This window comes from Akebia trifoliata, chromosome 12, assembly GCF_017979445.1.
Source record: "Akebia trifoliata isolate Shusen 1 chromosome 12, ASM1797944v1, whole genome shotgun sequence".
NCBI lineage: Eukaryota > Viridiplantae > Streptophyta > Magnoliopsida > Ranunculales > Lardizabalaceae > Akebia > Akebia trifoliata.
In genome coordinates this window covers 5339350-5400297 of record NC_141386.1, presented here as the reverse complement: position 1 = coordinate 5400297, position 60948 = coordinate 5339350, and the positions used below count along the sequence as shown (strand labels likewise).

The 60948-nt window shown below is 36.1% G+C and overlaps 3 protein-coding genes across 3 annotated transcripts; all 3 read right to left on the bottom strand.

Annotated features, from left to right (window-relative positions):
- Positions 1 to 413: 413 nt before the first annotated feature.
- On the bottom strand, positions 414 to 12626 carry LOC147388760 (putative E3 ubiquitin-protein ligase LIN-1). Its single transcript, XM_086418734.1, has 15 exons — positions 11640 to 12626; positions 9295 to 9543; positions 9123 to 9187; positions 7891 to 9045; positions 7644 to 7788; positions 6453 to 6710; positions 6032 to 6338; positions 5120 to 5244; positions 4915 to 5034; positions 4238 to 4369; positions 4044 to 4166; positions 2588 to 2698; positions 2338 to 2484; positions 895 to 1137; positions 414 to 727 (listed from the first exon to the last, which is right to left on the bottom strand). Exons 1-15 carry the CDS (start codon positions 12456 to 12458, stop codon positions 710 to 712), a joined length of 4017 nt encoding a protein of 1338 aa, XP_086274860.1. The 5' UTR covers positions 12459 to 12626; the 3' UTR covers positions 414 to 709.
- Positions 12627 to 18151: 5525 nt separating this feature from the next.
- LOC147388759 (putative inactive nicotinamidase At3g16190) lies at positions 18152 to 22338 on the bottom strand. The gene is made up of 5 exons (XM_086419376.1): positions 22206 to 22338; positions 21992 to 22105; positions 19656 to 19890; positions 19453 to 19569; positions 18152 to 18403 (listed from the first exon to the last, which is right to left on the bottom strand). Exons 1-5 carry the CDS (start codon positions 22263 to 22265, stop codon positions 18330 to 18332), a joined length of 600 nt encoding a protein of 199 aa, XP_086275502.1. The 5' UTR covers positions 22266 to 22338; the 3' UTR covers positions 18152 to 18329.
- Positions 22339 to 29460: 7122 nt separating this feature from the next.
- On the bottom strand, positions 29461 to 33745 carry LOC147388758 (putative inactive nicotinamidase At3g16190). The gene is made up of 5 exons (XM_086419960.1): positions 33632 to 33745; positions 33418 to 33531; positions 31050 to 31284; positions 30848 to 30964; positions 29461 to 29804 (listed from the first exon to the last, which is right to left on the bottom strand). The coding sequence occupies exons 1-5, from the start codon at positions 33689 to 33691 to the stop codon at positions 29731 to 29733; spliced, it is 600 nt and encodes a 199-aa protein (XP_086276086.1). The 5' UTR covers positions 33692 to 33745; the 3' UTR covers positions 29461 to 29730.
- Positions 33746 to 60948: the final 27203 nt, after the last annotated feature.

The following is a 60948-nucleotide window of genomic DNA, read 5'->3' as shown; positions in this document are numbered from 1 at the left end:
ACGACTCAAAAAAAAAAAAAAAAAAAAACATTAGAGTGGAGATACAAGTTCTTGGAGAATTTTAAAGTCCAAAAATCAATCACTAAAAGAAATTTGGTGGGGGTGAGAAAGAGATGGAACAAGGGTAAGTCAGTTGAGATAATATGGGAATTTTAGAGTAATGAGTTTCTTATGCCCCCATCACAGAACCATAGATCAGTTGCCTCGGGATACACATAATCATAAATATTTTCTTGTGTATCCCGAGGCAACTGATCTATGGTTCTGTGATGGGGCTGTGCGTCATATTATCACGATTTTTTTTTAAAGATCTTGGAAAAATTCAGACTTAGAAGATATAAGAGGTGATTGTTGGGGATGCTATTTATAAGATGAGTCATTCAAAGTGCTTCATATTCATGTGAGTACAATTTCAGAATGTTAGTATTGTGTCACACAAATGTTCTGATGAATAATACTATTTGTAATTTTTCTGAGTATCCGAAAGTCAACAGTAGTCGATTTCTGTACAAATGAATGTTACAATTTGACGGACTATAAGAATTTAAGGACAAAAAAAAAAAAAAATTAATTTCAATATACAGTTTTCAAGAGTAATTCTCAGTTAAATAAGGCTTGTCCAGAGAATGCCAAAGAATTTATAATTGAAAGAAATCGAGTTTAATAACTCTTACTTATCAATCGAAAATTGTTTCGAATTTTGTGCACCTTAGCTCAGTCCCCATGCCTGCACACCCACAAAAAATTTCCAACTATTTAAATAAATTTTTTTTTTTCCTAAAATAACAAAACAGATTAGCTAGTTATAAAGATTTATTTTATGAGGAAATCAAAATTCTTCTTTTTTATTTAATTTATTTAATATATGTAGATGATGTTGAAAGAACTAGTTACCTGAATTTGGCCATCTGAAGTTCCAATCACCAAAACTTCATCTCCATCAACAGCCATGCAAAGAACTCTCCCATTAGTTCCAGTTTGTAGTGTTTCTACTCTTGAATGCTTCTCTTTACTCCATATTTCTATAGTCCCCATTTTGCACCCCAAATAAATCAACTCTGAGCTAACAGCCATGGCTCGGACATCCAAGGTAGATGGCAGTGATCCAACCATACTTAAATTTGAAGCACTCCATATCTTTTCGTAGAGAAAGAAAACAGAATTAGTCTTCAAAAAAATTAGATTGTGATTGAACATCAAGTATTGAAAACCATATGATTTTGGAGCTGCATCAATTAACATCAAGGATCAAACCGTGTCGCGATAAGTATAGTAATGAAAATTTTGTCAAACAATAAGCATGTTATCATGGAGATACTAAATCAAATAGACATGAAGAGACCCGACATAACAATAGCGCCACTGTCCAGTAAGGAATTTGAAATAAAGTTAATCTTGGACCACTTGGAGAATATCGAAATTTGTGTTCCCATCCATAGAAAGATAACTAGAATATGGGCCATGAAGACTAAAACAAGGTTTTATAAAATTGACTAAGACCTTTTCTAGTTTAAAAATCACATATAATGTGATTTTTTGAGTTATAGGATGATTGAATGGAATGCAAGTATTGTTTTCATGTTGAGATTTTCAATAACTTTTGATTATGGGATTGAGTTTTACGCAACATCAAGCTCTGCCATTGACTCGATGTAAGCGTCGTTCAAGTAAGAAAATCTGTCAAAATTTGGGTGTGTTAACCAACTAACTATTCCAAAAGATCGAACTGTTGGAGAGGGGGAGAACTATGAAAATAAGAGGGTCACGGGGCTTAATTGGGGTATGACACACCCGAGAGTGGAGGACAATATACACTCAACACTCCCCCTCACCCATAAGGGTGGAAAGAATCGAACTCGTGACCTATACGAACCTAGCGCTCTAATACCATGTTAACCAATCAACTACTCCAAAAGACCGACCTGTTGGAGAGGGGGAGAACAATAAATATAAGAGGGTCAGAGGGCATAACTGGGGTATGACAAACTCGAAAGTGGAGGAAATATACACTCAACAAAAAGAGAGAGAAAGAAAGACCTTCTTTAGTTTAAAAGTCACATAATTTAGTAACTTGAATAGAATGCAAGTATCCTTTTCAAATTAAGTTTTTTAGTAACTTTTGATTACAGGATTGAGTTTTATGCAACATCAAGCTCTGCCATTGACTCGACAAAAGTCTAGTTCAAGTAAAGACAATCTGTCAAATTCATACACGAGCCAAGGTCAAGGTGTCAACTATCTTAATAGGTTCTCTAAGAATGTATTGAGTTGGAGAAAATTAAGCCCATAAGAAAACATTTTAAAAAAATGGTAATGCAACCAAGCTTGGTAATTTACCTTCACTGCTGCTCCATCTAAAGAACTACATGCTGAATAAATCAGACCATCACTAACTTGCATTGCATAGACTGGATTTGCTTTCCCTAATAATTTTCTACTACCCGTTTGAATTGTACTCATTGTTCCGCTAGCAAGATCAATTTCCTGAAAGTTTCAAAAGGTTCGATCAACAAATGTTTAACTTCAAGAAAGAAGTAAGAAACAAACATACAAGTTAAAAAATCAAGCAATATAGTTTCCCTTGTACCTGGATGCTACTATCATTGCATCCACAATATAGTTTCCCTTGTACAAGCGCCAAACACTTCACATATTTGTTAGAGTTGAACAATTTGGATTCTCCATTCCATGATTGAACCTAAACGTGAGAAAAAAGTTTGAAAATAACTTTAAATCTTTCGCAAACCAACAATCAAATTATTAAATTTAGATTTCGATGTCTAATTCTGTTATCTTGGAAACGGAAATATTTCAATCAGTGTGAGAAATTAATACAGTGTCAGGAAATGATGGAAATATTGAGATTTTATTTATTGAAACTAAAAGAAATGATAAAACAGACATTAAATTGCACCCGTAAGTCACGAACAACAATAAACAGTAGTATGAAGTGGGGAAAATAAAAATCAATATGTTCCACTACACATGAGCAATTTGAGAGCCAGAGAGTTAAAACAATACTGTAAATGGAAATGAGAAAGTTAATGTCACATTAGTTATATACACCTCAATATGTAAAATGCTTGCGTAATGAACAAACTATTTAGTACTATATTCACATATTGTTATATTTTTATTGGTTTGAATTTGAATATGCACGAATAAACTACTTTTACATTCAACCAATTAGAATATGGGCAAATTATATGTGTGCCTGTATAAGCACACTTATTAAAATAAGATTATATAGATATCTAACTAATTCTAATTCATTTATACCAATAATTGAATATTATGTGTGTTACTTTTTTTATTCATGAGTTGTTATATGTATAATTTTCAACTCCTTTCTACAAATAATTTGTAAGTTTTGTTATTTTTACAAATCATCAATATTTTAGAATAATTTTTTCAACAATGAATATTTAGGTTGAAGTTTATTGTTGATCAATATATTTCTACTGGTATCTTGCATTTTTATAATTAAAATTTGATTATTTTGGTCGAAATTCATATTTAGTGAAACATTTTGCAAAATGAATAGTGATTTTAACTGAAATATAGACAAAAGGAAATTGTCGGTCAAATTTTGGGTCGGATCGTGTGAAAATGAAGATATTTCGTGGAAATATATCAGCATTTAATACTATGAAAACAATGTGATAATCAGAACAAATAGCTAAAATGCAAAATCTGTTTGGTTTCATGAAGTCCTGCTTCAAGTCAACTCAAAACTCAGCTGAATCCTCTACCACAATTGGAGATATGGGATTTCCAAAATTTCATCAAATAAAAAAACATGGCAAAGTTTCATAGTAGATTCATAACAAAATGTGACAAAAAAAAGAACATCTTGCACGAAATCAAAACTTCGATAAAAGAAAGTTACTCAATGATTTGACTTTGATCTTTTAATAGTCAACTTGGTAAGATTTTTCAAGAATCTCACCTAGTTTCAATAAATGTTCAAGACGTCAAATTAAAATCGTAAGCTATAAACACAAATCTTTGTCATAAAATGGACAAAAAGATTTTTGGAATACCTTGACACCAGATCCATGTGGAATGAAGCACGAAATGGTATTGGCAACAACTATATTATGAACCTGGTCTTTCATATCATGTACTTGTATACAATTGATTTCTTCATGCCCAATAGCCCACACCTGTTAATTACGGATAAGTAACATGGAAGGATAAAAAATATAAACGTTACTAACATATAACAAGAGCATACCCTTGTTGTTCTATCAAGTGAGCCACTATATAATTTCTCCCCGGATTGTAATACTGCCAAGCTAGTTACACCCTTGGTATGTTCTCGAGTTTCTTGGATAAGATGAAGACGGCTACCCCTACCGCTCCACACCTTCAGAATATCAAATAAAGAAGGATTTCAGTATTAAAAGGGTTCATATAATGAACTAGGAATTAGTTTGACATTTACTTAACGCCTCATGTCATAGGTGAAACACTTTACATGCATGTGATAGAGATGGCAGATTGTAGTAGCTTAAAAGATCGATTTTAATTAAATAGTTTTGTCCCCCAAACCTGTAATTTAACATTGTTATCGTCGTCTTCATCTCATTCCAAATAATCTTTTCTAGATTCAACAACATCACATATATTTCTCCTATATGAAATAGATCACTGTGTTTTCCTTTTTGTGTTCATTTAAAAAGGCATGCTCACGAGGCCTACAGCCCATATCTCGAGGTTTATGCCTCATGGTTTAGCTGAAGTGCCCTGTCCCATGCCTTCACTTTTATAAGCATTGTGTAGAAATTTAATGCACACAAGTTTTGGCATTCAGGGATGATGGGTACCGATCATGGAGAGAGACCTCAAAATAGTTTTCTACAGAAACCAAGTGAGACATCTCTTAGAGGAGAAAATGGGAATCTTTGTTACCTTTAGTGTTCCATCTGAATGGCCGGAGAATATTTTATCCTTGAACCAAATTATTGATAGCACTTCCCCATTGACACTGCAATCCACTTGAATCAACTCTTTATGATTCCACAAGTCTTGCTGCCAAACAAGGAGAGACAGAGATTTTAAGATACTCCGTCTTGTAACTTACTCGTAAAGAGAGACTCAAATATATTCAACTCACAGTACTAGGGTCCTGCCCTTCTGAGAAAATTTTCAGCATCTCTGATGCTAACCTGGAGGATTTCTTTAGCTCCCTGAGACCTTTCAACAAATCCTTCACGTAGAAAGTTAGATCCCGTAGTCCTTCTGAAATATAAAAAGTTTCACATCAAAATCATTATCACACCTTCTGCTATTAGGTTTTCATACAGGATTTGAAAAAATAACAACATGAAGAGAGAAACTAAACTTTGTGATACATTTGGGTAGTTATATGATGATATTAAACAATGTCTTAAAATGGATGAAGAACATGCAACTAATTCTCATAAATTCAAAAATATTAACCAACCAACTACTCCAAAAGACCAATATGTTGGAGAGGGTCAGAACTATGAATATTAGAGGGTCAGGGAGCTTAACTAGGGTATGACACACCCAAAAGTGAAGGAAAATATACAACACTCCGCCTCACCCATAAGGGTGGAAAGAAACGAACCCGTGACCTATATGAGCCTAGCTCTCTGATACCATGTTTACCAACCAACTACTCCAAAAAACCGATATGTTGGAGAGGGGGAGAGCTATGAATATAAGAGAATCATGGTGCTGAAGTATGGTATGACATGCCCAATAGTGAAGAAACAAATCTACACTCAAAGCTCCCCCTCATCCATAAGGGTGGAAAGAATCGAATCTGTGTCCTATACAAACCTAGCTCTTTGATACCATGTTAACCAACCAACTACTCCAAAAAACCGATATGTTGGAAAGGGCGAGAACCAGGGATTTAAGAGGATCACGGGGCTTAATTTCAGTATGACATACCTGAGAGTGGAGGAAAATATACACATACACTCAACAAAGAAAATGAACAAATTGTAGATTTTCCTAGTCTTCCAACACACGTTCGACATCATGGATTGCTACTAACCAGGGTCACGGACAAAGCTGCTAAGAGCAAGCATTGCAAGAGCCTTGTCTTCGGGGTCGTTTGCCGACTTGAATATTGTAACAAATTGCTTGAGCAAGCAGACGCGGGCAGCACCTCGTATCCCTGTGTCTGGTAGAATAGTGAGCATGTGTATGAGCCATGTAGCAGACACAAAGCATGCAGACGATAAATCTGCGTATCGGCTTTTCAGGCCTTCTGCTAAAACCTCAAACAGTAGACCAAACTCATGGCTGACTAGGACAGATGCCATTTTTCTTTCCCATTTGTCAGCCGCCTTCTCTTCTTCCTATTGTCACCAACTTAAATAACATTAGCAGACAATAAATAGTGCAAGAAGAAATAAATTAACAAAGTAAACTAAGTGAAAATAGTTTGAGGAAATATGCCGAAAAGAACTAACCAAACTCTCTTCAGATTTTCCAGCAATGTACCCTAGCTGACCAGTTCGTACTATAGTTTTGTAAGCCTTGTCGAGCCCTGCATGTTTTAGAAGAAAAGCTTGAGCGAGGGGTAGTCCAGAGGAAGAAAATCTCCCTTGTAGTGCTATAATTGTCTCAGCGGCTATTATTTGGGTGCCAGGGAAGTTTGAGTTTCGAAGGCACGAAATGAGAGCATCTATGGCCTCTTCGCGGTATATGCTCATCTTTCTTGGCTCCGCCTACAGAACAAGACATCAGTTAATCATTAATTACTATCACTGGTTCCATAATTTAGTATGCAGCGGAAGTTATTATAGTTTTATGTACTGACATTCATAAGATTATTCCCTCTCAAAAGGTAAGTGTTGTACAATTCTCATACATGTAACCCATATAGGATCGGGATCAGGGGACAACTATTTTTTACATTGCTCGGATGTCATCCATCTTACAAGATCCAACGGCATCCATCGGTGTTGTAGAAACATCTAAAAAATTGACAACATCCAGGTGTTGTGTAAAAAACATTGTAACGAATAGTTGTCCCATTATCCATAGTCACCAAGTCAGGGTTTGGAAATAAGTCGGCAGGGGAAAATATCGAAAAGTAAGGTAAAATTGGGAAACAATTCAAAAAAATCATGAAAAAATCGAGCTAGAGTTAAGACCATGTAATTTCCTACCAGGAATTGTTCTCATATTATATAATTAAATACTTTTTACAACAACAAATCACCAAACCCTATATTAAATTATATGTGACCACAGGTCTAAAACATAATCACGGTTTATATTTTTCAAAATATAAAAAGATAAAATCATGAGTGTAAGTTAAGATTCATCAATTGATCAAAATCAATGTTATCTTCATTTGTATCCTTATTGTCTGACACTTTATTTTTGGTCATCTTCTCTTACTTCATCAAGGACATCTTTTTTTTTTTTTTTTTTCGATTTAATCACAAAGTTTGTGATTCAATCATGATGTTTGTGATTTCATTGTTAAGTTTGTAAAAGTCAAAACTTAATGAAAAACCCATGATTAAAGAGGTGAAGGAAAATGTCACAATTTAATCACAACTTTTTCAATAAATCAGAGATTTTGGTGACTATGCCCTGATCTTAACCTATATATATGTAAGTTATATGGAAGTTTACAGAGAGATTCAAACCAGAAGATCAAGTTGAAGAAGGAGACCGGCGACAATAGGACATTGATCTTGGAGGGCTGTCTGAAGATAAACAAGGAGGGTATGCATTGTACTAAAAACACCTTCATCCTTTATAATATGTAGAAGCTGTTCATTAAATGTCCTCCTGGATAGAAAATTAATTCATAAAGTATATCAATTGAAGATTTTTGTTAATCAATGTTTCACTAGTTAAAAATTCAAATTTAATAACTCTAGAGAAGTTTACCTGTTTAACTTAACTAATTCAGATAGAAAACAAACTATCTCGAACCTATCTCCATCATTCGCACCCACGAAACATTCCAAAACAGGAACCAATTCAGCCTTATCGGCTATGATATTTCTGCATTCCCCATTGTCCTTCATGCATCTCAACAAGATCCCAATCGCCGCAATCCTCTCCTCTGACCAATCAGCTTCCAAGCTCCCAACCACACTTTCAATTGCTTTGGCAGAAATCACTGACTGAGTAATCCCAGATACATCGCTCTCCCCTCCACGTCCAAGTATCTGTCCCAACAGAAGCACCGAAGCTGTTTTTGGCCTCATGCACATATCTAACACGTCTTCTTCTTTCTTCTTAATAACCGTTAGAAGGGCTTCAACCATGTCCATCTCAACAAGGCTTTCCGTCGAAGGTCTCAACAGATAAATCAACACGACTGCCTCCACTAACCCTTTCTTGAAAAGTGCAACGGCACAATCTACGTCCGAGTCAACCCTTGTAAGTGTCTGGATCACAACTTTGTCCCTCGATCCCAACTCAGAGAGAAGAAACACTGTTTCCCTCAACACCTGAGGATTGACCGAATTGAAAAGAATCTCAACAAACCCATTTACAACAGCGGGTTTTGACAACATGGTTTGAATCTCTGATTCCATGTTGGCTTCCTGCCAAAAATGTTTGATACGAAGGACTGCTGATTCAGACTCACTTAGAATTTCAGACACACAAAGAGTTGTGATTGCGAGCCATAGCTCACTAATTTTACCATCAACGGTTGCTTGGCCAATTACACTTGTTGGAGACAATGAAGGTCTCTTCGAATTGAACGATGGACCATTCTTTGGGATTGGATCCTTGGATTGGATTTGAGTTGATCCAGGGTTCTGTTCTTGCCAACTTGCAATAAGTCGTTTAAGTACGTAATTGGTTTTCGGCAATTGAGTGCTTTGAAGGCTTTGACGTGTGATCGGGCATGTCGAATTCCCTCTCTCAAGCCATTCTTGGATTGCTTTGCGCTCATAAGTTTGGCCCGTTTCAAGGGTCACCGGGTCAACGAAGAGATGACTTGTTATGGGACATACGAAGTCCTTCGGAGGAGCATGTTTCCAATCGCTTGGCGGTGTATCGGAATCTGCCATGAGAGGATCTGGAGGGCTGAAAAAGAGAAGAATCTAATATAAGAAAGACAAGAAAACAATGAAATGTTGGTGAGTGATTTTCAAATTGCATACCATTTGTTCTGTTTTGATAATTGGGTTTGGTTAGGCTCAAACAATGCCAATTTTCTGTTTTTTTCCTACAAGACGGATCAAAACAAATTTTAAAATAAAACAACAGATTTGAAAAATGTTACATTGGTAAATCAGTCCATTTTTTCCTCTTTTGTGTCGATCCTCGACATACCTTTGTTTCTGATTCGAATTCTGAAGAAGAAGAAGAAGAAGCGGCCGACATGTTATCCAAAGACGATTCGGATTCAGAATCTGAATTCGAATTCTTGGGTGATGTTTCCAATCTTTTAGTGGATGTTTGGTTGTATAGGGAATGTGGGGAGACTCTTTGAGGATATAAAGGTGGAGACTTTGACTTGCTGTTGCTGCTATTACTTCTGTAGAATTCAATTGATCTTTCTTCTCCTTCAGCCCACATTGGCTGTACAAATTGAAAAAAAAAGTATCTCTAACAGTCATGATTTCAATTAATTGCTCAAAATAGAAAAGTAAAATATTCCAAAAAATCAGATAAAATCTTAAAAATTGGGTAAAAAGGATTTAGAAAAAAAGAAACTAGTAACCCAGAAATCCATGGATATAGAACAAATTTGGAATTATTGAAAAAAAAAATGCATTTTTTTCCAAATGGACAACAGAGGGAAATAAGTAAAAAATACAAAAAATAATGAATAATTAAAAAAATTCATAAAAGTGTTTCTGTAGGTGATTTAGAAGGAAAAAATTATTGAATCAATCCTGCCCATTCAAATTAGTGAGGACAGAAATCATAATCATAATCATCCAATACATTGACTTTTCTTGATTCCATTGACCCAGAATATAGTTTTAAATACCCATTGATACTGATATGATCTGTAAATATTACCCCTTTTCAAAGGAGGACTAGGGATTGGACAGACCTGATCCACTCATTACTTCAAAGACACGAAAAACTTGTCTCTAGTATGACTGAAGTGTAGCCATCTTACTTTTCTTGCTTGACTAAGTCAAAAAAAAATCTTTAAATCCAACAAAAAAAACAATCAATAATAATATAATAATAAAATATGATCAAATTGATCGAAAATTTTGAAAGCTAATGAGATTGATTCTTTAAATGAAAGGAAAAAAAAAAAACAATAGTTTTGTCTTCTAATAATTAAAAAATTTTGGCAACCCAATTTTTACTTATTAATTATTACACCTTAATTTCTTAAATTATTTATCACATCCCAGTTAAAGATAAAAGAGATAATTCCCAAAACTTAGGCAACTTATGAAAAAACTCTAGTTCTGATTTAATTCCCAAAACATGTTTTTTTCAGTGAATTTGTCACTTTTATAATCAACAAATTCGCTAATAAATTACCAAAGAGATCGTTGATATGGCGAAATTGCTGGTTTGTTATCAGCGAGTTCGTTGATTATAAAAGTGACGAATTCACTGGAAAAACATATTTTAAGAATTAAAATAAACATTGTACTGGACTCAAAATTTCATCATATTCAGCGTACGAAATGGAGATTCACCTAAGATTAAAACAGTCTTCAAACATTAGAAATGTTTGGCTCAAATTATAATCTCAACATTACAAAACATTATAACACTCTTTCAGACAATTTGAGTAGTTGTTTTCTAACTGGAGTGTAACAAGTAAAAGTTGGGGGTGCCAATTGCGGCTTTCCTAAAAATTTGATCGGAGAAGGTTTCAAAGCCAATTCTATTTGAGAAACATTAATGAAAAGTCCAAACAATTCCCTAAGAAAAATTGTAGGGTGTTTAACACAGACGGATAAAACTTTTTAAAAAATTATTAAAATATTTACGTTTAGCTTGATAAATTTATCGTTCAGTGATTTTACCTTTTATAACCCTTTGATTTTTCTAAAGTTATGTATCCAACTATAAAAATGAAAGAGGGTATAAAGATAAATTCACTATAAAATTTTGCAAAGATGGATAAATTTAGGAGTTCGCCTTTAGAGATCCCACATTCTCATTGGTTTACGTGTATTAGAAGGCATTTACCTACAGAACTCTAATGATATGACGTTCCCCTCTAACAAACACCCCCCTACGCCCCATCACAAAACCATAGATCATTTTCCTTGGGATACACAAGAAAAAGATTTCTGATTTTGTGTATCCTGAGGCAAATGATCTATGGTTCTGTGATGGGGGCACTTGTGAGAAAATTCAAAAAGGTAGACAAAAATTGAAATTTTCAAAAATAGTACATTTCATTTTTATTCTGAAAATGATAAATGATCGTTTTCGAAATTAAAATATTTTCATTAAAGTGGAGTGTTTTTTTTCCTATTCTATAAAACAGTAACTACTTTTCGTTTTAATTTCAGTAAAAGTGTAAAACAATTGGAAAAATTCTATATAAATAGTGAATTTTTCCCCACTTTATCAAAAATATTTTAATTCCGAAAATGATAAATTTTCAATTTTTCAGCACATGTTTTGGTAAATCAAAGAATAATTGAAAATAATAATAATAATAATAATAAGAGAAAGTAAAGCATTACATTATACCGTCCGTTTCCCATTCCAATTTCTTGGACGTCGATCTTCTCTTCGACATTGAACTCCAATTTTCTTCCTTCAAGGACCCTCGTCAAGATCAAATTTGGTGGAAGAATCGATTGATTTCCATCTCTATTTTCCAATATCTCCTTCAAATATCCAACAAAAACTTTACAATTCTCATCAATTACTTCTTCATAATCCTTCTCCAATTCCTTCAGCTTTTCAGCTTGATCTCCACTAACACTTGACAACAATCTTGTTCGCGAAACCACCATCGCTTCAACGGATCTAGACTTCTCATCATCACCATCAAAATTTAAATTCAACGAAATCGATGAAAGGATTCTTGATCTTTGATCATTGAACCATTGAAGAACAGGAAGAAGATGGAGGAGAAAGAGATCTTCGAAGAGGATTTGAGCGATTTCCGATCTTGCTGAAGATGGATCGAAGTAGAATACATCAAGGAGAGATAGAGCAGCATCGATGTTTCGGTGGCGGAGAGTGTAAATAAGGGAGAAAAGAAGGGCAAAAAAGGCAGTTTTAGAGCAAGAGAGGAGGAGTTTTTCGGCGAGGCGGAGAGAAGAGGATTTGGTGGTGGGATTGGTGGCGGAGATAGCGTTTTCGAGGGTTTTGGCTGCCAAGTTAAGGGTTTTGAGGGTAATTTGGTCAGAAGGGTTGAATTTTCGACGAAAGGAGGAGAAGAGGCGGTGACGGATATCGGATTGTGAGAGAATTTCAGTTATGAAGGTGGTGGTGTGGTGGATAATTTGAGCTGACGTGGCAGTGGCAGTGGAGGTGGAGGTGGAGGTGGTCATGGTGGTGGTGGTGGTGATGGTGTTTGAGGGGATTTTGTTTTGTTTTAAGTTTTGGAGGGGAAGTGAGAAATGGAAATGGGCTCTGTTGGATTCGAAATAACGGAAATACCTGTCTTTCGTTCGCGCGTAAAATGTTGGACGGCTTGTGGGAAAGTACTAGAATATCCTTGACTTTCCCAGCTAATAACAAAGTTTTGAGGGTCATTTTAGTCATTAAATTTTTAAAATTAATATTTGATTTAGACATACCCCTCAACGTTTGGGTGAATATATGAAACACCCTTGTGTTTTCAAACCGATGAACTACTCCTTGGCTTCATTCTACTAAGAAAGATTATTTTAAAATGACATATATGCCCTTATCTTCAACCTCTAGCTAAAAACACTGCTTGATTTTTTTTTTTTTTTTTTCTGAAAAATCCATCATCTTCAAACTCTTAAATAATTTTTACCAATTCAACCTCGTCTCTAATCTTCAATACATATTTTCTCTCTTGTGTTAACATCTTGTAGAAGGGATCAGACCGTTTATATCGAATTTTGTTACCATAGTAGAGAGAGTGTCACATAGAAAAAATATCACCTAAGCCATCTATGGGTGTTAATGGTTACACAATTACCTGATTACTCGATGGAATAGAAATTGATTAGTCAATTTAGGGTTTACTATCAATGACCCTGTCATTTTGGGGTCGAGACTGACCTAATATAACGTCCATTCAAGTCCACATTCATGTTCAATTTCAATTACAAACATATAATCCATACTTGAATTTTCTAATATTATCTTTCTTATCAACTCTTAGTTGAGGTATTAAAATCTAGATTTTTTTTAAAATTAAAAAATAATTATCTATTTTATTGAATAGATAATAGGATTTTTTTTTATTTATTAAAAAATATTGTCTATCTTAATATGTACCTAACAACTATCTGATATGCATCAAGTATTTGTAAGGTTGGTTCTTGTTCCAAGGATCTTATATTCATAATCAAATTCGTTCAAAATTGGGACAATGTTTTATTTAGATTTTGATTCTAGATGTCTATTGATCACACGATTATGAATCAACATATTCATTAAGCAATTCACGCGTAAAGTATAAAGTAAAAAAAAAAAAATTTGTGGTGGAACTTTATTCACAATGAAACTCTCTTTGAATCACTATGGAATAAAATTTGAAAATCATTTCTATTTAAATCAAATTTTTTTTTTTTTCAATTGCAGCAAAGGACCTTATACTTGGAATCAAAACCGTTCAGAATTGTGATAATATTTTATTTAACTTCCCATTCTAAGTGTATGTGGAACCAAATTGAAATTGACCTATTGATACCCCAACTTCTAGGGTTCATGGCTTAGGTTAGATTTATTTTTTTTAAAATCCAAAAAATATATATATAATTGGACATGCATTGAAATCTCAAATATAAACATAGTGATTTTCATATTTGTCATCGTGGTGTTCTCCAAAAAGTCGAAAAAACGTTACAAGGTATGCTTTTGACTTGAGATTGAAGATGAATTGATTTTTAGAAGAAAAACCAAGATGAAGATGAAGGCAGTGAGGTCATTTTTATTGGTCTCTCAGGAAAGAAGAAGATCAAGGGGTATGTCATCACTTTGAAAACAAAAATTTGAAGGGGCATGTCTAAATGACCCAATTAATAAAACACAGCTGTAGCAGTCTACTTTTCTGCCGCTGAGACTTGGTCACGAAGATGGTGAGAGGGGTAAGATGGTAACTTCAAGCTTTGAAATTTAGCGGCAAAGCGAACGGTGCGATGCAGTGGGACCAGTGCCGCCCCAGCCGGCTTGCCCTGACCTTACGTTCGTATTTTTCGCAGATGTCCAAACTTAACCTTGACCAGCATACATTCTTCTTCTCACTAGCTCTTGCTTTAATAATATTGTGACACGTGGAATTCTAGATTGAACAATTATGCGACATGTGGCATTCTTGATAAAGAAGTGGATTTTTTTACCATATAAGAATATAAATAAAATAATTTTAAAATAACAAAGAAGTAAATAAAATAATTATAATTTTAAGATTGTTTGACAAACTTTATCGATTTAACTCTCAACGATTTACTCCCTCTAATCATGTGTTTGAAATGGGGTGACCTTTTGATTTATCTTATTAGAAATTTAAGTAGGATTGTGTCTGTTACTGTAGGGACTAATCTCATCCCAAAAGGGTGTGTGAAATCTCTGTAATATCGTAATTTTTTTTCCCTCAACGATTCTAACTTATCAAACGATTGAGATCAAAGTGGACGCCCAGTTTGGGACCCACTTACACCACCAAAACAATCGTAGTTTGAAACTTGAGATATCAACTTGTCCAATGAATTGATTCAAGTCAATATTCACGACTCAACTCAGATGATCTAAATAAATATATATTAAATTATAAATATTTTAAAATAAACAAATACATTTAGGTTTTTTGTTTTTCAAAGTACAACATAGTTGTGCTTTTAATCTGACTCGGTGCATTTTTAAGTATAACTTGGTTGATTTGATGAGCTGATTCAACGAGTTATTTCAATCAAGTTTTGAGGTTGACTCATCTCAATTGAGTCAATTCAACTCCGCCAAGTTGACCAAAAGAGTTTTGAAACTATAAATCAAACATGTAATTTATCCTCCAAACATGGTTTTAAATCTCGTCCGAGATCAAGACGACTCATCCGATATGTCTAGGTATTATCCACCAACGAGACAGATAGACAAGTCAACCATATCAGATGAGATTTAAAATCATGGTTCATTTTTCTAATTGTTGAACGAGACAACTCAAACGTATCGAAAAATTAGTTCAAGACGACTCGATCTTGATCATGGACGAGACGACACGTCAAAACTAGTTTGAATAAGTGAATGATCAAACTTACACATGTAAGGCAAAGTCTCTAATCTAACCGTATCAATGTATTTATAGGACTGACTCCACATGTTTGCCATGTGTCTGATTGAAGAGAAGAAACAAAGAACAAAGAGAGGTGATTTCGAATCTTCTCCCAATTATTTTATTTGCTTATATGAATTCCAGTCTGTAATCTATATTAATAGCTTGAGCTTTGAAGTTTGAATCCGAAAACAACATAATAATATTAATTAGGGTAATTTAGACATACCCCTACTGGCTTAGACGAATATATGAGATACCCTCTATTTTCAAATTGATAATATACCCCCTTGGCATGGTCTTCCACAGATGACTAATACAAAATGACAAAAATGCCCTCATTTCCCGCTAAAGCTCCTGATTTTTCTCCTCTCTCGAGCTTGAGAAGCTCTTTTTTGCCATTGTTACCACAAACTGTGATCCCATATGTCTAATCTCTTTATTCATCCTAAACCCATGTCTTTGAGTTTGATTTTAAGAGTTTGAAAGTGTCCCCAACAAAAAAAATCTCTTTGTTCAATCTATTTGTGCTCGAGTCCTATCATACTCATCTCCATTTCATACTCTTATGTTCTCTTTTTAGAGGGGTCATTGTTTGTTTTTTCTTGAAAAAAAATGATTTTGAAGCAATGGGTTCTGGGTACAAAATCTCAATCCATTCTGTTTTGCCTCCTTGTAGAAAACTTGGTTTTTTCTTAAACAGAACTGGTCCTAACATAAGTAAGTTGCTTGGATAGGCCCCCAAAACTTCATTATTTTGCCACAAATCCCAACTTTGTTCAAGCATTAATATATTACTGTACTTTGTTCAAGCAGAGATAATGTGCTTCCACACTATTTCACAACTATAAAATAAACTTGATACAAGGAGAGAGAAGAGAACTGGCCTGGTTGAAGTACTGAGGCTTAGATCAAGTGCCACAGCTGCACCAGTCCTGCAATGTTGGTGTCTTGACTCCAATGTTTCTCATATCGAAATTATTGGCCGGTCAGGATTAGAAACCTCATGTTAAGTATACTCAGCACTAAAGAATCTAAGAAATCGAAATTTTCAAATGCAAATATTTTAATCATAAGCAAAGACATAAAAATGAGAACCATAAATAATGAACAGTCAAAACGTGAAAATCAGTTAATTGTTTGACAAACTTTATCGATTTAACTCTCAATGATTTACTTCCTCAAATCGTGTGTTTGAAATGGGGTAACCTTTTGATTTATCTTATTAGAAATTTCAGTAAGATTGGGGTCTGTTACTATAGGGACTAATCTCATCCCAGAAAGGTGTGTGAAATCTCTATAATATTGTAAAAAAAATTTTATCAATGATTCTAACTTATCAAACGATTGAGATCAAAGTGGACACACGATTTGGGACCCACTTACACCACCAAAACAATCGTAGTCTGAAACTTGAGATATCAACTTGTCCAATGAATTTATTCAAGTCAAAATTCACGACTCAACTCAGATGAATTAAATAAATATATATTAAATTATAAATATTTTAAAATAAATAAAAATATTTAGGTTTTTGTTTTCCAAAATATAACATGGTCGAATAACTTAGTCGTGTTTTTAATCTGATTCGGTGCATTTTTAAGCTATAACTTGGTTGATTTGATGAGCTGATTCATCGAGTTTTGAGATTGACTCATCTCAATTAAGTCAATTCAACTCGGCCAAGTTGACCAGAAGAGTTTTAAAACTATAAATCAAATGCATAATTTACCATCCACACATGGTTTTAAATCTCGTCTGAGACCGAGATGGCTCGTCCGATATGTCTAGGTATTGCCCACCAACGAGACAGATAAATAAGTCAACTGTATCAGATGAGATTTAAAATCATAGTCCATTTTTTTTATTGTTGAACGAGACAACTCAAACGTATTGGAAAACTCATTCGAGATGACTCAGTCTCGTTCATGGACGAGACTAGGCGTCAAAACTAGTTTAAATAAGTGAATGATCAAACTTGCTATGTAAGGCAAAGTCTCTACTCTAACCGTATTGATGTGTTTATAGGGACCGAGTCCCCATGTTTGCCATATGTCGGATTGCACAGAAAAAAGGAAAAACAAAAAAAAAAAACAAGAGACGTGATTTTGAATCCTCTCCCAATTATTTTATTTGCTTATAGGAATTCCAATCTGTAATCTATATTTACAGCTTGAGCTTTGAAGTTGAATCCATAGGAATTCCAATCTGTAATCTATATTTACAGCTTGAGCTTTGAAGTTGAATCCAAAAACAGCATAATAATATTAATTAGGGTAATTTAGACATACCCTTACTGGCTTAGACGAATGTATGAGATACCCTGTACTTTCAAATTGATAATATACCCCCTTGGCATGGTCTTCCACAGGTGACCAATACAAAATGACATAAATGTCCTCGTACTCTCACAAAAACTCCTGAGAAGCTCTTTTTTGCCATTGTTACCACAAACCGTGATCCCATATGGCTAATCTCTTTATTCATCCCAAACCCATGTCTTTGAGTTTGATTTTAAGAGTTTGAAAGTGTCCCCAACAAAATAAATCTCTTTGTTCAATCTATTTGTGCTTGAGTTCTATCATACTCATCCCCATTTCATACTCTTATGTTCTCTTTGTAGAGGGATCATTGTTTTTTTTTTTTTTCTTAAAAAAAAGGGATTTTGAAGCAATGGGTTCTGGGTACAAAATCTCAATCCATTCTGTTTTGCCTCCTTGTAGAAAACTCGGCTTTTTCTTAAACAGAACTGGTCCTAACATAAGTAAGTTGCTTGCATAGGCCCCCAAAACTTCATTATTGTGCCACAAATCCCAACTTTGTTCAAGCATTAATATATTACTGTACTTTGTTCAAGCAGAGATAATATGCTTCCACACTATTTCAAAACTATAAAATAAACTTGATACATGGAGAGAGAAGAGAACTGGCCTGGTTGAAGTAACTGAGGCTTAGATTAAGTGCCACAGCTGCACCACTCCTGCAATGTTGGTGTCTTGACTCCAATGTTTCTCATATCGAAAATATTGGCTGGTCAGGATTAGAAACCTCATGTTAAGTATACTCAGCACTAAAGAATCTACGAAATCAAAATTTTCAAATGCAAATATTTTCATCATGGGCGAAGACATAAAAATGAGAACCATAAATAATGAACAATCAAAACGTGAAAATCAGTTAATTGTATGTGGTTCTACAAATTCCAACAATGATGATGATTGTGTAGGATGTTTGCAACTGTAATTAGAACTTGTTTACAAAAAGAAACCATCTGATCATGTGTATATGAATTCAGACAAATATGGGTTAATATGTTACAATAAGCCTTTAGTTCAGTGGTCAAGAAAAAACAGAAACAGGTGCTTAAGTTCAATCAGGAAGTATGCAGAGAAGGGAAGAAGTGCACAAGCTTTGTATTTTCCTTTTTCTGCAAAGTTTGCCAAGAGAGCATTGGCAAATAGAGAAACCAGGGCGGGCCAAACCCAAACCCAAACGCAATGGGTTCAACCCGACCTTTGTTTAGGTTTGGGCACAGTTAGCAATGGTTCGGGCATAGATGTCGGGTTGCCCAAACCAAAACTTAATATTGTTATAATTTGAAAATATTTTTAAATATATTTGTTTCTTTTTCATTCACAATTCACATTTGGAACTTTTGACAATCATCATCATCTTTTTTCTTTACATTTGCTTATAATTTCATTTATGTGAACTTTGAAATATTTTTAGAAAAAATAATTTTATATTTTTTTACATATCACTTACCTTTACCTTAAAATCGATAATAGACAATGTAGAGCCTCGCAGAACCTCCACCAAAATTGAATTTGTGGATTAAAATTACTATGAAATTTCAGATATTGGAGGATATTGTGTACTAAATGTGAAAGGAACAACATTGATATTTACCCATATTAACAAGAGAAATTAATCACCATAAAGTTAATTATCTAATATACAAAGCTGTCTAATTTTATCTCGGCATAGTAAAACCCTTTGACATGGACCCAATGCACATAAAAATTATAATGTAAATTGGGTTTCAGAAGAAAAGTTCAATGAGTTCAAAAGGCACATACCAAAGTGTACTTCAGGTGTTGCAGCAGCTGTGGCATCAACAATGACCGTAACAGATTGGTAGTCCAATGCTACTGCATCAAAGACAGTCTGCCTTATACAGTTTGGGGTCTGAACTCCTAAAAAGAGGAAGAAAAAAAAAATTAAGCCATTTGCACACAACAACTAAAAAAATGGGTCTCGATAATATTGGACTTTGACTTACCAATAACAACTAACCTATTGATCCCAACACCTTGAAGAAATGAATGAAGATGTGTTGAGAAGAATGCACTAAAACGTGTCTTCACTAACTTATAATCCCCTTCATTGATCACAAGGCCATCAACCAGCTCTGCACCCTCACTTCCCTTACTTGTTGGTCCAGGCTTTCCCCTACTGTACAGGTGTCGACGGAAGAGTTCAACATCTCTTCCTAGTGGGTCATGCTCACGAACAACCTACATTCCACTCTTCCGTGCTCATAATCAATATGAAGTGCACAACACCAAATTGGTATGAATTTCACCTTTGTAATAGACAACAAACATTATCATGTTGAGTAATGCCATAAAGAGCATTATGGATTGTTAGAACCTAGAACTGGTGCCTTTACATAGTTATAACAGTATTCAATCATACCCCATTTCATCATATATATCGAGAAGAGACTCCTAACGGTACTACTTCTATAGAAAATAAACCTGTAAATCATATGATATGGCATTTTAAAAATATGAAGAAATTGTTTATCAAAAAAAAATTTTTTGATGAAATTACTTTTTGTGAGAGAGAGAGAGAGATGCAGCTAGAATTATGATGTTTGCATCGTCATTACCCAAACAATATTACACATTGTTGCAGGGTGTTGACAAGGTAGATAAGGTCATACTACATTAAGAGTAACTCTGGCTTCCACTTAAACCAAGTCTATGGCTATTTGGTTGTCATGCCCCCAAAGAATCGAAGGAGAAAGAAAGATAATGTTTGAGGACTAGAGACAAGAAGATTAGAGACAGGGAAAGACAGACAAAGACAAACATTGCGGTGTTTACTCTTAGGAGGAAGATGTTCCATCACTCTCTTTTTGGCTAAGAGGTCACGTATTCACAGGAGGGGGTCCCTCCTCTTTGTTTATAATCAAACTCAGGCAGGTTAGGTAGGTAATTTCACAATCAATTGATAGACTAAAAGGGGATTTACACTCTGTAGAGTTAGTCAGTATTCCACCCAAATATGTTGGGCACATATCTATCCCATTGGAGCAGTGGAATACTATGTGTCACCTTACTCTTCTATGATGCCTTTACCAACTTATCTGGCCTTTTGCTAAACATGAGGACAAGTCTTAGCAGTTAAGTAGGAGGCACCATGCCAGAGCCTTCTTTGGCCCATCAAACTTTTTACGTTAATTAGTAACCCCTAATCTGGTGGAGTCCATAGGTGGTGACCAGATTAGAAATGGTGACTCCCTGACCTTGATATCATCAAGTGTTAGATGACGCCTGAGAAATGGTAACCCATTAAAGCTGCCTCAATTTTCTTGATATCACCATGCTTTGGATGGTGCTTTGCAAGCCTTGATATTGTAAGGCACCAAATGGTGCCTCAACAAAATGACTCATAAGCCTCGATATCATTAGGTGTGGAATGGTGCCTCACAAGGACATGTAGACCTGGAAAAAACTTTGAAGCGGCCATCCCGCTTCAAAATTTCATAGAACCCTCCTTTGAATCACGCATGACATTTTCAAGGAGGTGTCCCAAATATTAACAAAAAAGTAGGGATATGAAATAAATACAAAAAGCCACGTGTCTTGTTACGTGGAGGGTTCCTCCAAAAGTTTGAAGAAAAGTCAGACACTGTAGATCTTTAGGTCTTCCTAGGCCTTGGGATCATCAGGCACTACATGGTGCCTCGACAAAATTTCTTCATAGACTTTGATATCATCAGGTGCTAGAAGGGTGAATCCCTTTGTAATATTTTGATTGTGAGCAAAGGAGATTGATTACCTCCGACCACGTAACACAAAAAAGGGTGTGCCTCGTAAAACTCCGTATTCATGTGTTTTCTATGTTATTTTGCATTGTGTTTCTCTCTATTTCTTATGGTTCTTTCACAATACTTTTAAATCTCGTCCGAGACTGAGACGACTCGCCCAAGTCGTCTTGGTCTCGTTCAGTAACCATACGGGTATACATTGTGTCTCAACATTCACATCATCTCGCGAGATAAATGAGATGTCTTGGACGATATTTTGAAAATCCCGGTCGAGTCAACTGGGATTTTGGAGATTTTGATTAAAATAAAATAAAAAATTAATTTTTTTTTAAATATTTATTATTTGACTAAATATTTTCTAATCTATCTAATTTTATTAAAATATTTTAATTTAAATATATGTAAATCAATTAGTATAAACCGAGTTAAATGGATTGTCTCGTCCATGGAAGAGACGAGACGTCAAACCGAGTTTTGAAACCATGCTATAAACTCAATTACACAATTAATTAAAGACTTTTTGCAACTGAAGAATGAGTGATTGAGTGAGAGTTTGATACCCAAATTACAAAGATGCCACGCTTTCTTGCAATTTCGATGGCCTTTATAACTGAAGGAACAATTGCTTCCCCACCAGCAACCCACATAGGACTTCCTGGGACTATAAAGTCTTTCTGAAACAAAATCAATTTAATAGAAACCCAAATCAGTCAAAGATTACGATTAAAACCCTAAATTAGATTTCTTCCAAAATAAAATAGGAGCGGAGAGGACCTGCATGTCTATGACGAGAAGAGCAGTCTTCTTCCAATTATCTGTTTCCATTTCCGCCATGTGAGAGAGTGTTCACAGTTCACAGTTCACAGGCACTACTTAGAGTCTTCTTCCTAGATATGCGTTTTATTTATCATTTTGAGATACCCCTCTATGCTTTAAAATTTATGATATGCTCCCTTAACCTTGGTCTTCTCTAAACTATTAATAAAAATGACCTAAATACCCTCTTCTTCAGCGTCAAGAAAAAAAACAAGATTTTTGAAGAAATATCAAATAATGGAATTTTTGGTTAAAAAAATAAGGGTTTTCTAAAAAGTTAAAGTGAGGTTGAAAACAATGAATTAAGACGAGATTAAATAAATTAAAAATAATATATCTTAATGTTAAAGAATTTTTCGTAAAAGTGAGAAGTCAAAAGTCCAAATACCCAACCTAGAAAAGCTAAGGATCATTGCTACACTTTGGGGCTGCATAAGGAAAAGAGCAATCAAAGCCCCTATACCTGAGTCAAGGATAGGATTAACACCCCTGTAAACATCAACCTCGAAAAGACTAAATGCGTCCTTATGGCAAGAGCCCCTTTATTTCCTCTGGACTCGACCTTGTGCATTTGTAGTTGTGGGCCAATTTTCAGCAGATACCATGGTTGGGTTGTGATACCTTGCTGGCCCTGAGTGTCGCATAGAGACAATGTCTAGGTTGTTATATCTGGTCTGATTGTTCCCTCCCTTGCATGTACTGGTTGTTCCCCTCCCAAACTACGAAACTGGCTAGTACACATCACAATTGACCTGTCGAAGTGTGTATGTGAGGACCTTGTCCTCACTGGCTCCAGGATATGTAGCTTACGCTTGCTTCTGGATTCAACTCAATGAATTGCCACTGAATGAACATAAGCAAACTCTAACCAAGAATTCCATACGGAAGTTTGATTACTCCCAGGCACAACATGTGCAAGCTCGGTTGATTTATCCAAACGCTGTCACGAGATTTGTTGCAATTTTTTAGGGGGTCTATGAGTGATTTTGGGTTACAAAAGGTAAGGGCGACATATGCCAAAGGGCCGGACCGACCAACTCAATAGTCTAGCCTAAGGAGGATTAAGAGATACTTCTCTCAGCGAATAGTCTCAATGAAGCATTTCCTTATTTGAGGTTAAGCTCTTTAACCGTGAATTCTTCTATTGAGTTATTAGTGGGCTAGGCAGTCCAATTTGCAAGAGTCAATTATGAGGTTTATGTACAAAGTGAATCAATTAAATCAACAGATTCAAAGTCAACTCAATAGACTTCTGAAACGAGCTCAGATGCATTTACTGAACGTTCGGCTTCAGAATCAACAACTGAATCAACTGCTTAACTGACGGAAACTAGATCTAGATCAACTGATGATTCAACTGAAGTATCTGGATCTGGCCCTGACTCCACTCCACTAGAAAGGAGTCGGCTTTGAAGCCCTACGCTTAGCTTAGTGGGTAGTGGGTGGTGTAAAAAGGAGTACCAGTCAAGCATACAGATTCAAAGCCTCATTTGTTCATTTCAAGAGACTGCTTCAACACGATCGATTGAGGAAAAGAGGTTTGAGTTCGACTAAAAGTGGGCTTCAAAGCCATAATCAAACTCGTAAGCAACAAAATCAATTGAATCCGCTGAAGCTGATGCTGAAACTTTATCCACTGTTGAAACTCGATAAATTGAATCAACAAATTCCATAATGGCTGCCAACTTTTCTGCTTCTTATTCCACTAGCTCAAATTATGAAACTAACTCTGTTATACACCTCAAGTCCCTTTCGGAACTAAATCCACCGATTTCATCTCCTCAACAAGCAACAAGATGTAATCCTCTCTCTATCTTTCTCTCTCTCTCTATGTCTAGCAGATGTCCTAGCAGGCATGGAAAAGGAAACATGGATAATTAAATAGATCATCCGCTCCAACAGACCACAAAAACCAAGCTGAAAAACTATAGGCGTAGGTTTTGAAACCCCTTATTTTAATAGGGTTGCTGATTACGAAAACAAGACATTTATTTTTAAGCTATGACTTTTTAGCCTCTATTTGCTCCCTATTCTGCCTGCTCAACTAAGAGTGGGTTGCCTTAGATGGGTTTATTACTTATGATGTTAAATATGAAATGTTTGGAGGTATGAATGAGTTTGATAATAGTAGATCTATAATGACTTAGATGACGAGTTACTCGATTCTGTTGAAAAAGAAGAAAATGCCCAGATAAGAATGGCATGTGATATGAGTAGACGATCTTTACAAAAGATAATCATCGAAGAAGACATTCAGTTTTAAAGATCCCTAGTAGTTCTAAAAGTGGGGGTAGAGAACTTGACATTTCATCTATAACAACAAAGAAAAGTGAAGGATTATTCTGAACTTTCAGTGTTAGGAATGGTCATGAATTGCGAAAGATAAAGAGAGAATTTAAAAATACCAAACAAGAATTAAGACGGGCAGAAAAAGATGTACATGATATTTCGAAAAGAAGATTGGATCCTTACTTGTATATGTCAAAAGAAACCACATAGAAAAAATTAAAAGGATCATCGAGTGGGAAAAAAATTATTAAACAAGGTTGGTCGAGCAATTATAAAATTTTCTCTTTAACTCAATCCCATTTCATGCAGTCAAAAATCCATATTTTCAAATTATGGTAGATCCTATTGTAGAGGCAAGGAATGACATTACGGGTCCTACACCATATTACATTAGAGGAAAATATTTGGATATGGAAGTAGATGAGTTAAGAGATTATATCGGATTCCTTTAAAAGAAATGACTAATTTATTGTTGTATTGTGATGTGTGATGGGTGGACATAAAAAAAATAGGATGTCCATCAACAATTTCATAGTATATTCTGATAGAATATGATATTTTACAAATCAATCAAGGCAATTAAAATTACTAAAACATCAAAGTACTTACTTGGATTGATGGAGAAAGTAGTAGATGAAATCGATGAAAATAATGTTATTTAGATTGTAACAGACAATGAAGCACCATACTAGGCTGTAGATTTGGATTTAATGTTAAAAACACTTAATCTGTATTGGACACTTTGTGCTACACATACCATCAACTTAATTTTGGAGGACATGGGAAAATTATCGTTATTTACTTGGTTATTTCAAATGGTCAACAAATAACAATATTCATATACAATAGTAACAAATTTGTAAGTTTGATGAGAACATTTACTAAGGGACATAAATTACTACGTCCTAGGGTTACACAGTTTGTTACGCAATATATTGCTTTCAAAAATCTTAGTCGACATCAATCGATTTTGAAAATCATGTTTGTCTTTGATGAATGGTTACGAATGGGACTTATGAAGGATAGGAAGAAAAAAGAGTTACCAAGCAAGGTTTCAGATTTGATTATACAACGTGAATTCTGGGAGAAGGTAGAAGAGGTCTGTAAGGTCATAAAACCTTTGGTTAAACTTTTGAAAATTGTTGACCAAGATAAAAAGCCCATTATGACTATAATTTATGAGGGCATAAGAAGAGTCAAACAATCAATAATACACTCAATAAAATTTCATTGATCGTATATCCAACTGATTGACAAGAAGTAATCAAATCATCTTAAATCAGATCTTCATATGACTGGTAATAATTATGTGTTTTTAATATAGTTTAAATATTAATATTTTACTAACATTGTGATATTAAGAAAATTGATATCAACATTTATTATAGTGTACTATTTAAATCCCAGTTTCAGTATGATAACTTCTTAATGAAAAGTAATAAATTTTTTCAAAAAACGAAAATGGTTATAAAAAAGTTGAAATCATATATGATTAATCAAGGGAAGACGATAGACTAGGTATCAATACATACTATTATCAGATAATTCAAAGTTATTTTGAAAATTTTATATTTATAATTTAATCATAGTATATAATTTTTTTTATCGTTTTTGAATCATTTGTTTGCATTTTAAATAGGTTAAATTGTTTATTGATGCGACAGGGGAATTCGGTGATACTCTAACTAAAAACATGAATAAACTTTTTTACCAAGTAATATATAACTAATATTAATAATTTATACAATAACAAATACTAAAGTATTTAACATTTTTCTTTTTCTTCTTATCAACTGATTGGTGGTATAATTATGGTCATGATGCACTCGACCTCAGAAATATAATGATTAAAGTCTTGAGTCAGATTTGCTCATTTTTAGGTTATAAAAGAAATTGGAGTATCTTTGTTCTAATCCACACTTGTCCTCTTAATAAATTCAAAATGGAAAAGTTAGGAAACTTGGTGTTCGCATATTATAAGATTACGAGTTCACAATATCATGGATCGTAAATCAGAAGATAGTTATTACAATCCTATTGATATAGATTTCATATTTGAGTACAATGACATATTAGACTAGTGGTTGAAAAAGACAGAAAATCCTTTGATGGATAATAATGACTTGTTTTAATTAGATAAAGAGATTGGTACTCAACCCGAGAGAGATACGAGTAGATCTCCACCTCCGAATGGTGGTAATAATGATGATGGAGGTGGTGAAGAGACACAAAAATAGAACATGGAATGCTAGTGAACCTGATAACGTGATCACGACACAATGTACCGACCATGGTGCTAGGTTATTTGATGAGAGACGTGAGAGATTTACTAGATTGACAAAGTTTCGTATTGATGATGATGATAAAATTCAGACTCAATATTATGGTGGTGGTAATAGAGGTTATGATCATTATGAATACCCCCAAGAGACATGTATAAACAAAAATGACATATCCAATAATTATGGTGTTAAGTTTTGACATGGTAGTTCTTATTATGGTTATGACGAACCTACTGATTTGTATAGATACGAACATTCTTATTCATACCATGGACAAACAAGCTCAAGTTATGAGCAAGGGGATCATAGTCATATCAACACGAGCGACGCCACAACTATCATCTTTACTTCTTTTTTCTTCCCTGAAGAATATCGTTTTCATCCGCACTACGAGGAACAAGAACAGTAGTTGATTTAAAATTACTTTATGTTATTGTATTTTGTATATGTGATTTTAATTTATTATCAAATATATCTAATTAATTAATTTTTTATTTACTTTTTTATTCAATTTTTTTTTATAGGCAAGTAAGTTACATGCTCTACTGGACATCAGTGCAAACTTCAACTCATGTCATTGTGGCGCTTCGCTTCCATGATTTCTATTTTTACAAGTCTTTTCTAATTAATGTTTGTCCTAAATTTGAATTAGGTTAAACTCAAACTAAGTGTTACATTAGTATTTAATTTATTTTTGCATGTATGAACCTACTCGTTATCATGCATTTGCATTTTATCGACTTATAATTAGTGCTTTGATTGATTCCTAACGACTTATTGTTTTCTTATGTTTACATAGAACTCTAGAATGATTCATTTGAAAGTGTGGTGGTGCCTGTGTGTTATTTCAAGAAAGTTCAAATAGATCGGTGTTCTAGCATAAATTATTTGATGGTAGTACTTTGATATTTGTGATGATAAGTTTGGAGCTCTTTAAATGTTGTGTTTGTAAAACAAGTTTGATGCATTTTTACAATAAAAATGAAACATACGTAACAATGTAAGTATTTAATTTATTTATTTTGATAGGTATTGTAGACACCCAAATTTGACCGGGCCCTCGACGCAAAATGCCCGAAAAGATAGTAAAAAACGGATTAGACCCTCAAAGGCCATACCTCCAAAAGCCCTCTATTTCTTTCAATAAATGGCCTAAGGCTTCCCACGTGGCCCATAGATCCCAATTCCTCATTACCCTTATACACTCATCAACTCAATCCAACATAAGTCCAAACCCATTTTTTATTATACCCATTACCTAAGCCCACTCAACTCAATCCCCAAACCCATTCTTATTCTACCCATTACCTAAGCCCATTCAACTCAAATCCATGCATATTCGACCCACAACCTAAGCCCAATCCAACAATATACCTACCCAACACTCTACCCAAGCCTAACTCATTACCCAAGCCCAATTCTCAACCCAACCCAACATCACAACCAATCACCACAATCATCAAGGTGAGACACATGTCACCACTCCAACTCACCTCCCTCATCCACAATATATCCCATCACATTTTCTCTAAAAAAAATCCAATCTACCCACACCCCTAACATATACCTCTCCCTAATCTACCCTCATCATTCCCTACAAAATACACATCTACAATCTAAACCCACACCCCTCCTCTCAAATCAAACACTCATACTCTCCCATCAATTCATCTCAACCCTTCATTTCTACCCATTTTAACATATGGCATCATCTCCCACACCCTCCTAAAATATCATCAACCACCCTCTTACACCTCTCGTTCTCTCAAATCCAAACACTACTCCCCAAACACTCAACCCATCCATCACTCTCTTACACCCATCCTCACCATTTATTATCCTTCACCTAACACTCAACCCAAATGGGTTGAAAGATCCAACCCATTTAGGTTATAAAACAACCCATTTAACATTTTTACACAAATACCCTCCAAACACTTCTAATTTACCCCTACCTTTCTCATAAATCCCACACCATTCTACCTTTTCTCCTCATTTCACCCAATTTTACCCTTAAAAACAAATCCCAAACTCTATAAAACCCCTCATCATTCTCAACTTTCACTACCTAATGAAAATTTGAGAAAAATACTCTCTAAAAAAAAAACTCTCAACTCACCTCCATTACCCTCAACTCTCAACTCTCAACTTCTATATTAATAGCTTGAGCTTTGAAGTTTGAATCCGAAAACAACATAATAATATTAATTAGGGTAATTTAGACATACCCCTACCGGTTTAGACGAATATATGAGATACCCTCTATTTTCAAATTGATAATATACCCTCCTTGGCATGGTCTTCCACAGGTGACTAATACAAAATGACAAAAATGCCCTCATTTCTCGCTAAAGCTCCTGATTTTTCTCCCCACTCGAGCTTGAGAAGCTCTTTTTTGCCATTGTTACCACAAACTGTGATTCCATATGTCTAATCTCTTTATTCATCCCAAACCCATGTCTTTGAGTTTGATTTTAAGAGTTTGAAAGTGTCCTCAACAAAAAAAATCTCTTTGTTCAATCTATTTGTGCTCGAGTCCTATCATACTCATCTCCATTTCATACTCTTATGTTCTCTTTTCAGAGGGGTCATTGTTTTTTTTTCTTGAAAAAAAAGGATTTTGAAGCAATGGGTTCTGGGTACAAAATCTCAATCCATTCTGTTTTGCCTCCTTGTAGAAAACTTGGTTTTTTCTTAAACAGAACTGGTCCTAACATAAGTAAGTTGCTTGGATAGGCCCCCAAAACTTCATTATTTTGCCACAAATCCCAACTTTGTTCAAAAGCATTAATATATTACTGTACTTTGTTCAAGCAGAGATAATGTGCTTCCACACTATTTCACAGCTATAAAATAAACTTGATACAAGGAGAGAGAAGAGAACTGGCCTGGTTGAAGTACTGAGGCTTAGATCAAGTGCCACAGCTGCACCAGTCCTGCAATGTTGGTGTCTTGACTCCAATGTTTCTCATATCAAAAATATTGGCTGGTCAGGATTAGAAACCTCATGTTAAGTATACTCAGCACTAAAGAATCTAAGAAATCGAAATTTTCAAATGCAAATATTTTAATCATAAGCAAAGACATAAAAATGAGAACCATAAATAATGAACAGTCAAAACGTGAAAATCAGTTAATTGTATGTGGTTCTACAAATTCCAACAATGATGATGATTGTGTAGGATGTTTGCAACTGTAATTAGAACTTGTTTACAAAAAGAAACCATCTGATTATGTGTATATGAATTCAGACAAATATGGGTTAATATGTTACAATAAGCCTTTAGTTCAGTGGTTAAGAAAAAACAGAAACAGGTGCTTAAGTTCAATCAGGAAGTATGTAGAGAAGGAAAGAAGTGCACGAGCTTTGTATTTTCCTTTTTCTGCAAAGTTTGCCTAGAGAGCATTGGCAAATAGAGAAACCAGGGCGGGCCAAACCCAAACCCAATGGGTTCAACCTGACCTTTGTTTAGGTTTGGGCACAGTTAGCAATGGTTCGGGCATAGACGTCGGGTTGCCCAAACCAAAACTTAATATTGTTATAATTTGAAAATATTTTTAAATATATTTGTTCTTTTTCATTCACAATTCACATTTGAAACTTTTGACAATCATCATCATCTTTTTTCTTTACATTTGCTTATAATTTCATTTATGTGAACTTTGACATATTTTTAGAAAAAATAATTTTATATTTTTTTACATATCACTTACCTTTTAGCTTAAAATCGATAATAGACAATGTAGAGCCTTGCAGAATCTCCACCAAAATTGCATTTGTGGATTAAAACTACTATGAAATTTCAGATATTGGAGGATATTGTGTACTAAATGTGAAAGGAACAACATTGATACTTACCCATATTAACAAGAGAAATTAATCACCATAAAGTTAATTATCTAATATACAAAGCTGTCTAATTTTATCTCGGCATAGTAAAACCCTTTGACATGGACCCAATGCAGATAAAAATTATAATGTAAACTGGGTTTCAGAAGAAAAGTTCAATGAGTTCAAAAGGCACATACCAAGGTGTACTTCAGGTGTTGCAGCAGCTGTGGCATCAACAATGACCGTAACAGATTGGTAGTCCAATGCTACTGCATCAAAGACAGTCTGCCTTATACAGTTTGGGGTCTGAACTCCTAAAAAGAGGAAGAAAAAAAAATTAAGCCATTTGCACTCAACAACTAAAAAAATGGGTCTCAATAATATTGGACTTTGACTTACCAACAACAACTAACCTATTGATCCCAACACCTTGAAGAAATGAATGAAGATGTGTTGAGAAGAATGCACTAAAACGTGTCTTCACTAACTTATAATCCCCTTCATTGATCACAAGGCCATCAACCAGCTCTGCACCCTCACTTCCCTTACTTGTTGGTCCGGGCTTTCCTCTACTGTACAGGTGTCGACGGAAGAGTTCAACATCTCTCCCTAGTGGGTCATGCTCACGAACAACCTACATTCCACTCTTCCGTGCTCGTAATCAATATGAAGTGCACAACACCAAATTGGTATGAATTTCACCTTTGTAATAGAAAACAAACATTATCATGTTGAGTAATGCCATGAAGAGCATTATGAATTGTTAGAACCTAGAACTGGTGCCTTTACATTGTTATGACAGTATTCAATCATACCCCATTTCATCATATACATCGAGAAGAGACTCCTAACGGTACTACTTGTATCTTGTAAATCATATGATATGGCATTTTAAAAATATGAAGAAATTGTTTATCAAAAAAAAAAAAAAATGGATGAAATTACTTTTTGTGAGAGAGAGAGAGAGAGAGAGAGGGAGAGAGAAAGATGCAGCTAGAATTACGATGTTTGCATTGTCATTATCCAAACGATATTACGCATTGTTGTAGGGTGTTGACAAGGTAGATAAGGTCATACTACATTAAGAGTAACTCTGGCTTCCACATAAACCAAGTCTATGGCTATTTGGTTGTCATGCCCCCAAAGAATTGAAGGAGAAAGAAAGATAATGTTTGACGACTAGAGACAAGAAGGTTAGAGTGAGGGAAAGACAGACAAAGACAAACATTGCGGTGTTTACTCTTAGGAGGCAGATGTTCCATCCCTCTTTTTGGCTAAGAGGTCACGTATTCACAGGAGGGGATCCCTCCTCTTTGTTTATAATCAAACTGAGGCAGGTTAGGTAGGTAATTTCACAATCAATTGATAGACTAATAGGGGATTTACACTCTGTAGAGTTAGTCGGTATTCCACCCAAATATGTTGGGCACATATCTATCCCATTGTGGCAGTGGAATACTATGTGTTGTTACCTTTCTCTTCTATGATAATTTTCAGGCCTTTTGCTAAACATTAGGACAAGTCTTAGCAGTTAAGTAGGAGGCACCATGCCAGAGCCTTCTTTGATCCATCAAACTTTTTACGTTAATTAGTAACCCCTAATCTGGTGGAGTCCATAGGTGGTGACCAGATTAGAAATGGTGACTCCCCGATCTTGATATCATCGAGTGTTAGATGACGCCTGAGAAATGGTAACCCATTAAAGCTGCCTCAATTTTCTTGATATCACCATTTTTTTGGATGGTGCTTCGCAAGCCTTGATATTGTAAGGCACCAAATAGTGCCTCAACAAAATGACTCACAAGCCTCGATATCATTAGATGTGGAATGATGCCTCACAAGGACCATATTTTGCCTTAGCAAACTTTCCATGTAGACCTGGAAAAAACTTCGAAGCCGCCATCCCGCATCAAAATTTCGATAGAACCCTCTCCTTTGAATTACGCATGACATTTTCAAGGAGGTATCCCAAATATTAACAAAAAAGTAGGGATGCAAAATAAATACAAAAAGCCACATGTCTTGTTACGTGGAGGGTTCCTCCAAAAGTTTGAAGAAAAGTCTGACATTGTAGATCTTTAGGTCTTCCTAGGCCTTGGGATCATCAGGCACTACATGGTGCCTCGACAGAATTTCCTCATAGACTTTGATATCATCAGGTGCTAGAAGGGTGAATCCCTTTGTAATATTTTGATTGTGATAGCAAAGAAGATCGATTACCTCCAACCATGAAACACAAAAAAGGGTGTACCTCGTAAAACTCCATATTCATGTGTTCTATATTATTTTTCATTGTGTTCTCTCTATTTCTTATGGTTCTTTCACAATACTTTTAAATCTAGTCCGAGACCGAGACAACTTGCCCAAGTCATCTCAGTCTCGTTCGGTAACGATAGGGATATACGTTGTGTCTCAACATTCACGTCATCTCGCGAGATAAACGAGATGTCTTGGATGAAAATTTTAAAATCTCGGCCGAGTCAACTGGGATTTTGATTAAAATAATTAATTTTTTTTTCAAAATTTTAAATATTTATTATATGACTACATATTTTCTAATCTATCTAATTTTATTAAAAAAATTATAATTATTTTAATTTAAATATATGTAAATCAATTAGTATAAACCGAGTTAAATGGATTGTCTCGTCCATGGAAGAGACGAGACGTCAAACCGAGTTTTGAAACCATGCTATAAACTCAATTACACAATTAATTAAAGACTTTTTGCAACTGAAGAATGAGTGATTGAGTGAGAATTTGATACCCAAATTACAAAGATGCCACGCTTTCTTGCAATTTCGATGGCCTTTATAACTGAAGGAACAATAGCTTCCCCACCAGCAACCCACATAGGACTTCCTGGGACTATAAAGTCTTTCTGAAACAAAATCAATTTAATAGAAACCCAAATCAGTCAAAGATTACGATTAAAACCCTAAATTAGATTTCTTCCAAAATAAAATAGGAGCGGAGAGGACCTGCATGTCTATGACGAGAAGAGCAGTCTTTTTCCAATTATCTGTTTCCATTTCCGCCATGTGAGAGAGTGTTCACAGTTCACAGTTCACAGGCACTACTTAGGGTCTTCTTCCTAAGTTTTTGAGATACCCCTCTATGCTTTAAAATTTATGATATGCTCCCTTAACCTTGGTCTTCTCTAAATTATTAATAAAAATGACCTAAATACCCTCTTCTTCAGCGTCAAGAAAAAAAACAAGATTTTTGAAGAAATATCAAATAATGGAATTTTTGATTAAAAAAATAAGGGTTTTCTAAAAAGTTAAAGTGAGGTTGAAAACAATGAATTAAGACAAGATTAAATAAATTAAAAATAATATATCTTAATGTTAAAGAATTTTTCGTAAAAGTGAGAAGTCAAAAGTCCAAATACCCAACCTAGAAAAGCTAAGGATCATTGCTACACTTTGGGGTTGCATAAGGAAAAGAGCAATCAAAGCCCCTATACCTAAGTCAAGGATGGGATTAACACCCCTGTAAACATCAACCTCGAAAAGACTAAATGTGTCCTTATGGCAAGGGCCCCTTTATTTCCTCTGGATGACTCGACCTTGTGCATTTGTAGTTGTGGGCCAGTTCTCAGCAGATACCATGGTTAGGTTGTGATACCTTGCTGGCCCTGAGTGCCGCACAGAGACAATGTCTAGGTTGTTATATCTAGTCCGATTGTTCCCTCCCTTGCATGTACTGGTTGTTCTCCTCCCAAACTACGAAACTGGCTAGTACACATCACAATTGTCTTGTCGAAGTGTGTATGTGAGGACCTTGTCCTCACTGGCTCCAGGATATGTAGCTTACGCTTGCTTCTGGATTCAACTCAATGAATTGCCACTGAATGAACATAAGCAAACTCTAACCAAGAATTCCATACGGAAGTTTGATTACTCCCAGGCACAACATGTGCAAGCTCGGTTGATTTATCCAAACGCTGTCACGAGATTTGTTGCAATTTTTTAGGGGGTCTATGAGTGATTTTGGGTTACAAAAGGTAAGGGCGACATATGCCAAAGGGCCGGACCGACCAACTCAATAGTCTAGCCTAAGGAGGATTAAGAGATACTTCTCTCAGCGAATAGTCTCAATGAAGCATTTCCTTATTTGAGGTTAAGCTCTTTAACCGCGAATCCTTCTGTTGAGTTATTAGTGGGCTAGGCAGTCCAGTTTGCAAGAGTCAATTATGAGGTTTATGTACAAAGTGAATCAATTAAATCAACAGATTCAAATTCAACTCAATAGACTTGTGAAACGAGCTCAGATGCATTTACTGAACGTTCGACTTTAGAATCAACAACTAAATCAACTACTTAACTGATGGAAACTAGATCTAGATAAATTGATTATTCAACTGAAGTATCTAGATCTAGCCCTGACTCCACTCTAATAGAAAGGAGTCGACTTTGAAGCCCTACACTTAGCCTAATAGGTAGTGGGTGGTGTAAAAAGGAGTACCAGTCAAGCATACAGATTCAAAGCCTCATTTGTTCATTTCAAGAGACTGCTTCAACACGATCGATTGAGGAAAAGAGGTTTGAGTTCGACTAAAAGTGGGCTTCAAAGCCATAATCAAACTCGTAAGCAACAAAATCAATTGAATCCGCTGAAGCTGATGCTGAAACTCTATCCACTGTTGAAACTCGATAAATTGAATCAACAAATTCCATAATGGCTGCCAACTTTTATGCTTCTTTTTCCACTAGCTCAAATTATGAAACTAACTCTGTTATACACCTCAAGTCCCTTTCGGAACTAAATCCACCGATTTCATCTCCTCAACAAGCAACAAGATGTAATCCTCTCTCTATCTTTCTCTCTCTCTATGTCTAGCAGATGTCCTAGTAGGCATGGAAAAGGAAACATGGATAATTAAATAGATCATCCGCTCCAACAGACCACAAAAAACAAGCTGAAAAACTATAGGCGTAGGCTTTGAAACCCCTTATTTTAATAGGGTTGCTGATTACGAAAACAAGACATTTATTTTTAAGCTATGACTTTTTAGCCTTTATTTGCTCCCTATTCTGCCTGCTCAACTAAGAATGGGTTGCCTTAGATGGGTTTATTACTTATGATGTTAAATATGAAATGTTTTGAGGTATGAATGAGTTTGATAATAGTAGATCTATAATGACTTAGATGACGAGTTACTCGATTCTGTTGAAAAAGAAGAAAATGCCCAGATAAGAATGGCATGTGATATGAGTCGACGATCTTTACAAGAAGATAATCATCGAAGAAGACATTCAGTTTTAAAGATCCCTAGTAGTTCTAAAAGTGGGGTTAGAGAACTTGACACTTCATCTATAACAACAAAGAAAAGTGGAGGATTATTCTGAACTTTCAGTGTTAGGAATAGTCATGAATTGCGAAAGATAAAGAGAGAATTTAAAAATACCAAACAAGAATTAAGACGGGCAGAAAAAGACGTACATGATGTTTCGAAAAGAAGATTGGATCCTTACTTGTATATGTCAAAAGAAGCCACATAGAAAAAATTAAAAGGATTATCAAGTAGGAAAAAAATTATTAAACAAGGTTGGTCGAGCAATTATAAAATTTTCTCTTTAACTCAATCCCATTTCATACAGCCAAAAATCCATATTTTCAAATTATGGTAGATTTTATTGTAGAGGCAAGGAATGACATTACGGGTCCTACACCATATTAGATTAGAGGAAAATATTTGGATATGGAAGTAGATGAGTTAAGAGATTATATCGGATTCCTTTAAAAGAAATGACTAATTTATTGTTGTATTGTGATGTGTGATGGGTGGACATAAAAAAAATAGGATGTCCATCAACAATTTCATAGTATATTCTGATAGAATATGATATTTCACAAATCAATCAAGGCAATTAAAATTACTAAAACATCAAAGTACTTACTTGGATTGATGGAGAAAGTAGTAGATGAAATCAGTGAAAATAATGTTATTCAGATTGTAACAGACAATGAAGCATCATACTAGGCTGTAGATTTGGATTTAATGTTAAAAACACTTCATCTGTATTGGACACTTTGTGCTACACATACCATCAACTTAATTTTGGAGGATATGGGAAAATTATCGTTATTTACTTGGTTATTTCAAATGGTCGATCGTTATTTACTTGGTTATTTCAAATGGTCGACAAATAACAATATTCATATACAATAGTAACAAATTTGTAAGTTTGATGAGAACATTTACTGAGGGGCATAAATTACTACGTCCTAGGGTTACACAGTTTGTTACGCAATATATTACTTTCAAAAATCTTAGTCGACATCAATCGACTTTGAAAATCATATTTGTCTTTGATGAATGGTTACGAATGGGACTTATGAAGGATAGGAAGAAAAAAGAGTTACCAAGCAAGGTTTCAGATTTGGTTATACAACGTGAATTCTAGGAGAAGGTAGAAGAGGTCTGTAAGGTCATAAAACCTTTGATTAAACTTTTGAAAATTGTTGACCAAGATAAAAAGTCCATTATGAGTATAATTTATGAGGGCATAAGAAAAGTCAAACAATCAATAATACACTCGATAAAACTTCATTGATCGTATATCCAACTGATTGATAAGAGGTAATTAAATCATCTTAAATTAGATCTTCATATGACTGGTAATAATTATGTGTTTTTAATATAGTTTAAATATTAATATTTTACTAACATTGTGATATTAAGAAAATTGATATCAACATTTATTGTAGTGTACTATTTAAATCTCAGTTTCAGTATGATAACTTCTTAATGAAAAGTAATAAATTTTTTCAAAAAACGAAAATGGTTATAAAAAAGTTGAAATCATATATGATTAATCAAGGGAAGACGATAGACTAAGTATCAATACATACTATTATCAAATAATTCAAAGTTATTTTGAAAATTTTATATTTATAATTTAATCATAGTATATAATTTTTTTATCATTTTTGAATCATTTGTTTGTATTTTAAATAGGTTAAATTGTTTATTGACGCGACAGGGGAATTCGGTGATACTCTAACTAAAAACATGAAAAACTTTTTTACCAGGTAATATATAACTAATATTAATAATTTATACAATAACAAATACTAAAGTATTTAACATTTTTCTTTTTCTTCTTATCAACTGATTGGTGGTATAATTATGGTTATGATGCACTCGACCTCAGAAATATAATGATTAAAGTCTTGAGTCAGATTTGTTCATTTTTAGGTTATAAAAGAAATTGGAGTATCTTTGTTCTAATCCACACTCGTCCTCGTAATAAATTCAAAATGGAAAAATTAGGAAACTTGGTGTTTGCATATTATAAGATTACGAGTTCGCAATATCATGTACCGTAAATCAGAAGATAGTTATTACAATCCTATTGATATAGATTTCATATTTGAGTACAATGACATATTAGACCAGTAGTTGAAAAAGACAGAAAATCCTTTGATGGATAATAATGACTTGTTTTAATTAGATAAAGAGATTGGTACTCAACCCGAGAGAAATACAAGTAGATCTCCACCTCCGAATGGTGGTAATAATGATGATGGAGGTGGTGAAGAGACACTAAAATAGAACATGGAATGCTAGTGAATCTGATAACGTGATCACGACATAATGTACCGACCATGGTGCTAGGTAATTTGATGAGAGACGTGAGAGATTTACTAGATTGACAAAGTTTCGTAGTGATGATGATGATAAAACTCAGACTCAATATTATGGTGGTGGTGATAGAAGTTATGATCATTATGGATACCCCCAAGAGACATGTATAAACAAAAATGACATATCCAATAACTATGGTGTTAAGTTTTGACATGGTGGTTCTTATTATGGTTATGACGAACCTACTGATTTGTATAGGTACGAACATTCTTATTCATACCATGGACAAACAAGCTCAAGTTATGAGCAAGGGGATCATAGTCATATCAACACGAGCGACGCCACAACTATCATCTTTACTTCTTTTTTCTTCCCTGAAGAATATCGATTTCATCCGCACTACGAGGAACAAAAACAATAGTTGATTTAAAATTACTTTTATGTTATTGTATTTTGTATATGTGATTTTAATTTATTATCAAATATATCTAATTAATTAATTTTTGATTTACTTTTTTATTCAAATTTTTTTTTATAGGCAAGTAAGTTACATGCTCTACTGGACATCAGTGCAAATTTCAACACATGTCATTATGGCGCTTCGCTTCCATGATTTCTATTTTTACAAGTCTTTTCTAATTAATGTTTGTCTTGGATTTGAATTAGGTTAAACTCAAACTAAGTGTTACATTAGTATTTAATTTATTTTTGCATGTATGAACCTACTCGTTATCATGCATTTGCCTTTTATCGAATTATTTTTGCATGTTTTCTTATGTTTACATAGAACTCTAGAATGATTCATTTGAAAGTGTGGTGGTGCCTGTGTGTTATTTCGAGAAAGTTCAAATAGATCGGTGTTCTAGCATAAATTATTTGATGGTAGTACTTTGATATTTGTGATGATAAGTTTGGAGCTCTTTAAATGTTGTGTTTGTAAAACAAGTTTGATGCATTTTTACAATAAAAATGAAACATACGTAACAATGTAAGTATTTAATTTATTTATTTTGATAGGTATTGCAGACACCCAAATTTGACTGGGTCATCGATGCAAAATGCCCAAAAAGATAGTAAAAAACGGATTGGACCCTTAAAGCCCATACCTCCAAAAGCCCTCTATTTCTTTCAATAAATGGCCTAAGGCTTTCCATGTGACCCATAGACCCCAATTCCTTATTACCTTTCTACACTCATCAACTCAATCCAACATAAGTCCAAACCCATTTTATATTCTACCCATTACCTAAGCCCACTCAACTCAATCCCCAAACCCATTCTTATTCTACCAATTACCTAAGCCCATTTAACTCAAATCCATTCATATTCGACCCACAACCTAAGCCCAATCCAACACTATACCTACCCAACACTTTACCCAAGCCTAACTCATTACCCAAGCCCAATTCTCAACCCAACCCAACATCACAACCAATCACCACAATCATCAAGGTGGGACACATGTCACCACTCCAACTCACCTTCCTCATCCCCAACCTATCCCATCACATTTTCTCTAAAAAAAAATCTAATCTACCCACACCCCTAACATATATTTCTCCCTAATCTACCCTCATCATTCCCTACAAAACCCACATCTACAATTTAAACCCACACCCCTCCTCTCAAATCAAACACTCATACTCTCCCATCAATTCATCTCAACCCTTCATTTTTACCCATTTTAACACATGGCATCATCTCCCACACCCTCCTAAAATATCATCAACCACCCTCTTACACCCCTCATTCTCTCAAATCCAAACACTACTCCCCAAACACTCAACCCATCCATCACTTTCTTACACCCCATCCTCACCATTGTTATCCTTCACCTAACACTCAACCCAAATGGGTTGAAAGATCTAACCCATTTAGGTTATAAAACAACCCATTTAACCTTTTTACACAAATACCCCCCAAACACTTCTAATTTACCCCTACCTTTCTCTTAAACCCCACACCATTCTACATTTCCTCCTCATTTCACCCAATTTTACCCTTAAAAACAAATCCCAAACTTTATAAAATCCCCCATCATTCTCAACTTTCACTACCTAATGAAAATTTAAGAAAAATACTCTCTAAAAAAAAACTCTCAACTCACCTTCATTACCCTCAACTCTCAAACTCTCAACTTACCTCCATTACCCTCAACTCTCAACTCTCAACTTCTTCTCAAGCAAATCCAAGAAGGTCAAAGGAATTCATCAAGAAAAGTCAACAAATGACTAAAGTGGGTTTGGACAAAAGAACACCTCCTCCAACTCTCATCTTCTACTTATCCCTTTCTTCACACCTTCACACACACCACCATGGTTTGAACCATCAAAGGGCCCATTTTTCAATAAGGGTGCTCTCAATGGGTTGAACCAACATCAAAGTCCCTCATACTTGAGGGCACATATCAGATTTTTTGATTTTTTTTCTTATTTTATTTTTATTTTCAAGATGGACCAAGTTTGAGGTTACCACCAACAGTGGATGGAGTAGGGTGCTTAACACCTTCCATACTCCATAAAATAGACCCCCTTACCTTGAATTAAAAGTTAGACCAAATGAGCCATATCCGTACGAGAGTCATCAAATGCCAAAAAACATGATTTTTCAAAAAAATACAATCCGGGTGACCATTCACACCCATTTCAAATATGAATGGTGGCGACTCCAAAATCCCCCAACGTGGATGATATATTCAAAATTGAATAAATCACGTGTCCACAGCTTGACGACTCCATTGGGGAAAGAAGGCTCTACCCTCGTGTCAACTCGGTCATTTTGAAAAAAATATAAAATATTATTCTTTGCAAGCTAACATTATTTGTTGTATTTGTTATTGAGGTGGGTTTCTCTTTCTTTATTAACTCCCTTTAGTTAAAAAAAATCAGTTTTTTTCTTTAATTAGTCGATTATATTTCTTTTAAGCATGTATATCATAAAAAAAATGAAAAAAAATATTTTTTTTGCCTAAGCCAAAAACCAGAGGCAGTATGCCTCAAAATGAGTTTAAAAAAAGAAAAAAGAAATCAATTTTTTCTTTAGTTCTCCGATTATGTCTCTTTTAAGCATGCATATCATTAATAAAAAACAAAAAAAATGAAAAAAAAAAATTTCTTTGGCCCAAGCCAAAAACCAGAGGCGATGTGCCTCAAAATGAGTAAAAAAAATAAAAAAAAATAAATAAATCATTTTTCTTTTTTTTGCCAAATGGACAGTCGAACTTAAACTGATTATAACTTTCTCGTCCGATCTCCGATTAACTATTATAGCATATCGATTTGGGGTAGAACAAAATTTTCTTTCAAATGTGACGAAGTCAGTAAGATTTTGACCAGTCATAATCGGTTTTCGAGGCCGTTTACTATCCGTTCCGCTAATATTTCCATTATGTTTCTTATATGGATACAAAATAAAAATAATTTTTTTTTTGCCCAAGCCAAAACCCAGAAGCAATGTGCCTCAAAATGACTTTTAAAAAAAATTTCTTTTCAATTTATTCCTCACGTCAATCTTGACAACTTTCCTCTTGGACTTTATTTTTGTTTTGAGTTTTAAAACTTCAAAAGATCAAATGGATCACTGCTCGTTAAACTTAGGGCGTACCACTCATCACTTTTTAATTAATCAAAATGGAAATTCAAAGTGATATTCGGTTGGACAAAAAAAAAAAGAAGTCCTTTTATGATTAGTTCATTCATTTAAAAATAAAAAAATAAAAAAATAAAAAAATAAAAATTTTGTCGATGGTTAACTATGGATGTGTTATCTTTATTGATCAATTACGGATGCCCATTCATCTAGAAAATGCCCCGGGCATACCCTATCTTATTTGTACACACCACTAGCACGTTTACTTTATTGTAGTGCACACTTGCATGTCCCTAACAGCCAATGTGGCACTAGTGCATAGTCCGGTCTCCTCGGAGATGTGACGTCATTCATGAAAATCACAACTCCAATCACGTACCGTAAGGTATATAAAATTAGGGCATCAATACCGTTTGATCGGGTGATTCTGAAAGGTATATTGATATACCAATATTGGAACGACTTGAGCCTTTATCCTATTGTACCTTGCACGGTCACATGCCCCGATTGCCAGGGTAGTACTAGTACGTGGCCGGTCCCCTCGCGGGATACAAAAACTATTTATAAAAGCTACAACCCTAGACTCGTACTTATACGGTATATTAAAGTAATTTAAATTCATTAATTGTACTTCTTGGTCAAAATCAGTGCCTAAGCGAGATCCTACCCCTAGGTACTACGGTACTAGGGGGATAGACGACATCTATTCTAGACGAGAAGTGACTTAAGAGTGCCCTTACTCAGCATCATGTACCACCTCTCAACTGGGGATTAAACTATCTATTTTTTACTTCAGAGATTGTGAGTTGGAGTCTTAAATTATCACGTATACGATATATCAAACCAAGTCACCACGTACCGTCTGATTGAGTACGCTCGATAGGTATATAGGTGCACTTGGGCAAGGGTGGCTAGATAAATTGCATTGCACATAGTAAACCTAGAGTCTAGAAATCTCCTCATAGATCACGACTCGAACTTATCGTAGGTATTCCCGAGTTGCTTTTCAGAAATGGACATTACAAATTGTTGAGATCAGGAAATTACAGTTTTGTCTTCAAGATAATCAGACCATTTTTTCAAAACTATTATATCAATAGGTGCACTAACCCAACAAAAACACATATTGAAATTTGTTCTTTTTGGTAAAAATGATCATGGTTTGAACCCGCAATCTCCTCAGTGGAGTCACCAAGTTGTAGACATGAGAATGTTCATCCTTGAACTTCAATGCTACGTTGTTTGGAGTAACTACCGTTCTTTTTTGGAAATGGGTGTGAATGGGCACCCGAATCGATTCTTTTGAAAATAATTTTTTCATTGCATTGTAGTAACTCTCAATCATGGAAAAGGTATGGTCTACCTAAGATCTAGGTAATGAGATTCGGTTAGAGAATGGGAAAGGTGTTAAGCACCCCATTCTCTCCACCTAAGGTGGTTACCTTTAGATTTGGCCATTTTTGAAAAAAAAATTAGCATAGTAAGTGAAATGCATGGGATGCATGAAATGGGTGGGTGCACATGGTGTGTATGTACCCATTTAAAAGAGGATTTGATATTGGTGTTGACATAAGAAATATCTTATGGGAGAAGATATCTTATGGAGTCAACACACCTTTGCATGAGTTGAAATGTTGATTTAGGATTTTAGAGAAATTTCATGAATAGAGTTTTTTTAGATCTATAACCTTAATGCATACATGTTTAACTAGAAACTCAGTGTTTTAACCCCATCAAGAGAGTTATACATTTCTTCATCATAGCCAAACATGTGTGATGTGTGTGCATAGTGTACATTATGATGCATGATATAAGAATGGGTTAAAAAGGGCTTCAACCTCCATCCTTTCAATCAAACCGCCTCAAGCATTCCATGCCCAAGGTTGAGGTTCAATCTACTCGGGTTGAAAGAGGGTTCTTCATTACATCCTAAAGGTTTCTAAAAAGAAAAAGAGAGAGATAGAAGAAGAAGATGCAAGTTTAAAAAATAAATAACAACCACTATACTCACCTTGTCCCCTTGGAGGTCTTGAATGAACGAGCTTAAAAAATGAACTTGAAAGTTGAAGGATGTAGTTGAGGGTTGAGAGAGTTGAAGGTTGAGAGATGAGAGATGAGTAGAAATTTTGGTAGAGTTTTAGGTTGAAAGATAAGGGCTTGAAAGCATGAATTGTTCTTAGAAAATGAGGGTATTTATAGAGTTTTTGAAGAACTTTTGGGGATAAAGTGGTCTAACCCTAAAAATAAAGAAAATGGGCATGAGATTTAGGTTATTTCTTTTTAGATTTTTCATTTGTATAGGGGTAAAGATGACATTTGTGAAGAAATCTTAAAAACATTCTTTGATCTTTGATTTTTTGGTAAATAGAGGTGAGAGAACAAAAGTACTTTTGGGAGGGTGAATAAGGGAGCGACATGTGTAAAGTGGAGTGGTAGGTAAAAAGTAGATCTTGGTTCATTTGTAAGTAACACATAAAGCAATGGTGGAAGTATATTTTTGAAATGGACCAATGGGAAAACAAAAGTACTTTTGGGAGGGTGAGTAAGAGAATGACATGTGTAAAGGTGGAGTGGTAGGTGAAAAGTAGACATTGGTTTATTTGTAAATAACTCATAAAACAAGGGTGGAAATATAATTTTGAAATGAACTAATGGGAGAACTCCATGTATGTACTTGAAGATTCCTACCTTTTGAGGGTATGATTGAAAGTTCTCTCAACTTTATAAATTATTACCAAAGACCACCAAGAACCTTTTTGGTTTGACCAACCTTTTTGGAAAGGGCATTCTTGAATTTTCACAAGGAAGAGTTAACTCTCCAATTAGATAATGCCTTGGGTATTTGGGGCTTATGAGAGATCGAAATGTATCATCTTTTGAGAGGGTGTGAAAGAATGGGCTTAGAGTGGGCTTGGTATTGGGTTTAGGGAATAGGCTTGGTATTGGGCTTAGGTTGGACTAGGAAATGGATTTAGGATATGGACTTGGGTTAGGTTGGAGAATGGATATAGGTTCGGATCGGATCATGGAAGTAATTAGAAATGACTCGGATTAGGGACAAGGTATGGGTATGCAAAAATAGTATGAGATGATGCATGTATGCATGTATGCATGAATAATGATGCCAAGAAGCTTGAGTTCTAAATCGGAATTAATTCGAGGACATTTGAATCTTTCCAACGGGTTCGTGCAAATTGGGGTGTCTACAGAATCCATTTTAAATATGGCAGCTATGCATAATGGCCTAGTTTATCTCGATTTAACGATCACGATAGGCCGGACCATTTAAGTCGAAATGGCATTCAAGTTCTCTAATTCAAGTCCCAACCCATTTCAAGATAAGAAAAATATTTTTCAAAAAAGGAAAAATGATTTACGAAAAAAAAAGACTTACAAAGATATGTTTTACATGGACATTAGAAATGTACTAAAATATTCTTTTGTGTCAACTCAGGATGCTAGCTGCAAGCAATAATCCAATCGACCAGTTGGTCAAAACAACGATCACAGGGATGCACACTGTAGAGAAATTCAATTTTGGAAAATTCATGTTGAGATGCGCCCTGTACTTCCACGAGTTTGAGATAGATTGTAACCTTTTGCACGCTATGACTAATCATTGGAACCTTTATCTTCACATCTTCCACATTGGGCATATGCATTTGTGTCATACTCATGAAGACTATTGTAGCATCATGGGGATATCTACTTCAGGTCCTCTAGTCAGGCCTTCATTGAAGACAGGATATTCTGGTGACCTCGCCACAGGCCTAAACATTTTAAAAGAAGAAGTCAAGGCCTTAGTCCGTAACGGGAGATTGGATTTAGTACCCTTATTGAGTCCATACCACTCCCGCAGTCATCCCATCAATGTAAAACCAGAAGCCTGGCAAGCCACTAGAGATTATTGGTTATGTTTAGGGATCTTAGCCCAATACATACTAACTTTCGAAAGTGATGGTCAAACTGTTCCTGAGTCCTTCATAGATATAGCTTCCCAACTCTCTAGAAAAACCAATCCTATACCTCTCATTATAGCTGAAACCTTCTCAGGTTTGGATGCTTAAAAAATGGGGAGGGAAGGAGTTTCAAAGGAAGCCCTCACCTACTTTATATGTGGCTCTACGATCGTCTTAAAATTATAGACATTCCTTCAACCCTCGAGTATAGGCCAGAACACTTTTCTAAAAGAAACATGTTAGTGCGTCACAACTCAGTCAAGGCTTGGAGCAAATGGTTGGATTCTCACCTTGCCCGTCATATTGGTTTAAGATGCCCTTGGTGGATGGCTGACTATCCTGTTTTAGGTACCAAATGATCCTATTATGTTCGTTTGATTGGACTGGAGGAGACATCTTTTTACCAACCTGCCTTGATCCCAGAACAGTACGGAGTACCTATAGAGTTTTCGCTACCTCAACACAAAGAATTCTTTCCTCCCGAACCATTGACTGAAAAGTTAGTACATCTCATTGAGAAGACTTTGAATAAACGTACCTTAGGATATCCAGATGGACCAGCAGAGTTCAAAGAGCTAGTCGTTAGAACCAAGATAAGCAAGCCTAATTGTCCTAGCAATCCTGATGACGATCAAAACAAATCCAAGTGTCCATATAAAAAAATCTAAGTCAGAGTTATTGAAAGTTGTTATTCAATGAAAATCTTATCTGTCAAACAATTTTTAATAGTTCAATAAAATCTCCTTTAGTTTCTTTATGAATAATAATTGCATAAATGAATTATTTAATGGGTTGGTGTGCAAAAAAATCTCAGGATTCACTAAAGTGTTATCAAGGTGGTAACACTGAAATTGATAATCCACTTTGAAATGGATCCACAACCCATATCCATCTCAGATTGGGTCCACAACCCATATCTGATTTTGAATCAAGCCCATGACCATCAGTGATCTAACAAGGATGACAACCAATCAAATGACTCAACTTGTTTTAGTTAAATCTACTTCTCAAAAATGTCATACCGACTCCTTGTCGATGCCGACTTCGGCTGATGCAATCTTTTCACTGACTCCGTGTCGATGCCGGCTCCGACTGATGTGATTCTCTTTAAAAAATATTTGTCCGGCTCCGTGTCGATGCTAGCCCCGTGCTGATGAAATTATTTTTTCAAAATATTTTACCAACTCCATGTTGATGCCAGCTTCGTGCCGATGTAATCATTTTTTAATTATACCGACTCCGTGTCGATGCCAGCTCCGACTGATGTAATTCTTTTTTCAAAATATTTTACCGACTCCGTGTCGATGCCAGCCCCGTGCTGATGAAATTTCCTTTTCAAAATATTTTACCAACTCCGTGCTGATGCCATCTCAGTGCTGATGTAATCGCTTTTTAATTATACCGACTCCGTGTCGATGCCAGCTCCGGCTGATGTAATTCTTAAAAAAAAATGTTTTACCAACTTCGTGTTGATGCCAGCGCCGTGCTGATGTAATCGCTTTTTAATTATACCGACTCCGTGTCGATGCCAGCTCTAGCTGATGTAATTCTTTTTCAAAATATTCTTCCAATTCCGTGTTGATGCTGGCTCCGTGCTGATGCCAGCCTCGTGCTGATGTAATTTTTTTCTCAAACGATCCAGCTCCGCGTTGACGAACCACGTTTTTTTAAACTAAAATTTTCCTTTTGAGTGTTATCCCTAATAATTACCGAACTTAATAAAACATCATGCATATTCCTTTTGTAAACAAGAAAGTAACGTTTGGTTTTCTGTACACACAATGTGGCCAAAAGAAAGAAGTACAAACACCCTGAGAAGCCTCCGTATTTCCTTCAATCTATATCAATTATGAGCAACTTAGAGGACCCACAACCAGCGACAAGTGAACTTGCTGAAGCTAATGCAATAATAGCGAAGCTAGTAGAAACAACGAAAAGACAGGAACAAATGTTGATGGTTGTTTTTAGTAGTACTAACTTTCTACAAGCGCAAGCCACTCAGCACCAAGCATCTGGATCAAATCCGAAACCCCCTGAACAGACACGACCAGATCAACAGACCACCCCACCTCCTACTGTGCCAATGTATCAAGGCCCTCCACTTTACATCCCACAGAATCAACCACCTTCGGTAGTAATCCCAGATGATGAGTGTGACTTCAAGGTGCCTGAGGCCAAAAATGCCGCTGATAACAAAATGGCCCAGCAGATTGAGTCTCTCCAACTGGAAATGAGACGAATGAAGAGTACAAATACTTTAGGAGGGACAAGATTCAGGGACCTTTGTTTCTATCCCAATGCCCAGCTGTCGGCTAAGTTCAAATGCCTAGAATTTGATAAATATAATGGAGTGGGGGTGTCCACTGTCACACTTGAAATTATACTGTGGATCTATGTGCCAATATGGCGAAGATGACAGGCTAGTGATATAGTTATTCTAAAGAAGCTTAACGGGGCGGGGCCGGCCCTCAAGTGATTTTCAGGACTAGATCACACGCTCATCAAGAACTGGCAAGACCTGGCTGAATTATTCTGGCACAATTACCGATTCAACACAGATGTAGGTCTAGACCAGAATGATATGGCTAGAATGACGAGGAAGCAGAGGGAAACAGTGAAGGAATACACCCTGAGGTGGTGAGAGTCTACTTCCCAAGTACGGCCCGCTATGACCGAACAAGAGATGAATACCACGTTTATCTCTACATTGGGACATTCGTTCTATACTCATCTAGTTGGGCATACCACGGGTACTTTCTCCAATCTTGTTCAAGTGGCAGACCGGGTCGAGGATGGGATCCGAACTGGTTTAATATTTGACTTCACAGCCTTAAGTACAGCAGCAGAGACATCGGCACAGAAGAAGTTAGTGCCTTTTGTCAAAAAGAAAGAGGAAACTCAAGTCAATAATGTACAACCCAGCCAACCTCTTTTCATTCAGGCACCAGTTCAGAGGCCGCAAGCACCACAAGTCCCTTGAGCGCCAGTACCTCGAGCTTCTTGGGCTCCAGCATCGCAAAATCCCTTTCAGACAATTCATCGGCAAGCACAACTAGCACCACAGTATGGGCAAAATCAACAAGCACGGCCCAACAGGGTAAACAGGGTATTCACTAGATTGCTTATGACGCTGACAGAATTACTTCCGATCTTGTTTAGGGGAGAGTACCTTACAAAACGACCACCAAATCCAGAGGCTGCGAAAGGACCAGGGTATAATCCCAGCTTATTTTATGATTTTCATATGGGTGCACTGGGGCATTCTACTAATTAGTGCTGGCAACTCAAGCACCAGGTGCAAAATTTAATAGATAAAAAAATACTCATACTGGATGGACCAGCGAATCCCACTCAGCAGCAGAACATCAACCAAAACCCCCTACCTACCCACAATGGAGGGGGAAGTGGGCACAAAGTAAATGTCATTCTTAGGGAACCCGATTTTAATCCATCAACTTTGATAGCTCCTATCGGGTCGAAGATTAGAATCCACCTAACAAAGGAGCCAGAGACATCAACAGTCAGCACCGTCAACCAATACATAACAAACCAGCATCAAAATACACGACCGTCACTGAAAATGGCTGATCTCACCATCCATCCCACTCATCAAAATACTTCTACCAAGCCACCTCTTATCATACCGTACACATTGCCAAGTCCTCAAAATATGACTCGACCCCCCTTCATATACCATACACCTCATCCTCACGTCCACCACTCGTCATTCCATACACTCCATCGACTTTTCAAGTAGCTTTTCCCGTCACCAACACAGCCAAAACACAACCACCACCCCTCATCCTCAATGTAAAACTTGATCCATCCCCAATAACCATACGCTCACAAAAATCCTTTCCATATAACTTTAACAAAGCAGTCCCCTGGAGCTACGAGACGACTATCACCACATCAACAGGGGTCGAGACGATGAAAAAGGCAATGGTAGTTGATATTGACCACATGACTAAAATAGGAAGGTGTCAAAGAGTGCTAGAAAAAGGGATAAGCATCAGGAAAGAAACAAAAGAAACAGTGGATGAGGAAAAAAGAAAGGAAAAGGGCAAAGGCAAGATAAACGAAGAGGGCAAAGAAAAGAAAACAGGGAAAGTGACAGACAAGGAAGCAGCAGACTTCATTAAGCTCATTCGCAAGAGTGAGTACAATGTCTTGGATCAACTGAACAAACAGCTGACTCAAATCAACATCTTGGGTCTGCTACAAAAATCAGAAGAACATTAAAAAGCACTGCTGAGAATTCTGGGAAAATTGCATGTACCTACAACTACTTTGCCAGCATAGTTAGAACAAACAGTGGGTCAAATCATGGCTCCTAATCCCATCGTCTTCACAGAAAGTGAGATCGTGCTAGAGGGACGGGGGCACGTTGAGCCACTAAATATCATGGTCATGTGCAAGGGCATGATGATTGTTAGGGTGTTAATCGATAATAGTTCAGCCATCAATGTCTGTCCTCTCGAAACCTTTCAAAAACATAATGCGGACTGATCGCATGTTAAACCCAACATTAAGGTTGTCCGAGGTTTCGACAGCTCGAGAAGGGACCCTCTGGGAGAGATAGATTTACCAATCACTATAGGACCCTGCACCTTCGAGGTAACATTCAAGGTCATGGAGATACCTACAACTTTCAACTTGTTGCTGGGCAGGCCATGGATCCATATTGCTGGGGTAGTGCCTTTCTTTTTGCACCAAACAGTCAAATTTATTATGGGGCAAATGATGATATCTCTACTAGCAGAAAACTTGATTCCAATTGGGAGAGCTCCGGACGTCCCCTTTATTGACATAGAGATGACGAAAGACAAGGCGTTATATCATTCTTATCAATTTGTCATTGTTAACCACGTTGAAAAAGGGAAAGAGAAAGTGAAGGTGAAAGCGCCATCGATCCGCGGGGTGCGCGGATCCGCTTTTGACCCTTGAGGTTTGGGAGTCGCCACCTAGTTATTACGATCTAGGAACCGATCAATGACTCTAAACGGATAAAAAACTAATCTAGAACAGAAAAAACTGAATTCGGGGATCACATTACGGGGTTGGAAGGTGTTAGACACCAACCCCGCCCAGCCAAAGTCGGTCTCTACTAATTTCCCAAATAAATTACATTACTAAAAAACCTAGATTAAAAAAAAAAGAAATTGTACCTTTCCGATGGCAAAGACCTTGTTCCCTCAGATCCGACAAAAACATCTCCTTGTACCGTACTCCTTGCTTCATTCTATCTCCAGATTTGATTTCTGATCTCCGAGGTAAGGTATCTCTTTTTTGATCTGGATTCTTAGAGTTTGTGATGGATTTTAGGGTGTTTTTGAAGGAATTTTAGGCTAAAATCGAAGAAGGGATGTTAGGTAAGGAGTTGGGACTCCAAAACTAGGGTTTATGGGAGGCTAGGGGGTTTTTTGACCTACTTCTCGTAAGGTTTATCATTTGATACGAAAATAAGGTGTGAGGACCTCTATTTATAGATTTTTTTATGGGTTGATTTAGATAGAATTAGTGTTTGATTGTAATTCTTTTAGTTAGAGTTGTGTTTTAGTTAGAATTGTTTCAGGTAGAATTGTATTTTAATTAGAATTGTTTTAGGTAGAGTTGTATTTTAGTTAGAATTCTTTTAGGTAGAGTTATTATTTAATTAGAACTCTATTAGGGTTTTGACTTTTGATCTCATTTGATTGACTTTAGGATTTTGACTTTAGTATTAATTGATTGACTTTAAGATTTTGACTTTAGTCTTGCTTAATTGACTTTAATTTTGACTTTAGTCTTACTTGATTGACTTTAATTTTGACTTTAGTCTTACTTGATTGACTTTAATACCTTGACTTTGGTCTTGCTTGATTGACTTTAATTTTTTAGAGAACCCCCCTTTATTGTATCTTTAATTCTTTGGACCCCCAAATGGAGGGGTCCTTAAAGAAATATCTTGCAAACCCTAAACAATTTTGCTTGAGAGCCCGATTGATCGATTGTTTTAGTTCAAAATTTTAAATTAATTTCATTAATGTCTCATTTTAATTATTTAATATTTTATTTATTAATTTCGAAAATTTTAATTATGAAAATCGTGAAATTACCGTTTTGCCCCTAGAGAGGACTTTTCGCGTTTTAAGTCAGTTTTTAATGTTCTAAGATGTTTTAGAATCGATTTTTCGTAAGGAATTCAATGGAAATATTGGTTTGTATCGTTTATAAAAATTTGTGTGTGAAATGATTGTGAACTTTATGAGGGGCATTTTCGTAATTTTGTCAAATTCTGTGAAAATTGGCGAAATGATTTATTTGGTTTCAATTTGTTATTTTATGTGTTTAAATGAGTTTTCCTTAGCGTAATGTAGGCTCTAGGGATATTTTAAGGTTAGGGGTATTTTGGTAATTTGGTCATTTTTAGTGATTTTTATCGTGAAGCTTCTTTTTGTCTAAAAAATGATGATTTCTAAGCTTTTGGGGTCGTATTTTCCTAGCGTAGCGTGGTTTCTACAGTTTTGTCAGTTCGAGATACCTCATCCAGATTTCTGAAACATTTCTGGTAACAAAATAAAGTAATGGAATAAACATCCATCATCGGAAATCATTGCGATAGGGTTGACGAGTTGATTAATCAAGCGAGTGAAAAATGGAGTGTCTACAGAAGACAGAACTATCAAGGACAAATCTGATGATTAGCCGGATTTTGAAAAAAACAGGTTACCGACCCAGGCAAGGGTTAGGACCAGGAGGAAAAAGGAAAGCTACACCAGTTGAAGCAAAGAAACATATTCCTTATTTTGGTTTGGGATTCAGGCCCATGAAAAAAGATATTATGGAAATGAATGACAAAAAAAGGGAACTCCGGTTAGCCAGAAAGTAAAATCGTGAGCCTAATGTCTGGAATCTGGGCAGGATTCCTTATATCAGCGTCAGTTTCCCCAAATCACAAGTCAGACACTACAGTCTTTCAGAACTACTGACAACAAAGCCAGCCAGAAAGAAGAAAATAGTGAGTTTCAAACCCCAGCAAAGTCAAGGAGACTCAATTGTTGAGAACCAACCATCCCTCGTGGATGGCATTGATGTTCTATTCAATAAGGATTCTAATGAAAGTCCACCAGAAATAACAGGAGAACCCGCAAAAGTGGAACTCACTACAAGCAAAGAAAATGAATCACCTTTCCCCATCGCCATCGACTGGGCATTAGTCATCATTCCACCCAACTTAGGAGGACCTAAAACCCGACTCTGACAACTGCCAATCAGAGATCATGGTCGTCTCCGAACCACCGACCGAACGACCCAACAAATCACTTTCTCATCTCATCCGTCCCCTTAGAGAAGGGGAAACCTTGAATAATTGGAAAGAATTTCATCTAATCTTCGAGGTTGCTGAGACCTCCAAAAAAAAACTCCGTTAGGTAAAATTAGTTTGCCCGAGGATCATAATGAGCCCTCGTCATTGGGTAAAGACTGTTTTGAGGGCTCCTTATCTTTACTAATGCGTGATTGCTCTTCTTATTTCAGATGTCCAGAGAATAGTGCTCCAAAACCAAAAAAATAAAAAATTCTTCAAAATCAAAAAAATCAAAAAAATCAAAAAGTCTACAAAAAACAAAAAAATCAAAAAACTTTCAAAATCTCAAAAAAATAGATATCTTCCAAAAATTAAAAAAAGAGTTCTCTCAAAATTTAAGGGATTTGTCTCAATCGAATGGACCTTTAGACAGAACAAAATATGAAATGGATGAATATGACTTCGATCTCGAACTCGACTTCGATCTCATAGGAATCGAGGAAGAGTCTGAGAACGAAGTGGAATATTTTCCTAAAGAAATCAAAAACCTTCTAGAACAACATGAAAAGGGTAATCAGCCAAATATTGAGAATACAGACTTGTTTAATCTCGGCACCGAAGATGAACCACGTGTTGTAAAAATCGGAGACTTGTTAACCCCTCAACAGAAAGAAGAAATGATTGAACTACTGCGTAACTATCAAGACATCTTCGCCTGGTCCTATAGAGATATACCGGGCTTAGACACAGATCTTGTCGTTCATAAGCTGCCGATCGTTCCTGGGAGCAAGCCGATCAAACAAAAGTTGAGAAGACTCAAGCCAAAATGAACACTCAAAGTCAAAGACGAAGTGATGAAACAATTTCAAGTAGGATTTCTCGTAGTCTCCACGTACCCCAAATGGCTAGCCAATGTCGTTCCAGTACCAAAGAAGGACAGGAAAGTACAAATGTGTGTCGATTATCGGGATTTGAACAAAGCCAGTCTTAAGGATGATTTTCCACTACCCCACATCGATACTCTCGTCGATAGCACAATAGGGCATGACATGTTCTCATTCATGGATGGTTTCTCAGTCTACAATCAGATAAAAATGGCAGAAGAGGATCAGGAGAAAATGGCATTCATCACACGCTAGGGCACTTTTCATTACAAAGTCATGCCATTCGGATTCAAGAATGCTGGGGCAACCTATCAACGTGCAATGACGGCTTTATTCCACAATATGATACACAAAGAAATGGAGGTTTATGTGGATGATATGATCGCTAAGTCTAACTTGGAGGAAGATCATTTGATAAACTTGATAAAGTTATTCGATCAACTAAAGAAATACAGTCTAAGGCTCAACCCGGCAAAATGCGTCTTCGGGGCAACATTAGGAAAATTGTTAGACTTTATCGTCAGTAGAAGAGGCATTGAGATAGATCCAGCAAAGACCAAATACATTCTTGAAATGAAAGCACCAGTATCAGAAAGGGACGTGAGAGCATTTTTTGGCAGAATACAGTATATTAGCAACACAACTCATACCTATCTGTGAACCAGTCTTCAAACTACTAAGAAAAGATGTACCCAAAGCGTGGAACGAGGACTGTCAGGAAGCCTTCGACAAGATAAAGAAATATCTGCTCAATCCGTTAGTCTTGGTTCCTCCTACGTCAGGATGACCCTTACTAATGTATATCTCAGTGCAAGAAACATCTATGGGTTGTGTACTGGGGCAACACGATGAGTCAGGTCGAAAAGAGCAAGCCATTTACTATCTCAGCAAGAAGTTCACCGATTATGAGACAAAGTACTCGGCGCTCGAGAAGACTTGTTGTGCACTGGTCTGGGCATTTCAACGATTGCGCCGCTACCTCCTCAGCTACTCAACTATGCTAATTGCTCGAATGGACCCTCTCAAGTATCTCTTCGAGAAGTCAGCGTTGACAGGTCGCACCGCAAAATGGTAATTACAACTATCTGAGTTCGACATCACCTATGTCACTCAAAAAGCCATCAAGGGACAAGCCATTGCCGACCACTTAGCTGAGCATCCCTTACCTGATTATAAGCCATTAAAGAAAAATTTCCTAGATGAGATTATCCTGTTAACAGAAGTTGAAGATTGTGACGAAGAGCAAGGTTGGAAGATGTATTTCGACGAAGCTACAAATCAGAAAGGGAATGGAATAGGGGCAGTTTTGATCAAACCAAATAGATATCATGTTCTGATTGCCATCCGATTAAAATTTCAATGTTACAATAATGAGGTAGAGTATGAAGCATGTATCATAAGGCTAAAAGCAGCAATCGACTTGGAAGTAGATGAAATCGATGTATTCGGAGATTCAAGTCTAGTAGTTTATCAAACAACCAGAGAATGAAAGACTCGAGAAAAAATATTAGTCCCTTACCATGAGTACTTGGAATAACTGAGCTCAAACTTCACCAGGATCTCATTCACTTATATGCCGCGAGCCAAAATCAGTTTCAGATGCACTGGCCACGCTTGCTTCCAGGATCAGTATTTCAAAGGACTTAGTCCTCGATCCTATCGAAATTGGCATCGAAGGCGAACCAGCCTATTGTTTACCAGTGGATATAACAGAGTTCGAGGAGAAATCCTAGTATTCAGACATCAAGGCATACTATCGAACTATCCCGTCAGATATAACGATAAATGAATGAAGGACCATTCAAAGATTGGCAGGTCAATTCTTCATAACTAACGGGACTCTGTTCAAAAAATCACATCACGAGGTTCTTCTCCGTTGCGTTACAAAAGCAGAGGCTAAAAGATTTATTGAGATTGTACATGGTGGAGTTTGCGGACCTCACATGAATGGTCACATGCTTGCCAAGAAGATCATGAGAATGGGATATTACTGGACTACAATGGAAAGCGATTGCTATCAGCATGTTCGTAAATGTCATCTCTGCCAGATTTATGCCAATAAGATCAACGCTCCACCTTCAAAATTGCATAGCATGACTACTCCTTGGCCCTTCTCACTCTGGGGCATGGACGTTATTGGGCAGATTTTCCCAAAAGCTTCAAATGGACATCGTTTCATCCTGGTCGCTATTGATTACTTCACAAAATGGGTAGAAGCTGCATCATATGCCAATGTCACCAAAAGCAATGTATTGAAGTTCGTCAAGAACAACATCATCTGTCGATATGGGCTCCCCAACGGATTAGTAACGGACAATGTTAAAAACTTTAAGAACAAGGATATGATCAAGATGTGCGAAGACTTCCAGATCACTCATCACAACTCGGTACCCTACAGACCCAAGATAAACGGAGCCGTCGAGGCAGCCAACAAAAACATTAAAAGAATCATCAAGAAAATGGCTGTTACATACCAGGATTAGCACGACATGTTGTCTTTCGCCCTTCACGCCTATTGGACTTCATTTCGAACTTTGATTGGAGCAACTTCGTACTCGTTGGTATACAGAATGGAAGCAGTCTTACCCGTCGATGTTGAGATTCCCTCCCTCTGGATCTTAAAAAAAGCAGAGTTAGACGAAACAGAATGGGTTCAAGTTCGGTTCGATCAATTGAACTTAATAGAGGAGAAACGGCTCGCTAGCTATCTGTCATGGGCAAATTTACCAACGACGAATAGCTCGTGCTTACAACAAAAAGGTCAAACCTAAAGATTTCTCGTTAGGAGACCTTGTTTTGAAGAAAATTTTGCCAATCCAAGAAGACGCTAGGGAAAAATTTCGACCAAACTACGAGGGACCATTTATTGTGAAAAAGGTAATAACGGGAGGAGCTCTGATTCTCACAGAAATGGACGGACAAGTCTACCCTCAACCGATCAATGCTAACACCGTCAAGAAGTACTATGCTTGAGATCTGACCTTGAGATGACAAAAGGCCATCTTTACTATCCCAAACTAACTATCACACCCTAGTCAAACCTTTTGAGCCATCACGTTCATTTCTTAACCTAAGATTGGGCAAGTCTACAACTACAAAATGATACAAAAAAAGAGACATAAGAAAAGAAAATCAGAAAGATCAAAGCATCAAATTACTCTTGGCCCGTATGAGGATAAACTGTGAAGCTAAAAATACAAAAAAAAAAAAACAAAAAATAAAAATAAAAAACTCGGACACTTGATCTAAACTCGACCCAAATCTTCAGCCTAAACAAGTTCGAGAGACACTGGGAGGAGACATAGATCATCTTTTCGAAGCAAAAATAGACAAACCGCAAGTCTAACCCACTCTAGACAAACCTAGACCTTAATCTTTTTGTAACCTTCTACTACCATAAGCCTAAGCCAACGTTTCGTCCTACTTAAAGTCTTTTTTGATCAGGGAATGTTCTAGGACAACATAATGATAGTGGCATCACCAATGATCTTGCGACTTGGTCTGGACATCAAAGTCTTGTTAGTCGTTGGAAGACTCGAGAGGGGAATCCAAGTAGGATATTTGAAAAAAAAGAGTACTCGTAGTGTAGAGTAGCCGATCTTGCGGCTCAACTTGAGTTGCTGAACCATGAATAGTCGCTAGTAAATTCGAGAGGGGAATCTAGATCTATTAGTCAAGAAAGAGTACCACTACAAGAGTAGAGTCACCGATCTCGCAGCTCAACTTGAGTCACCAAGCCACAAAGACGCAGAGCAAGAACTGCAATGAAAAAATCCAAAAAAATATAAGCATAGTCTGAAAAGGCATAGTGAAAATTTGAAAGGGCGCTATGAGTAAAAAATCAGACTATGGCAAGATCAAAGCCACCGGCACGATGAAAACCCAAAAGGGCGTCGATGAGCAAAAATGTGAAAACTGGGTCTAATGAAGATCATAACTGGCACCAGGGGTAATAAGGGAAAACACAAAAAAAAAAAAAACTCCTGGCCCACATGAGTATAAGGTGTGAATGACAAAAATTTCCCGAAATCCCAAAGTCCCACGCTCAATCGATTTTCATCCAGTACTAGGACACTAGGGATGACTCTAAAAAGAGTAAAAAGAGCTACTAACGTTTATATCCTCAGTAGTTGGCAAAAACACACAAATCATCGAAGTAACAAAGGTTTTTCAAAAATGTCCATATTCTGCATCTTCAATATTTATTCGATAAAAACAAATCAAAAAAATCCAAACATTTTCAAAACTATTATTTTGGCTGATGATGAAAAATCTAGGACTTATTCAAACTTCATGTTTTCAAAGCAATAGATACACCTGAGGCCAAGTAAGTAAAAAACCTATTTTTTTTTTCATTTAAAAAAGTTTCATATTATGTTGTTAAAAAATATATATATAAAAAAAAACCTGGTGTCAATCATACGTCTCGACGATAAATGAAGAAAGAATCAAGTCTCTCTTCCAAGGCACAAATTTGGATAGCTTGCCCCATCACCACCACTTTAACGTCCGAAGCATCATGACTCACCAGGTAAGACGCAAAGGCATCAAAGTAGGGACCCTAAGCAAGCCTCTCCCGTAGATCACCAATCTTAGCCTTCAAAATGGAAGATTCCTTACTCCTCAAAGACCCAAGCCGATCTCTTGATCTTGACAACTGTGTATTTTTATTGCGAGTAAATACTCCAAATTCCAACTAGAGGAACATGTTGATATTACAAAAGAGTAACACCAATGCAACAGGCTCGTTCGTAGTTTATGCTCCTGTTGATATTGTTGCAATGAATGTGGTTCTAAAATGTGGGTGACTCAGACTATGTAGCCCTCTTGCCTTCAGATCTTAGTTGATTCAACTCCAACAACAAAACTCTCTCTTTGATCTGTAGTAACTGTTAACAACCTTATTGCTTGCACCGTTAAAAGGATCAAAGATGACATTACAAGGGACAGGCATGAATAAAGAGGATCAACTTGTGGTAAAAATAAAGTAAGACAAAGAAGAATGGATTTTAGGTTTAAAAAAAAAATAAAAAAAACAAAAAAAACAAAAAAAAAAAAAAACAAAAAACAAACCGACAAAATAGCATTTTCGCAAAAGCAAAATTCAAATTTGTTCAAGACTCGTTAAAAAACTCTTGTTTCAAAGTTTTTCTCCAAACTATCACAAATCTAAGACCTCACATGAGCTCCATGCCACAAGGTCGAGGAAATCAAAAGGCTTACCCTGTCAAACCCCGTGCTTGGACAGTCATTTCTTGTCATCAAATTCGTCAAACCCTGTCAAACCCCGTGCTTGGACAGTCATTTCTTGTCATCAAATTCGTCAAACCAAATCGATGTTTTCAAACTTGTCCGAACAAAATCCTCGGACCCGCACAAATCAGGATTTCGTCTATTCTTTGCAGTTCTTTACACGCAACTCCTGCAAAGAGGGGCAGCTGTAGATATCAAAATTTGACGGGGCTCTCGACGCAAAATACCGAAAAAGACAGTAACAAACGGATTGGGCCCTCAAAGCCCATACCTCCAAAAGTCCTTTATTTCTTTCAATAAATGGCCTAAGGCTTCCCACGTGGCCCATGGACCCCAATTCCTCATTACCCTTCTACACTCTTCAACTCAATCCAATATAAGTCCAAACCTATTTTTTATTCTACCCATTACCTAAGCCCACTCAACTCAATCCCCAAACTCATTCTTATTCTACCCATTACCCAAGTCCATTCAACTCAAATCCATTCATATTCGACTCACTCACAACCTAAGCCCAATCCAACACTATACCTACCCAACACTCTACCCAAGCCCAACTCATTACCCAAGCCCAATTCTCAACCCAACCCAACATCACAACCAATCATCACAATTATCAAGATGGGATACATGTCACCACCCCAACTCACCTCCCTCATCCCCAACCTATCCCATCACCTTTTCTCTAAAAAAATCTAATCTACCCACACCCCTAACATATACCTCCCCCTAATCTACCCTCATCATTCCCTACAAAACCCACATCTACAATCTAAACCCACACCCCTCCTCTCAAATCAAACACTCATACTCTCACATCAATTCATCTCAACCTTTCATTTCTACCCATTTTAACACATGGCATCATCTCTCACACCTTCCCAAAATATCATCAACCACCCTCTTACACCCCACATTCTCTCAAATCCAAACACTACTCCCCAAACATTCAACCCATCCATCACTCTCTTACACCCCATCCTCACCATTTATTATCCTTCACCTAACACTCAACCCAAATGGGTTGAAAGATCCAACCTATTTGGGTTATAAAACAACCCATTTAACCTTCTTACACAAATACCCTCCAAACACTTCTAATTTACCCCTACCTTTCTCTTAAACCCCACACCATTTTACCATTTCTACTCATTTCACCCAATTTTACCCTTAAAAAAACAAATCTCAAACTCTATAAAACCCCCTATCATTCTCAACTCTCACTACCTAATGAAAATTTGAGAAAAATATTATCTTCAAAAAAATATTTCTACTCACCTCACTACTCTCAACTCTCAACTCACCTCCATTACCCTCAACTCTCAAACTCTCAACTCTCAACTCACTTCCATTACCCTCAACTCTCAACTCTCAACTTCTTCTCAAGCAAATTCAAGAAGGTCAAAGGAATTCATCAAGAAAAGTCAAAGAAAGTCAACAAAGGAGTAAGGTGGGTTTGGACAAAAGAACACCTCCTCCAACTCCCCTCTTCTACTTATCCCTTTCTTCACACCTTCACACACACCACCATGGTTTGAACTGTCAAGGGCCCCTTTTTCAATAAGGGTGCCCTCAATGGATTGAACCAACATCAAAGCTCCTCATACTTGAGGGCACATAACGAATTTTTTGATTCTTTTTCTTATTTTATTTTTATTTTCAAGATGGACCGAGTTTGAGGTTACCACCAATGGTGGATGGAGTAGGGTGCTTAACACCTTCCCTACTC

What these genes read in the sequence shown, in the direction of transcription:
- LOC147388760 (XM_086418734.1), bottom strand. Translation starts at nt 12,458, where the DNA reads ATGACCACCTCCACCTCCACCTCCACTGCCACTGCCACGTCAGCTCAA. An exon ending in GAAAATCTGAAGAGAGTTTG is followed by an intron (nt 6,339 to 6,452) that starts GTTAGTTCTTTT and finishes TGGTGACAATAG; the next exon opens with GAAGAAGAGAAGGCGGCTGA. An exon ending in ATTCAGATGGAACACTAAAG is followed by an intron (nt 4,370 to 4,914) that starts GTAACAAAGATT and finishes GATATTCTGAAG; the next exon opens with GTGTGGAGCGGTAGGGGTAG.
- LOC147388759 (XM_086419376.1), bottom strand. Translation starts at nt 22,265, where the DNA reads ATGGCGGAAATGGAAACAGATAATTGGAAGAAGACTGCTCTTCTCGTC. An exon ending in TTCTCGTCATAGACATGCAG is followed by an intron (nt 22,106 to 22,205) that starts GTCCTCTCCGCT and finishes ATTTTGTTTCAG; the next exon opens with AAAGACTTTATAGTCCCAGG. An exon ending in CAATAGGTTAGTTGTTATTG is followed by an intron (nt 19,570 to 19,655) that starts GTAAGTCAAAGT and finishes TCCTCTTTTTAG; the next exon opens with GAGTTCAGACCCCAAACTGT.
- LOC147388758 (XM_086419960.1), bottom strand. Translation starts at nt 33,691, where the DNA reads ATGGCGGAAATGGAAACAGATAATTGGAAAAAGACTGCTCTTCTCGTC. An exon ending in TTCTCGTCATAGACATGCAG is followed by an intron (nt 33,532 to 33,631) that starts GTCCTCTCCGCT and finishes ATTTTGTTTCAG; the next exon opens with AAAGACTTTATAGTCCCAGG. An exon ending in CAATAGGTTAGTTGTTGTTG is followed by an intron (nt 30,965 to 31,049) that starts GTAAGTCAAAGT and finishes TCCTCTTTTTAG; the next exon opens with GAGTTCAGACCCCAAACTGT.